At 34.4% G+C, this 72089-nt stretch overlaps 4 protein-coding genes across 8 annotated transcripts; 1 reads left to right on the forward strand and 3 right to left on the reverse strand.

Annotated features, from left to right (window-relative positions):
• The first annotated feature begins 18980 nt into the window (after positions 1–18980).
• LOC130982052 (polyprotein of EF-Ts, chloroplastic) lies at positions 18981–26364 on the forward strand. Its single transcript, XM_057905897.1, has 6 exons — positions 18981–19157; positions 20172–22073; positions 22496–22699; positions 23251–23433; positions 23939–24650; positions 25387–26364. Exons 2-6 carry the CDS (start codon positions 20231–20233, stop codon positions 26024–26026), a joined length of 3582 nt encoding a protein of 1193 aa, XP_057761880.1. The 5' UTR covers positions 18981–19157; positions 20172–20230; the 3' UTR covers positions 26027–26364.
• Positions 26365–26650: 286 nt separating this feature from the next.
• On the reverse strand, positions 26651–30188 carry LOC130982053 (uncharacterized). Its single transcript, XM_057905898.1, has 9 exons — positions 29989–30188; positions 29855–29911; positions 29244–29341; positions 28798–28867; positions 28459–28507; positions 27721–27809; positions 27594–27641; positions 27327–27386; positions 26651–27062 (listed from the first exon to the last, which is right to left on the reverse strand). The coding sequence occupies exons 1-9, from the start codon at positions 30046–30048 to the stop codon at positions 26961–26963; spliced, it is 633 nt and encodes a 210-aa protein (XP_057761881.1). The 5' UTR covers positions 30049–30188; the 3' UTR covers positions 26651–26960.
• A 2717-nt stretch (positions 30189–32905) lies between these two features.
• Positions 32906–36971, reverse strand: LOC130981807 (nodulation receptor kinase-like). Of its 5 annotated transcripts, none has more exons than XR_009087026.1 (7): positions 36563–36967; positions 36364–36473; positions 35919–35964; positions 35517–35706; positions 34518–34650; positions 34211–34283; positions 32906–33925 (listed from the first exon to the last, which is right to left on the reverse strand). XR_009087026.1 is itself a non-coding variant. In XM_057905520.1 (7 exons), exons 2-6 carry the CDS (start codon positions 36364–36366, stop codon positions 34252–34254), a joined length of 414 nt encoding a protein of 137 aa, XP_057761503.1. In that variant the 5' UTR covers positions 36367–36473; positions 36563–36962; the 3' UTR covers positions 32906–33925; positions 34211–34251. The 5 variants fall into 5 exon arrangements, 1 of the variants encoding a protein (XP_057761503.1); XR_009087028.1 differs by having other exon boundaries at positions 32906–33172; positions 33782–33925; positions 34211–34293; positions 35517–35964; positions 36563–36966; XR_009087027.1 differs by having other exon boundaries at positions 34211–34293; positions 35517–35796; positions 36563–36965.
• Positions 36972–51823: 14852 nt separating this feature from the next.
• On the reverse strand, positions 51824–56564 carry LOC130979097 (auxin-responsive protein IAA27-like). The gene is made up of 5 exons (XM_057902453.1): positions 55984–56564; positions 54656–54885; positions 53606–53747; positions 53398–53459; positions 51824–52071 (listed from the first exon to the last, which is right to left on the reverse strand). Exons 1-5 carry the CDS (start codon positions 56340–56342, stop codon positions 52034–52036), a joined length of 831 nt encoding a protein of 276 aa, XP_057758436.1. The 5' UTR covers positions 56343–56564; the 3' UTR covers positions 51824–52033.
• Positions 56565–72089: the final 15525 nt, after the last annotated feature.

Consider the following 72089-nt stretch of genomic DNA (forward strand, 5'->3'; position numbering starts at 1 on the left):
TGCCGGCCAACAATATTATTCTGATATACAGTGGACAATGGTAAAGAATTGAGTAATATAATTATAATATAATAAATATTAAAAATATAAAATCCTAAACTTGAATCAATTCAATTTTCATTAATTTACAATTCAAACATAAAAAATAGTTTTTTAACTTAATTCAATTATCATTTTATATGATTTATTCCAAATATATTAAACTGATTCACAATCCACCAATTTATTTCAATTTAAATTAATTCAAGAAGAACAAATGTTTTTATAAGAATATATATAGAGATTTTTTTTAAATGCATTTTGATGGATGAATATAAAAAATCTTGCTATTATTTCTATATCAAAAACAAAATCGTGAAATTTAAAGTGCCAAAACAGATAATAATAATCACAAAAAAATGGATTTAGCCATTACAAATACAGAATTGATATGTCAACAAAGATATTAAATCCTATTATGGAGTAGAATGTGAAGTCTAAGATTGATTTTAAAAAAAAAATAAAATATGTCTTATAAAAATATAATTTTTTTTTTATAAATGTGTTTTGATGGATGAACTCTAAGACTTAAAATATCAAAATGAACATCATCTTTAGAATAGTTAGAACATTATATAGTAGTCAGTAAACTTACCGAATATATACATGTACTCAGCACTAAAGTTCATCAGTTTCATCATTCTTGTGACTCAAGTCATCCCGTGCACCTTCCAACAACTCTGATAATCACATTTCATCCTTCAAGAATTCTATTCAATTCTCTCAAAATCTCAACAGTAGTTATACTTAAGTAATTAAAATGGCAATAATATACAACAGTAGCAAACATTTTCTAACTACCTAATTAGAACGTACTTTTAATAGAGTAAAGTATCGTTTTTGTCCCTAACGTTTGTGGTAAGTTCTATTTATGTCCCTAACGTTTAAGTTGTCCTATTTGTATCCCTAACGTTTATAAAAGTCATTCAATGTTATCCTACTATCAATTATACTAACAAATCAGATTATGTTTTTCAATTATTCTCACTTGGATGTATTCATTCTCAATTAGATCTCACTTGGATGTTTTCTATTTTAATATTATACCCACTATTTGTGTTTAGATTTAATTATGTCCCTAGAAAAGTGAATTATGTAAATGTTGTAGGAATTAGTTTTAACTTTTGATGAGCTATTTTTCGGAATGGATCATTGATTCTATCTCATACATTTGTATTCTAACTTCAAGAAGAGATTTTTAAAACTCAAACTAAAGCGTTCATGATGCGTAATTGACGGTAGGATAACATTGAATCATTTTTACAAACGTTAGGGATACAAATAGGACGATTTAAACGTTAGAGACACAAATAAGATTTACCCAAAATGTTAGGGACAAAAACGATACTTTACTCTTCATTTTTCTTTATTCTTTTGATATACAAAAATCTAGATAAGTTGTACCTTGGTTATCCTACTAAATTGTGGTATGTTTCTATTTTTGCTATTCAAAAATATATATATATATATATATATATATATATATATTAGTCTTCAATAAATTAGTTATTAACTTATTTGAATAGAAATATCGTAAAAAAAAAACTCACCTTATTGGAGACAACATAAATTTTAGAACGTTCCACTCCAATTTATAGTTGTTACATACCATTATTATATATTTATAACATGAAATTCCCTATCGTAGAAGTGAAGTTCGTCATCACTTTTGAACTAATCCCTTTAAAAATATAGGGTTTTAGAATGTACGTATAAGGAAAAGTATAAAAAAACAATGTATACAGTGAATAATGTGAACAATGATTTTAAGAAAAAAAGTAAATTTAAAATTAAAATTTAGATTTTTAATTAATTAAATAATTATTATCAAATTTAAAAATTTTAAAAAAATTAGGATTAGCACTTAAACCACTACGTACGATTACACATTCATATACATATGGTACGTTTTGCACTCTATCAGCCCCTCAATAGCGTCGATCTCTCCTGCAATTGTCACTGTTGTTGCCGCAAAGCTCTTGACACTGCCGTCTCCCTCACCGTCACACCAGGTTCTCCACCAACCCTGTTACTGACGTTGTTTTGCACCTCTCATCGCCGTCAATCTCTTCCGTAACAGTCATCGTCGTCGCCGCAAAACTCTTGACGCCGTCGCCCTTCACCGCCACACCAGGTACTTTTCTAATCTTGTTAGTGGCGCCGTTTTTACAACCCCTGACTTCTTTATCCATGTCAATGTGGTTCCTGTTAATGGCGACCATTATGAACTTGTCGCACTCGCGCTCCATCAATGTCGTTACGAACGATGCCAGATTCAATCTGGGGTTTCTGTTTAACGTGAGCTCGTCGTTTATTATCCGGTAGGTTTTTTTTTTGGGTTATTTTAGTAAGTATGCGAATGATTATTTTAATTCTTTGTCAGATGGTCATTTTAGTACGTATGCGGATGGTTATTTTAATTCTTATGTAGATGGTTATTTGATTGGAATGGATTTAGCTAGATACAATTAAAATATATTAAATATTCAATTTACTAGATATATAAATAATTAAATTTTTAAATTACTGAATGGATTTTTGGTTAGGTAATTTGGAAGACATTTTTTTTTTAATTTTATTGAGTCAAATTTTCATTGTATACGTTATTCAAATTCTCAGTTGAGATACACTAATTAAGGGTTAGAATATGGAGTCTTTTCCACCCAATTAAATATCATTTTCATGTAAGAAGCAAAATATATATATATATATATATATATATATATATATATATATATATATATATATATATATATATATATATATATATATATATATATATATATATATTATCATTTTCATGTCTTCCTAATGGGTCTAAACGTCTTTCAAGTTGACCCTACCTTTCTCTCTCTTTGCTTGCACATCAAGGACCCGTTTTCACACTAATTAACTTTGGTTAATAAATTTTTGAAAAATTGAGATCTCCATCATATTGTAATAGAAACACAACTTTAAAGTACAGTTAAAACAAAATTAAAGTGTTTAGAACAAAACATCTAACTAGCTAGCTCATTATATCTATAAAGATAAGTGTATAGAAATTACTTTAAAAAAATATAAAAACTTGAGTGTATAATAAAAAATTAATTAAGTAAAAATACCAATGAAAAAAATACTTGAAATTTAAATTCATCACATTATTAAAAATAATTACATATAAATTTATTAAATATTTTGTATTTTATCAAGTACATATCTTATATATATACTTTTTAAAATTTTGGACGGTCAAGACCACTACTTGTCCCTTTGAATCCATTCCTGAATAGTGATGTAAATTCTTTCCTTATAAATTAGGTAGATTTATATCTGAAAGAAGTTTAATACAATAAATTTTTTTAAAATTAATTATTTGTGATATGAATAAAACTCTACAACTAAGTAAAAAATTTAACCAAATTCAACCAAGTTGTTATTAAGAGTTTTAAATTTATGCGCACACTCTTCTTCACCTGTGTTACTTTTTCTTCTTCTTCTTAATATTTTAGATTCATGCGTGCACGTTGTTCTTCACCCCTTCGTTCTTCTTCTTCTTCTCCACATTTTTCGTCATCTTTCTCTTTTATTATCATCATCGCCATCACCTACCATTACCACCTCCTCTTCCTCCTCTTCTCCCTTCTTCTTTTTTCATTTGAATTTCTTCTCCTCCTCCATTATCATCATCATCATGACAATCATCGTTATCATCATCATCGTTATCTTCTTATACATATCGTTATTATCATTATCGTTATTGTCGAATTTTGCCATATTGATGATGTTGTTTGATCCAAAATTGATTTGGATGTGTTTTTGTTCATGACTCATTCTTGTTTCTGTGCTTTTTTTCGAACTAATTTTATGCGTCGCAATCATTAAATAATTTCGATACATTTGTGAGTTAATTGAGGTGCATTTAGTCTTATCACTTGAATTTGGTGTAATTAGGTCATCAAATATAATTATAGCGGTTCTTGTATCATTTAAGCCATATTGATGACGTTGTTTAAGCCAAAATTGATTTTGAATATGTTTTTGTTCATGATTTATTCTTGTTTGTCTACTTGTTTTTAAATTAAGTTTGTGTATCATACTCATTAAGTAATTTTGTTGCATAAGCACCAACAACATCAACCACAAAATCATATATCAAAGTAACCACACAAAATATACAACAAACACCGAAAATAATTCTTGTATGAGAAGCAATACTCCTAAAAGAAGAAATAAGAGCAACAGAAAAAAAAAGAAAGAAGAATAAAAATAAGAAAAATAATGCAACATTAAAGAAGACATTTTTGTACTTTTGTAGCAAAATTTCAGTGTTAAAACTAAAAAATTTATCTATTATTGTTAAAATTTTTGATGTTATTTTTCTGATAAACTCTGCATAATTCAAAACTCTTTTCTCTCTTCCTCCTCATCTTCTACTACTTCTTCTTCTTCTTTTTCATCTTTTTCTTCTATCTTCTCCTTATTTCATTTTCTTATAATTCTTCGTGTTTCATTCTCTTAAGAAGAACAAAATAAAATAAGAGAAAAAAATCAAATAAAAAAGAATAAATAACTATAATAACACATGAGAAAGATAAGGAGAAGAAGAAGAAGAAACAAAAATTTCGGTTTTATTTTTCGATAAATTCTTCACACTTTAAAACTCTCCTTCCTCCTCATCCTCTTCTTCTTTATCATCATCATCTTCTCCTTCTTCTTGTTTCATATTCTCATTATTCTTGTTTTACCTTCTTAATAGGAACTTGTGTCACGGTTAAAAAATTTCGGTGTCAAAATTGAGAAACTTTTGTCTCAATGTTTAAAAAATTTTGGTGTTATTTTTTTATAAATTCTACATAACTCAAAATTCATCATCATCATGATCTTCTTTTTCTTTTCTTATTTATCTTCTCCTTCTTGTTTTACATTTTCATAATTCTTCTTATTTTATCCTCTTAATAAGAACTAAAAAAAATTGAATAAAGAAGAAGAAGTACATAATGCTGCAAAATCACCAGGAAGAAAAGAAAAAAAAAACGCAATAATAACAGTAGTAATAAGAATGACGATGAGGAGAAAACACATGAAAAAGAAGAACAAACGCAAAGAAGAAGAAGAAACTGAAAAGTTGGAACGTGTAGACACATTCTCTCTAATGAAATTGATTTTTATTAGATTTGGATCAACTTGATTAAATTTAGTTGCCAAAAAGACTTGGATGTGTAGTATGATATATCTCGAAAAAGATCTTTTTTAATTGATGTTTTTTTAGAAGATCTTTTACAAAAATAAAAGTGATTTTATGTTTGGATATTTCATGTAAAATTTTTTTTTTTATCTATCAATTATGTTTGGATAAAATAAGATAAAATACTTTTTTTGTTCATTTATTATGTGAAAAACATCTTTTTTTTTGAAAAAATCTTTTAAAAAAAGATATAAATTATAAGTTCTCAAAAAAGATATTTTTTATTTTTATAGTGTTTTTATTTTTACTATTAGAAATTTACCAAATATACTAAAAAATAAAAAAACATTATATATACCTAATAATTTTATGTTTGGATATCTCATGTAAAACGATTTTTTTATTTATCAATTATGTTTGAATAAAATAAGATAAAAATCGTTTTAGTTCATTTATTATGTAAAAAAATATTTTTTTAAAATTCTTTTAAAAAAGATATAAATTATAACTTTTTAAAAAAATATATTTTTTAATTTTTTTAGTGCTTATATTTTTATTTTTTATTTTTTTTTACTAATTTTTTATCGATTTAATGACATGAAACAAACACTATTATATATGTCTCACAATTTGAAACTGTCGGTGTATTCGTGTTTATTTTATTATCCAAACTAAGCTATTCGGTTTTAGCAAAAATATTTTTTATTTTCAAAACTTGAAAACAGAATCTTTTAGTAAAGAAATGAAGACACTTAACCATATCAATTTTATAGTATATATGCCTGTTACGGTGGGTAACCGGAGATTAGTCCAATGGATGGCGTTCGGCGGCCTAAGTGAGTGATGGAGGAGGACTCCAGGTAGGTCCGCAACTCGGGAGGCTCCGTCCGACTTGTGCTCGCGTGTGAATGGGGGGTGGTACCTGCAAAGACACTCCGATGCCTAAGTTAGCAAGGGTGTAAGCAGGTCTTAGAGAGTATTGGACTTAGGAATACCTGAGGTGTGTCAGTGTACTTATAGTGGTGAGCCAATAACCACCGTTGGAGTAGTGCCGTATCTTTAGGATAATAACCGTCCCATTATCTTAGGGAGGTTAAGATATGGCTTTATGAAGTGGTTAGAGAGATTTCAGGGGCGGTTACCCATTTGAATGAGTATTTATCTGCCAGCTAATCTCACAACCGACTTCTTCGTACCAAGTCGGGGTTGACACCGACCTCTAGAATGGAGGTGGGTGCTTTGCTAGGCTTAATCTATTGGATCAGGCCTTTCGATTGGACCTGGGCCCTTAACATTGGGCCGGGGTATGAACAGTGCCCCTACTTGAGCCCAAATTTTCTTTAAAGTTTGGGTTCAAGTATTCAACTCGGGTTCGTAGTCGACTTGTTTGAAAGAATACGGATGGTGAGAACCGACGTGATTTTCGTGACTTTTGGTTTCTGACAGTTACGTCAATTCAAGCGTCGTGTCCGTTGAGGGATCATTTAGGGATTGAGGGCTTTGGTAACGGTGCAGTCGCATTAATGACTGCCTCGTTTTTACCATTATGCCCCTTAGCCTATTTATAAATACTTTCCCTCTCTTTCTATTTTCCGTTTCTGCAATCTTTCAAACTTCTCCTTATCCTGTTTGTGTTGCATTCTTGTGTTTGAAGACTTCAGCTCTCCCCAACCTTCATTTTCGGCTAAAGGTTAGTTCTGTTTTTCCCATGTCATTTTTGTTTGCATGTTTTGTTTGGCGAGTAGATAGGTTGACCCGTAGATTCTAGTTTCGAATCTTTCTTCTTTAGTGGCCTTGTTTTTTGATTTTCTTTTTTCCTTTTTCCCTTTTGTAGGTTTTCTGCCACTTTTCTTTACATAAAAAATGGCTTATGTAGACATTCTTTCTCAGTGGGTTGACGATACGGTCCTTGGGGAGGAACCGTTGGTCGACGCTGAGTTCGTCACCCACCTTCGTACTCACCATAGGCTCTGTACTTCGGACGAGGACGAGCCCAAATATGAATTGATAATCCCGGGTCCTGAAGACCGGGTCTGCTTTGGGAGAGTTGATGAGGCGACCCCTCACTTTTTCTTTATGTATGAATGCATGATCACCCGTTTGGGTGTTTTTCTTCCTTTCTCGGATTTTGAGATATCCGTTCTGCACCACTGTAAGGTTGCCCCTACTCAACTCCATCCCAATTCCTGGGGTTTCTTGAAGATCTACCAGTTTATGAGCCACGCTCTGGACTTCCCGACTTCCTTGAGAATCTTCTTTTATCTTTTCCATATGACTAAGCCCTTTAGTGGGCTAAACAATAAACAACAATGGGTATCCTTCCGAGCCATTCAAGGTCGGAGGATTTTCACCCTTTTTGACGAATCTTTCCACGACTTCAAAAATTTCTTCTTCAAGGTTCAAGCCGTAGAGGGTCACCACCCCTTTTTCTGGACGAGCATTCCTCCCCTCGCTTTCCCCTTTATTGGCTGCCGGCCACCCCTTGTGAAAAGATTGGTCTAGATGACCTAGACGAGGTGGAGGCGGCCATTGTGGGGTTTTTCCGAGAAGCGTGGGGGAGGTCCCCATATTTGGATACCAGAAAAATTCTTCAGGGAACACCGACTTTCGTTCAATCTCAAATAGGTAGTGCATGCATTCTTTATTTCCGAGTTGTTTTCGCCGACTTATATTATACCGACTTGTAACTTGGTTGTTTCTTTTGTAGATATGGCAAAAAGAACGCTCAGGAGGCCTACCAAAGGGTCCGAGAGGCCAAGGCGAAGTCCCGGGCTAGGTCCGGGGCGATCACCTCTCCTCCTCCTCCACCTCCTCCTCCTAAAAACACTGGCACTCCTTCTCAACCCATTGTAATTTCTTCCTCGAGTTTGCCCCGACCACCCCCTTCAGCCCAAATTCTCTCCGAGCCCGAGAAGAAGAAGCGTAAGACCTTAGAGTCTGGCTCTTCTTCCTTCGATGGTGGGGTTAAGGCGGATGCTATGGCATTCGTCCGAAAGAACATCTATCCTTTTATCAGTATGGATGATGTTTCTGTTCGAAACCACCTCACCACCATGGCTGAGGAGAGTTTTAGGGCGGCGGGTGTTTGCGGGAAACTTTTGGATATTTTTTAGAAAGCTCCCCTCAGCTCTTTGGGGGCATCCTCGAGGGTTGAGGAGTTAGAGGGGAGGATTCTTATTTATGAAAAGCATGAGAAGGAGTTGAAGGAGGAGAGGGATAAATTGAGGAAGGAGAGGGATCACCTGAAGGAGGAGGAGGGTAAGCTGCGGGCCCAATGCACTTTGGAGGCGAATCTGAGGAAAACGGCGCAAGAAAACTACCACAGCTTATTTCAAGATATTGTGGCCGTGAGGAAGGATTTGCTGAATTCTCGGAACGCCTACGCCGAGTTGGAGGACTCTGTCGCCGATGGTGCCGAGGAGTCTTGGAGAATTTTCTTGGAACAAGTCAGAGTTATTGCTCCCGACTTGGACCTTTCTCCACTACATCCTGACAAAGTAGTTATTGATGGCGCCATTGTTGATCCTCCTGTTCCCGAGGTCGTTTCCGAATCAGACCTGAAGACTCGGGGACAGAGGATTATTGAGTCTCCTCCTCGTCCCCAAGATGCTCCGAGTTCTTCAATCCTCACTCCGACTTCCTCTTTAGCTCCTCCTCCCGGTCCTGGTGGTGTTCCTCCTGGTGATTCCTCTACTCCGTCCAAGAAATGACTTTTTATTTTTGTGGCTATATGGGGGCCCGGCCTGTGGGTCCCCCTTTTTTAAATTTCTATTTATTTGCTGGTGGTTGTGAACAATTTGCTTCTGGCCTTTCAAGGCCGTAAACAAAATATTCTGTTTGTTGCCCTTTTTTGGATAAGGGTTTTAAACAAAATAAATGCCTTTTTTGGATAAGGGTTTTCTAATCGAAGTAGGTGCCCTTTTTGGATAAGGGTTTAAGTTACTTTGCGCGTGCACATGCTTTTCTATTTTGAAATATGTTTGATCTTTTTCGAAAAACCTTCTGCTAGCCTGCATTATTTTCTCGAGCCTTTTTCGTGGAAAGGCTTGTATGCAAGCTTTAAAATTTTCAGGTTGTCATATCTCTTTTGTTATCCTTTATACTCGACTTTGCTTTAGTGAGTTTTTATGATTTAGGTTATTTTTGCGATGCGTTTTTCTTCTACTCGGTGTTATACTCCGATCTGTGGATCAAAGTTTTCCAAGTTTTCCTACTCGGGATCTCTTTCCGACTTATGAGTCGGGTTGGTTCCCGAGTTTTTACGACCGACTTGTATAACCTCTTTACACCGACTTGTACCTCGTCGTTTTATCCTGACGACCATCTAGGTCGGTTCATGGGATTTTCACGCTTTGTCGAGCTTAAGTCGGCGCGTTTCGTAGAAAGACTTAGAAAAATAAAGGAGGATATTGAGAGATATTATGAATGAAAAAAGATCTTTATTAATCGTGAAGGTACCTTTTTGCTACTAAGGGTCTTGACAGTATATTTTCCCTTAGCCTCTACTATGATGCCTCGTTAAAAACCCCTCTCCAGAAAAAAAACCCTTTTGGGAAAAAATCATGAAGTTGGGAAAAGAGTACACCAGGGAGTAAAGTTCGCTTTTAACTATAGTACCTTTTCATATTACAAGCATGCCACGACCTTGGTAACTCAGTGCCATCCAGGTCGGTTACTTTATAATAACCTTTCCCTAACACTTCCTTGATTTTGTATGGCCCTTTCCAATTTGCGGCGAGCTTTCCATCTCCTGATTTGTTGACCCCAATGTCGTTTCTAATTAGGACCAGGTCATCTACGGCGAATGTTCTTCGAATGACTTTCTTGTTGTATCTGGTAGTCATCCTTTGCTTTAATGCCGCTTCTCTTATCTGGGCGTTCTCTCGGACTTCGGGAAGCAAGTCGAGCTCCTCTTTGTGCCCCTGTACATTTCCGACCTCATCATGGAGAATTACCCTTGGGCTTTGCTCACTGATTTCTATAGGAATCATGGCTTCTACGCCGTAGACTAGTCGGAAGGGTGTTTCTCCTGTGGCGGATTGGGGGGTCGTCCTATAAGCCCATAGCACTTGGGGGAGCTCGTCAGCCCAAGCTCCCTTTGCTTCCTGTAATCTCTTCTTCAGTCCTGCCAGTATGACTTTGTTAGCTGCCTCGGCTTGCCCATTAGCTTGTGGGTGTTCTACCGAGGTGAACTGGTGTTTGATTTTCATACTGGCTACCAAACTTCTGAAGGAGGCGTCGGTGAACTGGGTCCCATTATCTGTGGTGATGGAATAAGGTATTCCATACCTTGTGATAATGTTTTTGTAGAGGAACCTGCGACTTCTTTGAGCGGTGATAGTAGCTAGTGGTTCTGCTTCTATCCACTTTGTGAAGTAATCTATTCCCACGATCAGGTATTTGACTTGCCCTGGTGCTTGGGGAAAAGGACCTAACAGATCCATTCCCTATTTTGCAAAAGGCCAGGGGGAAGTTATACTGATGAGCTCTTCTGGTGGAGCCACGTGGAAATTTGCATGCATCTGACATGGCTGGCATTTTTTCACAAAGTCTGTTGCATCTTTCTGCAAGGTCGGCCAATAGAATCCTGCTCGGATCACTTTTCTGGCCAATGACCTCGCTCCGAGATGGTTTCCGCAGATCCCACTATGTACTTCCTCCAACACCTCGGTGGTTCTTGAGGTCGGTACGCACTTTAGTAATGGCGTTGATATCCCTCTTCTGTAAAGGACATTTCTCACCAAAGTATAATGTTGTGCTTCCCTTCGGATCTTTTTAGCCTCTTTCTCCTCTTTGGGGAGGATGTCGAACTTCAGGTATTCGACGAGGGGGTTCATCCATCCGAGGTTTAGGCCGACTACCTCAAGTACCTTTTGTTGATCCTCTGTTTTTGATACCGAGGGCTCTTGTAGGGTCTCTTGAATCAGGCTTCTGTTGTTCCCTCCGGGTTTGGTACTTGCTAACTTGGAGAGGGCGTCAGCTCTGCTATTTAGATCCCGAGTTATGTGTTTGATCTCGGTTTCCGCAAAGTGCCCAAGGTGTTCCAAGGTTTTTTTCAAGTATTTCTTCATATTGGGGTCCTTTGCTTGATATTCCCCACTTATTTGGGAAGTCACCACTTGTGAGTCGCTATAGATTGTCACCTTTGTGGCGCCAACTTCTTCTGCTAGCTTTAATCCTGCAATCAAGGCTTCATATTCTGCCTGATTGTTTGAAGCTGGAAATTCAAATTTTAAGGAGACCTCTAACTGGGTTCCTTTTCCATCTACCAATATTATGCCTGCGCCGCTCCCTGTTTTGTTGGAGGACCCGTCTACATAGAGTTCCCATGTAGTTGGTTTTCCTCTTGTTCACCTGCGTATTCTGCGATGAAGTCGGCGAGGCACTGGGCTTTAATTGCAGTCCGAGCTTCGTATCTCAAATCGAACTCGGAGAGCTCTATCGCCCATTGAACCATTCTCCCTGCAACATCCGTCTTTTGAAGGATTTGCTTCATGGGCTGGTTCGTACGGACTCTTATCGTGTGAGCCTGGAAGTAAGGTCTTAGCCTTCTTGAGGCTATTACTAAGGAGTAAGCAAACTTCTCTAGTTTGTGGTACCTTAGTTCAGGACCTTGTAGAACCTTGCTGGTAAAATAGACCGGGTGTTGCCCGACCTCGTCTTCTCTGATCAGGGCTGATGAGACAGCCCTGTTTGCGACGGATAAGTATAGGACGAGGTCTTTTTCCGGTATTGGTCGGGTCAAGATAGGAGGTTGGCTTAAGAAATTTTTGAACTCTTGGAACGCCTCCTCACATTCCGGAGTCCATTCAAACTGGCATCCCTTCCTTAACAGGGAGAATAGTGGAAGGGATTTTAGTGCCGATCCTGCCATAAATCTGGAGAGGGCTGCAAGTCGGCCATTGAGCTGTTGGACCTCTCTTAAACAAGTCGGGCTCTTCATTTCTAGGATGGCTCTGCACTTGTCGGGATTGGCCTCAATCCCTCTTTGTGTTAGCATGAAGCCTAGAAATTTCCCTGCTTCTACTGCGAAGGCGCATTTTGCGGGATTTAATCTCATCCCATGCAACCTTATAGTGTCGAAGACTTGTGAGAGGTCGGTTAAGGGGTCGACTTCTTGCTTGGTTTTTACTAACATGTCGTCGACGTATACCTCCATTAGGCTCCCTAAATGGGAGGAAAACATTTTGTTCATCAGCCTTGGTACGTGGCTCCTGCATTCTTTAGTCCGAATGGCATGACCACGTAGCAATAGTTGGCTTTTGGTGTGATGAACGATGTTTTCTCTTGGTCGGGTTCATGCATCGGGATTTGGTTATATCCCGAGTAGGCGTCCATGAATGATAGGTATTGGTACCCTGAGCTGGAGTCCACCAGGGTATCAATACTTGGTAAGGGATAAGGGTCCTTAGGACAGGCCTTATTCAGGTCGGTATAGTCGACGCACATCCTCCATTTACCATTTTGTTTTTTGACTAGCACTACATTGGCTAGCCATGTTGGGTATTTGACCTCTCTGATAAAGCCGGCTTCCAGGAGCGCCTGTACTTGCTCTTCTACTATGGAGGCCTCTCTGGGCCGAGCTTGCGTCTTCTTTGCTGTACAGGTCGGGACCCTGGGTAAACCGAGAGCCTATGAGACATGAGCTCGGGATCAATCCCGGGCATGTCGGAAGCCTTCCAGGCGAAGAGGTCGGAATTAGCTTTTAGGAGTTCACCCAACCTTTGTTTCAGGGTTTCCCCTAGGTTGGCTCCTATGTAAGTCGTTTTGCCTTCCTCTTTACCGATTTGTATCTCCTCGGTTTTTCCACCCGGCTGGGGTCGTAGCTCTTCTCTTGTCCTTGTCCCACCTAACTCTATGGTGTGGACTTCTTTGCCCTTTCCTCTCAGATTCAGGCTTTCGTTGTAGCACTTCCTTGCCAATTTTTGGTCTCCCCTCACCGTTGCTATTCCTCCTGGAGTCGGGAATTTCATGCAGAGGTGAGGGGTTGACACTACTGCTCCAAGTCGATTAAGGGTAGTTCTGCCAATTAAGGCATTGTAGGCTGACCCTTCATCGATGACTATAAAGTCTATACTCAGAGTCCTTGATTTTTCCCCTTTTCCGAAGGTGGTGTGAAGGGGTAAAAATCTCAGTGGCTTTATTGGCGTATCCCCTAACCCATATAGAGTGTCGGGGTAAGCTCTCAATTCTTTTTCATCTAACCCTAGCTTGTCGAAGGCGGGCTTGAAAAGGATGTCCGCCGAGCTCCCTTGGTCTACTAGGGTTCTGTGGAGATGGGCGTTGGCTAGGATCATAGTTATCACCACGGGGTCATCATGCCCGGGGATTATTCCTTGCCCATCCTCTTTTGTGAATGATATAGTGGGGAGGTCGGGTGTCTCATCCCCGACCTGATAGACTCTCTTCAGATGTCTTTTGCGAGAAGATTTGGTGACTCCACCTCCCGCAAATCCTCCTGAGATCATGTGGATGTGTCTCTCAGGGGTTTGTGGTGGAGGATCTCTCCTATCCATATCCTCTCGCTTTCTCTTTCCATGGGTGTCCGACCTCTCCAAGAGATATCTGCCAAGCCGACCTTCTCTAGCCAGCTTTTCTATCACATTTTTGAGGTCGTAACAGTCGTTGGTGGAGTGACCATATATTTTATGGTACTCGCAATACTCGCTGCGACTTCCCCCTTTTTTGTTTTTAATAGGTCTTGGGGTTGGCAGCCTTTCAGTGTTGCAGATCTCTCTGTATACATCCACTATAGAAGTCTTTAGAGGAGTATAAGAGTGATACTTTCTGGGCCTTTCGAGACCGGGTTCTTCCTTCTTCCTGACTTCCCTTTCCCTTTCCCTAGAGGAGGAAGTAGGTCGTGAACTCAGGTCTCTTAATTTGGCATTCTCTTCCATGTTGATGTACTTTTCGGCCCTTTCTTGTACATCACTTAGAGAAACGGGGTGCCTTTTAGATATGGACTGTGAGAAGGGGCCTTCTCTAAGTCCGTTGACTAACCCCATTATTACTGCCTCTGTGGGCAGGTCTTGGATCTCTAAACATGCCTTATTGAACCTTTCCATGTAGGCTCGTAGAGACTCTCCGACCTCCTGTTTTACTCCCAGGAGGCTCGGTGCATGTTTTACTTTATCCTTCTGAATTGAGAACCTCATCAAGAATTTCCTGGAGAGGTCTTCAAAACTAGTAATGGATCTCGGGGGGAGGCTATCGAACCACTTCATCGCTGCTTTCGATAAAGTGGTCGGGAAAGCCTTGCATCTCGTAGCGTCGGAGGCATCAGCTAGATACATCCGGCTTTTGAAGTTGCTAAGATGATGCTTTGGATCCGTAGTTCCATCATAGAGGTCCATATCAGGGCTTTTGAAGTTCGTTGGAACTTTTGCCCTCATTATGTCCTCGCTGAAAGGATCTTCTCCGCCTGGGAGTTGATCTTCTCCTTCGTCGCGGGAGTTCTTGAGAGAGGATTCTAGCTGCAAGAGTTTTCTTTCTAACTCTTTTCGCCGTTCCATCTCTTCCTTAAGGTACCTTTCGGTTTCCTTTTGCCTCTCCCGCTCTTGTTCCAATTGCTCCAGGCGGCTATGGACTAGTCCCATCAATTCAGTTACGTGGGATGGTCCACCCTTTTCTGATTCACGACCATCTGAGGAGTTTACCTTTGGATTCTTCATTCCAGAGGTACCCTCTCTGTGTTGGTCGTTATCTTGATGTTGGGCTGTGTCTTCATTGTCATTGCCCATGCCTAGATTCTCTTGCTCAGAATCTGTTTCGACATGGCCTTCTTCATGGGATCTTTCTGCCATCGAGGGATGATCTCTCGGGTCCCCGGCAACGGCGCCAATGTTACGGTGGGTAACCGGAGATTAGTCCAATGGATGGCGTTCGGCGGCCCAAGTGAGTGATGGAGGAGGACTCCAGGTAGGTCCGCAACTCGGGAGGCACCGTCCGACTTGTGCTCGCGTGTGAATGGGGGGTGGTACCTGCAAAGACACTCCGATGCCTAAGTTAGCAAGGGTGTAAGCAGGTCTTAGAGAGTATTGGACTTAGGAATACCTGAGGTGTGTCAGTGTACTTATAGTGGTGAGCCAATAACCACCGTTGGAGTAGTGCCGTATCTTTAGGATAATAACCGTCCCATTATCTTAGGGAGGTTAAGATATGGCTTTATGAAGTGGTTAGAGAGATTTCAGGGGCGGTTACCCATTTGAATGAGTATTTATCTGCCAGCTAATCTCACAACCGACTTCTTCGTACCAAGTCGGGGTTGACACCGACCTCTAGAATGGAGGTGGGTGCTTTGCTAGGCTTAATCTATTGGATCAGGCCTTTCGATTGGACCTGGGCCCTTAACATTGGGCCGGGGTATGAACAATGCCTATCAAAATCTAGCTAGACCATTAATTTTTTGATAAATGTTCTCACCCTACTTCAAAAGAGCCTTTATTAAATTTTAGATAATACTAAAATCATTTCACTATATGTAGCCGAAGCAATTAGTTAACTAAAGTTTGATATAATGCTTCTATCATTCTATGACATGATGTATCATACGCTCTCACGTTTTTAATATGTGCATTGATCATAGACATATACAGATTGGGAAAATTCTTCGTTCTGAAATCTAAAACCTAGTTGAATAATCCTAACTATACAAATTCAATAACTTGATGTTGGAGCTATTCTTCTATGAGATCAATTTTATATAATATCATGTTCGATAAGTTTATGCGATGTCCAAATCATGAGATATTATACATGTGATAACATGACAAAACATCAATAATAATAATAATAATAATAATAATAATAATAATAATAATAAATCCTTTAATATAACTCTAAAACGTCATCAATAATAATAAATAAAAAATATTATATAATCAACAAAATTTATATTTTTTGTCAATAGATGGCTAATTCTAAATTGTAATATATCTAAAATATTGGCTAAATATTAATTTAAAAATATTGGTTCTCAACATTTTTCATAATAAATTGTAGCTAGCTATTAGGTTCAAGTCATGATTTAATTAATTAATGTATACATCCATAAAATGTAGGTATTATTTCAACATCTTAACTAACTCGTTTGCGGATGGCACATTGAACAATGAATATCGTATATATCCGTGTTTGGTAGATTATTATATGCATTATTTTGTGCACATGTTGATAACTTCCGACTATTTTATATATGAATAATGCTAAGTGTACACTAAAATTAGTCATTAGTATAAAATATATATTAAAATATAAATATATATTAAAAATAAATTAAACCATACATGTATTTATACACAAATATATTAGTGATTGATTTTAGTATAGAAATAACATTTTTATTTATATATTTGCTATATCACTATATACTCCACGGAAAACAATTGATTGACCAGGAAATTCTAGTGTCATGGCAACGCAAATGATGGGATTATGAAACTGCCGTTTTTGTTCAAACTGAAACCTTTGCAATCCTTTTTCATTAGCAGCAACTCCGAACCTAAAAATTGTAGCATTTTATAGTTTATATCATGAAAATTATGGCGTTTCGTAATCCGTGCAATTGTTGATATATTAATAGATGAGAAAACGCATTTGTGTATATATTGAAAAATTTTTAAAAAGTGAAAAAAAATATTTGTTGCGCACAATAATTAAGTTTTTTTTTCTAAAAATAGAGAGGCTCGAATTCGCAACCTCTTAAGTGAGTATAAAAAGATTATGTTATTTGAGTTATAACTCGTTCATACAATAATTAAGTTACTACAACAATTCTTAGTTATCGTTATCATATTTAAAATAAAGAAAGCTGATATTTGACATAAAATTAGAAAAATAAATTTAGCACGTAAAACATGAAATGATAACAATATATAAATCATAAAATTATTTGACCTAATATAAATTTTAAAATTAATTACCAACTTGGTGAGATAATGTGTTAATGACCAATTTGATTAAATTTTTTAAATAAGTTCTTTTAAAAAATGAGTTTAAAATATAAGGATTTTTATTAATAACAACTTTTAAATAAATTATTTTGTGTTTGAAAAATTATTATAGAAATTTTTATTTTAAAGTTGTGCATTAAATAGAAATGATAAAATAACTTTTGAAAATAGAAAAAGTCACATTTTTTAATTTTTTTAAAAACTCTTAAATAACTTTTTAAAAAATAAAAAATTTATTTAAAAAATTATACCAAATACTATTAATATAATTTTTTATAAATTAAAAATTGAAAAAAGTAATTTTTTGATGTTTTTCAAACGAACCCCTAGTCTTTTAAGTAGGGTTCAAATTTTGGATTGTGCACGGAGCAGCAAATTTGGAAGGGTTGCCCCCTTATATTATACACACGGCCTCTACGGTAACCAAATCTGGATTAGTCAGTCCAAAAGCATGGATAAATAACGGATGAAAAACCAAAAAAATTCAGAATCTATTAATGTATTCATATAGTAATATAGAAAAATTTTGAGATTAAATAAAAATTTTAATTATTGTTTATATTACTCATTGCTAAGGTTTGAAGCCACCATTGTTTGACGCAGGGGCAATTTAATATTGTCAATAAAATTGTGTTTATTTATAGGCACAAAAAATATAAATAAAGAGACACAAAATTGACATAAATATAAATATTGTGTTTAAATATATAAAATTAGTATATTTGTATTCTTAACTTATTTTTTTATTTTTTCTTTCATTATTTTTATTAATGTTTCATAGTTATATTTTCTTATCAATATATTTCTTCTTAAATTTTTGTAAAAAAAAAAAAAAGAGTAAATTGAATCTTTATAATTTTTTCTTTTTTTATTTAATTTATAACTAAATAAAATACAAAATGATTAATTTTTATGTTTTTATCTTTTATATTTTATTTTTAATATTCTATTTTATTCTATTTTCAGAACTAATTGCAGCTTAATAGATTCACATTATGACCGTTAAAAACTGCTATTCTCCATTCAAACCAAATCCAGCAGCATATTATGGAAGTTCCTAACCACCGTTATCAGCTTACAGTTGAGTCCCACCTTAACAACCATTATTGGATGGAATTCCAAACCATTATTTTTTCATCCAACAAAAATAATCATAACATACCGTTCTTCCATAGACATAATAGGGTTTAGTCTTAAATTCTTAGTAAGACTAAACAAATGAATGCAACTTGTTGAAAATTCTAACTAATTGGTGTATAATAAATGCCCTTTTATTAATTTGATGTCAATATAAAAATTTTACATGGTCCTTAAATCATATCCATGAGTTTAGATAATTTTTTAAATAATAAATTTAAAAATTAATTATTTTTATTAATATGATAATATATAATTGATATAATGCAAAAAATAATATTTTATTAATCAATCTAATTTTTTGAAAAAAAAATCCCTAAAACTTAAGTATAGGAAAGGAAGAACCAGATGCTCAATTTTTTGGTTTGTCGCTAGCTTACTTGTATGCACAGAGTGAGATTTAAACGTCCGATATTTGTTTAACCGGACGAGCGAATTGACTAGTCGACCGACTTAAGTTGATTTTTTTTTGTCGGTTAACCCAAGTTGGTTGATGCCCAATGTTATTTGCTGTTTAACTTTGTGCTACGATATTAACAAAAAGAGATTGTACTACGATAAAGGCCCAAAATACCAACTCAATGGGCCATATATACATGGGCCTGTCTCTAAGCTGAAGAAGCCCATTGAGCAGAACAAAAGGAAGAAGAAGACAAAACAGAGGAAGAAGAACATCGTTTCAGCACGAAGATAAGGATTTAAAGCCTCGCCATTCATTTCCCTCCTTCCACTTCCCCACTTTATCGTCAACACCCATTCCCAGTTGCACCATAAAGACTCCGTTTTTGCAATTTCTTGTGTTTCTGAACTTCAGGGACCCAACTTTCTGTGAAAATTTTTATTGGCCCTTTGAAGCTTCCTAGGTACTGTTTCTGCTTCACACACTGATGCTTGTTAATATTTCCGTTTGGCCTGTGAAGTTTCTTATCACTGTGGTTTTTTTGGTGATGTGTTTTCATTGCTTAATTGAACTTCGGTTACTGTTGCAAGCTCTATCTATAGCAAATTGGAAAAAAGGATGGTGCTTTTTCTAGCTTAATTCACTATTCTAGCTTCTAATTTTGCTGAAGCACTCTGAGGTTTCATGGTCTCATCAATTATCTGCATGATTTGCTGCTCTATGAAATTGATAAAAAAAAATAATAAATAAAGCTTTGTTTATTGATTTATTTGGTTTAGTTGTAAGCATTATTTGCAGTCTACACTTTCCTATCTTTCTTTTTCTTTTTCATAAAATTTAAAAGAATATAATTTGTGAGGTGGAAATTCAGATTGTACTTAACTCATGGTAATTTTGATATGTGGTGTCATTTAGCATCATGTTGTTGTGCTACATTGTGACTTGTGATGGAATTTCAAATACCCAGGTTGATAATTGTGCTTTTCTTATTTCGAAAATGACTTTGATGGAGAAAATAATTGGACTTGGAGTTTGAACATTTCTAAGCATCATGCTTGAATGAAGTGATAAGATGTATATAAATCATGTGTAAGCTTAATATAAAATATTGTAAAGAAAATTATATCACCATTAACCACATTCATCGGGTTAGCGTAGACGAAATTGAAGTCTTTGTATGTAGAATTTGTCTTGTAGGTTGAAGAGTTAATTGACTATCTTTCTAATATCAACTCTTACGCTGCAATGTTAAGTTTTCCATGGGGTTATGCCAACTTTGATGTAGCCAGTGTTAGTATCTACTCATGATTGTTATGTCCTGTGGATTATGCATTTGTAAGATTTTGGTTGCTGAACCAATTAAATGATTTCTATCCGAAAGCGTCATTATTTTATTTTCATATATAGTGGATACTTGTTATATAGCTTCTGATGTAAGGCATACTGACAATTCACATCTTTAATATGTTTTCTGAAGGTAACACAATATGAACAGATTTTGATATATATATACTAAGTTCTACAATTTAAGCCAACATGAATTCTGTAATCCCATGCTCCGTCGGCAATGTTTCGCTAGTTCCTGGAATTGCCTTTTCGACAAGGAAGAGTAATTCTTCAACCAGGCTCAGTTTGCCGAGGAGTTCCGTAAAACAAGGATCATCAACTTGGAGATATCGCTTACCCTCATTTGTTGCCAGTGGAGTATTTTCACATAACACAAGGAGATGCAGTTTTCATAAAAAATCAAGAACTTCCATATCAGCCACGGAAACAGATGTAGTAGTAGAGGAACCAGGTTCAACTGTGACGGATGAAGTTTCTGATGGAACTCCTCCTGATGAAGTTGGAACAACTGAAGATTCATCTTCTAAGACTGATGCTAATCCTGCTTCAGCTAAATCCAGACGTTCAAGACCCCCAAGGAAAAGTGAGATGCCTCCGGTAAAGAATGAGGATTTAATTCCCGGGGCAACTTTTACCGGGAAAGTAAAATCTATCCAGCCATTTGGTGCCTTTGTTGATTTTGGGGCTTTCACAGATGGGCTTGTTCATGTTTCTATGTTAAGTGATAGCTTCGTTAAGGATGTTAATAGTGTTGTTTCTTTAGGACAAGAAGTGAAGGTGAAGCTTGTTGAAGTGAACTCCGAAACTCAGCGTATTTCTCTCTCTATGCGTGAAAATGTTGCCCCTAGTAAGCAACGTAAAGATACACCAACTAATACTACCAATAAACCTGAACCTGGGAAGAGGAGCACTCCAAAACCAAGTCAGAAGAGAGATGCTGCGAGGAAAAGCACAAAATTCGTCAAAGGGCAGGATTTGCAAGGTACAGTGAAGAATTTGACAAGGAGTGGTGCTTTTATATCTCTTCCTGAAGGGGAGGAAGGATTTCTACCCATATCGGAGGAATTGGATGAAATTGGGAGTGCTATGGGAACCACATCACTGGAGGTTGGTCAAGAAGTCGACGTACGTGTTTTGCGTACAAATAGAGGACAAGTAACATTGACTATGAAGAAAGAGGAAGATGTTATAGAGTCAGACTCACTTATTGGCCAAGGGGTTACACACACTGCAACAAATCCTTTTGCTTTGGCCTTTCGTAAGAATAAGGATATTGCTGCATTTTTGGATGAGAGGGACAAAAGTCAAAATGAAGTTGAGGAACCAGAAACTAAAAGCATTCCACAAGAAATCGAGGGAGCTGTCGAGCAGGGGGAAACTGTGTCAGATGTTTCTGATGTGCAGGTTGAACCAGAAAGTGCAGGTAAGTTGACAGAAGATGTTCCTGCTGCAGAAAAGCTTGCTGAAGATGATGTTTCTGAAAGTGAGAAAGACGTAGAAGCCAGTGCACAGGCTGGTTCCTCAACAGCTGTTGTGGATGACGAAAGCAATGTCTCAATCCCAACTTCAGGTATAGATGTTACCACTGAGACGGAAACAGAGGTGGCTTCCGAAAGTTTGGCTAATGCTGCAGAAAAGCTTGCTGAAGATGATGTTTCTGAAAGTGAGAAAGACGTAGAAGCCAGTGCACAGGCTGTTGTGGATGACGAAAGCAATGTCTCAATCCCAACTTCAGGTATAGATGTTACCACTGAGACGGAAACAGAGGTGGCTTCCGAAAGTTTGGCTACTGCTGAGAATCTATCTAACACAAATACAGTTATCGATGAAGCTATCCAGGCAGATGACACAGAAAGCAATGTAAAAGATGACTCGTCCGTTGACATTGTTAATGAGAACATTGTAGAAAGTGGAGTTGATCTTGCAGAAGAGGAAAAAGAATCACAAAGTTCTAATGAAAAGGAAGAAGTTGCTGCTTCAGCATCAACCGTCAGTGATGTATCAAGTGCACCAGTTTTCCAAGAAAGTTCAGGTTCTGTGTATTCTGTGCACTTTCTCTGCTGAACAAATCCATGTCTAGTTCTATGCCTTACTTATATTTATATGTGGTAATACTGATTGTAAGCCCACTCACAAAATGGTAACTGAAATCAAACATATTTTGTGCTATAGCACATGCATGTACAAGAGCATTCTGTTTATTTTATTAATTATTGAATAATATTTTCATTGCATCATAAATAGATGACGATGTTGAACAAATGTTATGCATCAATTTCTTTTCTATTAAAATTGTTATATTTATCTTTATATATTACATGATATTAGACCACCACTGTTGTTTCAGTGTGATCACAATGAAATACTTTTATGTTACTGGAACAATTGATCTCATCATTATTAGCATAGTTAACAAGTGGAGGATTTTCTTTTTCCCCATTTAATTAAAAACAGATGGAACAGAAGAAAGTGATCAAATTCCTTCTCCTGAAAGTCCTGCCACTGAGGTTGTGGAAAACCTCATTGATGAACCTAAAGAAGATGTGCAAGAGCAAATCTCTGCCACAGAGAATGGAACTGTTCCCGAGAACAAAGACGTTGATACTGTTTTGATTGGACAAAATGGCGAGTTGTCTCCTGAGGACAGCTCGAATACAGGTTATGATTCAATTTCTTTTCAATTCCTGCTTGTCTAATTTGCTTTCGTCTAATGAATTAATAAAATTGGTTGTAAGTTCTCTGGAATTAGTGTTTATTTTCTCTCCATACATTATATATTAACTAACCTCTTCATAGAGATTATATGATATATTGATTTTACCTGAGTCCCTGCCATTTGTAAAAGTATGCACTAATCTCCCTCGAGATTTAGACTGTTTGAGGTTTGGTTATGTGACACTTATCTCCTCTATAAACGTGATTTTGATCTTTCATGGGGAGGTAACTGTAAGCATAACAAATCAAGGAAGGGTGCTGTGTACACTATCGCATAATGTCAAGGGAGGTCAACGTAATTTATGCTCTCTATTAATCACAGTACATGTGATTCATTCTTTTCATTTTGAATGTGATCCCAATGAGTTATTTTGATCTAACTGAAGCTATTTTATATTGGCATATTTATCAAGCAGAATTCCCCCCCCTATCTGTATCTTTGTTAAAGACAATAAAAGGGAGTGTGTCTTGAAATGTTAATCCTCTTTCAACAGATGGAACTGAAGAAAAAGATCAAGTTCCCTCTCCTGAAAGTCCTGTCACTGAAGTTGTGAAGGCTTCCATCGATGCAGAAGTTGAAGATAAAGAAGTTGCAATCGCATCTGAGCAAAGCAGCACCTTTTCTAATTCTAATGGACAAGATGGCACTAATGCTTCAGATCAAACCTCAACTAAAGGTTAAAACTTCATCTTATTCGCATCCTGTGGCATTCGACATGTTTTTGTGTGTCAAATTGGCATAAACATCACAAAAATACTTGAGCTTGTACATGCATTTTAGCTTTTACTGTCAAAATTTCAAATTTGAAATTCTAAAGCATTTCGGATATAGTAAAGTATATAATAGGTGAAGAGTTGCATGGTTGCTATAAATTTGACATATCATGGCTGTGCGTTACATGTATACTTAGACTTCTCATTTTTCCATCTTTTACATTGTTTCACTATTTGTGATTGGATATAATGTAACATGGTCCTATTGTAGTTTAGGTCAATCAATGCACATGCTTCGCAATTCAATGTTGATCAATGGGCTAACTTTGATATATTAAATAGATCAGAACTTTGACCAACAATCCTACACTGATATTTCATGGTTTTCCAGCCTTTGTATGTTCTGCTTCGCATTCTCACATAGGATGTCTAATAGCAAAATTCCTGTCCCTTTCTTATGGAGTGCAGCAACTATATCTCCGGCACTTGTAAAGCAACTTCGAGAAGAAACAGGAGCTGGAATGATGGACTGCAAAAAGGCTCTTTCCGAGACTGGAGGGGACATTATTAAAGCACAAGAGTATCTTCGAAAGAAGGGGTTATCAAGCGCAGAAAAGAAAGCAAGCAGAGTAACCGCCGAAGGAAGAATAGGCTCTTACATTCATGACAGCCGAATTGGTATCTTGGTAGAGGTAAACTGTGAGACCGATTTTGTCTCCCGAGGCGAAATTTTCAAAGAGCTGGTTGATGACATAGCCATGCAAGTAGCCGCGTGTCCTCAAGTTGAGTATCTTGTCACCGAAGATGTTCCTGAGGAAATTGTGAACAAAGAAAAAGAGATAGAAATGCAGAAAGATGATCTCTTGTCAAGACCAGAGCAGATAAGATTGAAGATTGTTGAAGGGCGTATAAGAAAAAGACTTGAGGAGCTGTCATTGCTTGAGCAGCCCTACATTAAAAATGATAAACTTGTAGTAAAGGACTGGATCAAGCAGACTATTGCAACTATTGGTGAAAATATCAAAGTTAAGAGGTTTGTGAGGTTCAACCTCGGAGAGGGTTTGAAGAAGAAAAGCCAGGATTTTGCTGCCGAAGTAGCTGCACAAACTGCGGCAAAAGAAGCTCCTACACCAGCCAAAGAGCAACCAGCTGCCGTGGAAGCCAAGGAGACTGAACAAAAGTAAGCAGTTTATTACTTTTCACAAATTAAATTCAGGAAAGAATCTACTTGAGTTGAACTTAATGGTGCTAAAAATTGCATAATTATGTTAATGGCTTCTCATTTTGCTACAAATCTTTGAAGTACTAAAATGTAGGTTTACATTAGAAAAAGATCCTCTAAAGTGAGAAGTAGTAAAGTGATAAAGTGATTCGCACTATCTTAATTAAGAGTGATTAAATACTTACTTTCTCACTTTACTAACCTCCTCACTTTAGAGGAACTTGATCCAGCTCAATAATAACGGGGTGGAAGCAACAGTATAACACACTTGTTTTTCTTCGCTTCTGTAGTCACATATGATATAAGTTACTCTCTTTATGAAAACTAGTGTATTAATGTGCACTAGTGTCCCTCTTAATGCACCTTTTTATAAATTAAATGTGTAACAAGTGTAAAATTAGTTAAGTAAATGTTTTATACTCTAAGAGGTCTCCGATTCAAGTTTTAGAATTAGCCAAAAAAAATGTGTATTATGGATTATATGTATTGAAGGTTATTTTGTTTAATATTAGGTTTTTCAAGAATGTATTTTTCTCCCTACATTTTAATGTTATCTTTGATTAAACGAAGATGGTATATGTGCATGTCTGTTTAATGTTTATACATATTTACTCTAGAGTTTACATGGCCAAATCCCAAGTAAGAAGAAAACTGATGCCTTACAAGTCCTAAATTGTTTCACATTCTGCTGCAGGCAATCAACAGTTGCAGTCTCTGCTGCATTGGTCAAGCAACTAAGGGAGGAAACTGGAGCAGGAATGATGGACTGCAAGAAAGCTCTTGCCGAAACCGGAGGGGACCTTGAAAAGGCCCAAGAATACCTCAGGAAGAAGGGTCTCTCAACAGCCGACAAGAAATCCAGCAGGCTAGCAGCCGAAGGCAGAATCAGTTCGTACATTCACGACTCGCGCATTGGGGTACTAGTTGAAGTGAACTGTGAAACTGACTTTGTTGGTAGAAGTGAGAAATTCAAGGAGTTGGTTGATGATCTTGCGATGCAAATCGTGGCCTGCCCACAGGTGCAGTATGTATCCATTGAAGATATTCCGGAGGAAATTGTGAAAAAGGAAAAGGAGATTGAGATGCAGAGAGAGGACCTAGCTTCAAAACCAGAGAACATCAGAGAGAAAATCGTCGAGGGAAGGGTTACGAAGAGGCTTGGGGAGCTCGCGCTTCTGGAGCAGCCTTTTATTAAGGATGACAGTGTCTTGGTGAAGGACTTGGTGAAGCAAAGTGTAGCTTCCATTGGAGAGAACATTAAAGTAAGACGTTTTGTTAAGTTCACTCTTGGGGAGAGTGCTGAAAATGAAACAAAACCAGAACCAGAGGCATAGAATGAAGAGAAGTGCCATAAAGCAATGTAGCAATTTACAATAGCATGTGAAGCTTGGTTTGCATCAGGGTGAAACAAATTTTGAAGAGAGCAAATTTGTTTATTCATAATAACCAAATGTGCAATCGGCATGGACACAATTTTCTTTTTACTGATCTGTATCTACATTGAGATACACGAGGACCATATATTTTGTTAATTATGAGTTTGTAAGCTGAAAATATGAACTAGTTGATGCATTTCTCAATTTTGAATCATCAGTTTCAATACTGTCTGATATTCAATAGTTCATAATCCATACTTGTAATGTTAATGACCATTTTATCAAGGTTTTGAAAATTGAATGGGTAGAACTATAGGTTCAATGGATATAATAAAATAATCTATATGTATGAAATATATACAATTATTTTATAAAATAATTTCGTGTTTTATTATTTCAGTCTGACTCAGTTAACCCAATCAAATCAGCTAGTTCGGTCTGGTTTTCAACCATGCATTTTGTCAAAAACTTTGAAAAGGATAGCTACCTTGTTTAGATTTGGCTTTTCTAAAATGAGGTATGTAAGGCCAAGAGTGAAATTAATCACATTTGGATTATTTACTGGAATCTACACAATGAAAGTAAAACAAGTTCAACCAGAGTTACTTTTCTTGTCATGGATAACATAGCACTGATAATTAAGCACACAAAATTAGAATATTGCCCTAAATCAAGTATTTTCAATAAGAAATCCCCACACTTTATAGATTCATAAAGTCATTTGATTTCATGACAAGAGGATCCTTCCTCAACTATTGAATTCACATATACGCACAAGTATAAAGGAATCATTACTTAATGTGCAAGAGCATTTTAAACTAGGAAATAAAATAAAAAAAACAACAACAACAAACTTTCTCCTTTAATCATACTTGTCTGTGCCAAATGCCTTTTAGCTTTGATGCTTTCCTGGGACAAAACGCCAGAGGTCAACGGCAATGTCTACCTCTTTCTTCTTATGAAATTTGTATAGCTTCGGCAGATCATATCGAAGCTGTCAAAGCAAAGGGGGGAAAATCAGTTACAGCTTACAAGATGCAGGTCCATAATTATGGCTACTCCATGAATCACTGGAACAAGAAAATATATGAAAGAATCAGGTTGTTTAGGTGACCTAAGTCTTGATATTGGTCCCCATATTTTCTAAGAGACAACAATTTACACAAACAATTTCGATAAAAAACAAGGTCAATTTGGAGATAAAAAATCAAATATTATTATATGACTTAAACATCTAATACACAGTAACCTCCCTCACCTCACATAGAACTTCGGCATTGCTAGCGTTGAAATCTCTTAAAGCTGTTCGTTTCACATGCTGCGGTTAGATAAAAATTGAACCCATGGTATCAATAGAAGGTCGGAAAAAGGATAAAATGTGTTAATGCAAAGGATCAGGAAAAAAAATGCTAATGACATCTTTTTGGAATGGGAAGATCAGAGACTTCTTCAATATCGATCTGACAAGGCTCGCAGAACTCAATTACTAATAACAAGACTAGTATTTAAGATTCAGAAAACATACCTCTCTTGTGGAACTCTTATGCAATGAATAAACAGCTTGAGAAGCAACCTGACAAAGTAGTAATATTTGCAACATGGTAAATTAAAATACCCATCAATTATATATTTATGTTTATAGAGTAAAATACCTTCAAAGCAACATTGAGAAAGTCCAAATCTGCGCCCTTTTTCCGAGTTCCAAAAGGAGGATTCATGATAACTGTATCAACAATTTGGCCTAGAGTATGGACCAAGAAAATCGTATAAACCTGTTAGTTACACTAAATGAAATACTTCAAATAGCATATAATGCCTACAAGTTATACCATGAATACCCTTAAAAACTTTGATGTTACCATATAAATAAGAAGCTAAGAACTCATTCAGCAATGTTGTTTGAACTATTACACTCTCAACTGGAGATCATGGAGACATAACAAGAATCAATTTTCCATATCCATCTAAGAACAAAAATCCAGAAAAGAAAGGAGAGAAGTGCAGCAAATTGCACCAGGCAACAAGGCTTCGATTCAGACTGTTGTTGCTCCAAAATGCCAATGAAGTGTCAAGATTGACGATGAAAATCATTTTTAGTACACATAATTAAAAGTGATAAGGCAGTGCTGCAAAACCACAAGAGTTCAAACATAGACTAACTTCCCTACAAAGAAAACAACTTGGCCCCAAATATCGCCATTCAACAAATGCAAGATTCCATATTTTACTTCTAAACTCGTGCTTCCTGAAATCAACTGGTGGCTTACGACATAGAACTCAATCTTATAAATCCATTAAGATACGAATCCAATTTTTAAACATTTTCTATAACAAAGGTTATTGTTCAATACATGAACTCATAAAATGGGATGGAATGAACGGAAAGTTACCTCTCCACCTCAAGTCCATGACATTAGACTGAATAAAATCCATATCCACCTGAAGTTTTAATTAAATAAAAAAGAATGGTGTATGAATTATTAATAACCAACCTTTAAATAATTATTGAAAAATTCCATTTATTGCATCTACAGCATATAATTGACCAACTTTTATTTCATCTTTTTCTATTATAACAGTATCCCAAGCTTTATTCATTCAAGACACTTTGCCTTGATGTACAATATTCAAAATACACCAAATCTTATTGTTTAATTCAAACAAGAGACTCAGATAATGTGAAACCTTTGTAATCATTTAGAATAATATTCAACAGAGATATAAAATACCTCAAGTTCCTCAGCATTAAGAGATGCTATTTCAAGAGATTCTGGATCAATGTCAATGCTGAGAACATGTCTGATCAATGCTAACACAAATCAAGAGAATATTAGATATGTAATACAGGATTGATCTTAGAAAACGAAAATATGTATTTTGTAAGCCATTGCCGTTTGTCAAACATGATTTTGAATTTCAGAATTTATTATTTGATTACCTACAAACAATTGCTAAGTGACCATGTGCATGAAACACTGAACAGTTCCAAACTTGGAAACTATAGATTCGTTCTATACAATACTAGTAGTACACAAGTTTAGAGTTAACTATAACAAATTTGATTCTAATGTCACTCAAGTTTAGACAGCATAATACCAGGAAGCAAATGACAAACTAAAATAAGACGATCCGGTAAACGATCCTGCAAAAGTAGCAGGGAAAGGATTGAACTCACTCTGCACTCAAAAGAGCAGCTGCAACACCTAACGTACCGCAACCACATCCGAAGTCAGCCACTATTTTGTTACTTATGTCCTCAAAAGAATTTTCTGCCTGATTCATATGGATTATAAAGCAAACAAGATTTCAGCCACTGAAAAAACAGAACATTTTACTAATTTACCTTTAGAAACCTTATTCAAGTTCACAAACTACACGTCTACACATACACACCATTACACTGATTAATTTACTACAATACCCTCCCTATCAATTCCTACTGCAAGTAATAGAACTTATCCCCGGAGCATCAATAATGCACAAAGAAAATCACTCAAATAATTCAAGATGCTACTACAAACCTTAATCATATATTAATAGCCACACCAAATGTAATTCGAGTATTTGAAATGTAGCATAAAAATGGGGTGTGGTCAACTTCCACCACAAAACAAGCAAATTACATATATAAAAGACATCTTTAATGAGTAAAGTACGAACCTTTAACGTACACAAACAGATAAGGGAGAAGGAAGAACCAAAGTTCAGTACCAAACATGGCAGAAGAAAATGAATAAATAATATTACTAATAATAAAAAAAAACGAGATTGGAAGGAGGGGAATACCGTGAAGAGCATTCGAGAAGCTATATGGGGTCCCGTTGGGTACTGTTCAAGCTCCACCTTTCATCACACACACACAGAGAAAAGTGTGATCAGAAAAAGAAGTTAGTGACTATGAAAGTGAGAAAGAAAGAAACCTTGGGGTTTGGGAACTGGTCAAGACCACCGAGGAGGCCTTCCAACTGCTTCAGCTTCATAATTTCCGACGAATTTTGCCGGCGACGGCGATGAAAGGCAAGGAGTTTTTTTTTTGGGACAGGGAAAGGCGAGGAGTTAGATTTTTCTTTTTGTTGCAGCTCGCTGATGGTCGCAAACTTTGTTTCCTCACTCTTTTTTGGTTACATGATTCCTCTCGTTGCAAAAAAGGTTTTTTTGTGACCCAATAGAGCCCATTTAATTGGCCCAAATATCCGGGCTGATAAGAGTTGAACCCGAAAAATGTTGATATTTTTGGTATTCATGACCCAAAGAAAATAATATTTTTTGTCTCCACAGTTTCATAAAAATATTATTTATACACTAAAATTTGTATATAAATACAAGTATAATTTAATTTATTTTTAATGTATATTTATATTTTAACATATATTTTATACTGATAATTAATTTTGGTGTACACGTAACAAAATCGTAAACTAACTAATCAACTAACTGTAGACCAATCCAAATTTGGTTTAAAAAATTGGTTTTGACAAGAGAAAAGATACATATAACTAAAATAAAGGAGTGAGAATTTTGTACTATATAGAGGATGAAAGAATCTCTCTTCCTTGACTGACTATGAAATATGGATACACATTTTAGAATAAGATACGGATCGGATAAGAATATAAGATAATGCTAGCATATATTAGTGATGATGAATCGAATAAAGGAAATAAAGCAAGGCAAATAATGAGAAATAAGATAGAGGAGGAATTAGATGCCAGCAAAATAATATTGCGTTAGAATACCGCTATTTGCTTCCCCGTAAGTTCTAAACCCGATATATGTAACCTATTTAATTTGCATTGCACCTGTAATTGAATTTGGCATGCAATGAAAGCAAAGCGTGCATATAGATCATTAGAAGAAAAATGAGTTAGTTATTAATTATGGGCAACAGTCCCATCAGCAGTCTCCGTCCCAACAACTACAATGGAAAGGAACCTTACAGTGTGGTACTAGCAGACTCCGCTACCATTCAGTTCGCAGGAAAAAAGACGCCATGGAATATGTCATATAAGGTACAAAAAACAACCTGTTACTTTACTCTAGAGGTGTTCATAAAAAGGACAAATAGTAAAAGTAATGATTCTGTAAATTTCGATGATTTGCGTATCTCAACCGACAATTTTCCCTTTTCTGATGACAAAAATCTGTCAGAATTGCATTTCAAAATTACTGTGAAATTGAATAGAGACGATGAAGGTCTTCTTAGGGTATCATACGACATTTGTCGTAGGCTGCTGCCACTCGGGCTCAGTTTCCTTGATTACCACGAGTATGAGATCTGAAATGTTGTAAATAATGCATGGGGTGGTGGAGATACCACAACATACATTTTTTTACATTCTCTTTATGCTTGTTACGGAGGGGAGGAGAAGGAGCAAGGGTGAAAAGACTAAGCCTTACATGTTTACTGTGACACATTATTATGCTAATTTGGAGAATGGAAAAGACGTAGGACTCTCTATGCAAGTCAAAAGGATCAAAGCCAAATCGTGCGACGATGGTGATGGGCCTCACCTGCACCCTGCTCATGCATTGTTTTATATGTATGATGAAATCGTTAGAACAAGGAATCCTACTTGTTGCCCTCATTGTGCTAATAATATCCTTCAGACTCTTCGTATGTCATGTCCATCTGAAAGTGAAGATAGCGACATTGACACTTTTGTTACTCCTTTTCGCCAGAGCCACAATGTCCGAGCAAGAGGACCAAGTATTCTTGAAAATGCTGGTAGAGTTAGAGGCAATTATAATGGTAGTCTCAATATCAGAAATTTTATTCTTAGATCAAAATAATAGTGGCTACTTGCACAAAGAAATCTTCATGTCATCTGCTGGGTAGTTCAATTAAATATATCTATTTAGTCAAATATATTTTAATATTATCTTTGTAAGTAAAAATAATAGATTGAGAGAAAATGACGATTTTTTTTTCTTTTTTACTTATAAGATGTATATTTTAGGGTGAAGATTCATATCCATATATAATTGTCTTTGAACGAATTTTAGTTTGAGCAAAGAATTAGAGAACTAGAAAGAGAAAAACTGAAAAGAGAATTTGAGATTATAAAATTGTATAGATGAATTATAGATAGGCTGAGTCTTATATAGTCTTAAAAATAAGAGAATAGAGGACTCATCATTCACAATAACTCAGCCGAACATATCTCAATCCACTCTATTAATAATAACAAACTCTAACAAACTTTTTCTTTCACAAATAATAACAAACTCTAACAAACTTTTTCTTTCACAAATTGACTAACTCGTATCCTTTTCACCGCTTTTAAACTCAAGATTGGTTTTGAAATCACTTGTTGGGCCAACCGTGGAGAGTTCTCGACCATCGGAGAGACTTCGGAGAGGAATCAAGCGAGAGAACATAAGATGACACTACAAGAAAAATCACTTTTAGCGGCCATTTATTTTGCTTTTAACGGCAATAAAAATAGCCGTTAATACATTTACCGGCAATTAGACATTAGCCGTCTTATACTTCGTCGCTAAAAGACTTTAGCGGCAATTATAACTTTTGCCAATAAAGACCTTTTTAATGGCCGCAAAAAATATATAACTTATAGCGGCCATTTTCTTGGCAATTTATATAGCCACCAAAAGTAATTCTAAGATTGCAATATTATTCACTTTTAGTGGCTATTACTATTGCCGCTAAAATCTTAAAACTTTTTTAATTATATCCACTCTTTTAAAAATAAAAACCTATCTTTTTTTAATTTTAAATTATTTTTATTAACAATTATTATTATTGTACATAATATAAATATGCTAAAATTAATCATTATAAAATAAAATAAATTTAAAATATTTATACACAAATTTCTCTTAAAAAATAATAAAATATAATACAAATTTAACCAACATAAATATTATATGTCTATGTTACACCAATTATTAGTACATAGCTAATGATAAAAAATAATTGAGTATTTTATATCATGATCATGATAAATACTAGAAATGCAGATCCTAGTGGCATTACAAATACCAACAACAACAATGTCTCTCAATCTTCTTTAAAGCTTCCCTCAGCAACTTTGACCGCAAAATTGCACAGATGCTACATGGCTTCTTTGCAATTAACTCGGCAACCTTCTTCACAACAAGATCCTCAAAGGGTAGTAGTGCCCAATAATAATGATAATCATAATAATAGCATTAATAGTAACTACTCCAAAGTGCAAATTAGTGATAAGGGTGATTTAATTGTCATAATAAAAGAGAACACATGATGAGAAAGAGGTGAAACAAGATTCGGAGCCAAATTGGATTGTCAAAAAAGTTAAGGTTATGGATAAAATTGGTCTGCAGTTCAAGCCACTTGAAGAAGATCATATTGACCAAATGATTGAGGAGCTTCTTCATTATGGCTCTATTGAACTTTGTTCTGTTTTTTCACACCAAGATATTTAATTTAGTAAACACTAATCAAGCTATGTTATTTCTATTTATTTTATCTTGTATATTAAATTGATATATTTTTATATCACTGAGTGATATATGAGATTTATATAGTGTAGTAAATGAGTTTTTAGAAAACTTGCTCTGCCCTTTCTAGTAAATGAGTATTTTTACCCAATGCATGAAACTAGTACATATTGGAGACAGAAACAAAAACACAATTTCTATGTAACACTTGACAAGAACACACTAACACAACCAAAACAAAACAACAAAAATGTTAGTATGTTAGCATGTTACCCTGCATATGGTTTGAAATCCCGGAAGGATTTAAAAGTGACTTGACTTGAAAGAAGTTGGCACCATTGAACAATCCTCCTAAGCCTTTCATGCAGCATTCTCTTGCCATTGCCATCCTCAGCCTCTGATGGCAAAAAGCTTGATCTGAAATAAAACATTTTCTTAATTAGTTTTGTTGCATTGCATATTGAGAAAAATTCAACATTTCCTTTTTTTTTCAGCTCCATTGAACTCAAAGGCAATTAATAGTGCCTAGAGAACTCACTGTCCACACAAAACAAACATAAACTAAATTTTCATTTCACATTTAAGTAGTGAATTACAATAAATATAGTTCTCAAATTAACACAGTTGACAGAGTGAGGGAAAAGGACGCAAAATCTGGCGATGAGACCATACATGATAGTGCTTGGCGTCAATAGAAAGTACCTTCTTGGTGAATTGAAGTTCAATGTTTCTAGCATCAGGCCCTAGTTTCTCAGCAACCCATCATCTATAATGCCTACAAACATCTGCCATCAACATCAATTCTTGTAAATTCTTGGAGCAATGTGAGATCCAAAAACTAGTCAAAATAAAATAAGTAATAATTTGGAGATCACAGAAACAGTTTAGCCTACATACGAAGTTCTATGATTAGAAAATCACATAATTGAAAAAGTCTAAGCAAAAATGGAATGCATTTGTAGGTGCAATAAGGTGAGACTAGTCTCATGCTTTTGGAGTTGTTCCGTACCCATTCAACCAAACTCCACTCATTTCGCGGTCTGTGGATATTGAGAGGCTCCCGGCCACTCACAATTTCAAGAAGAACCACACTAAAGCTGAAGACATCACTCTTTGCAAATAATTGCTGGGTTGTGTAGTACCTGCATAGATCTTCTAATGTAACTGCCCAAGTGCATGCCCATACATGAAAAGCTAGAACATATATATAGATATTGTGAAATCATTGCCATCTTTTTTTCTTTTTAATTTTTAGGATATGTTATGTGAGATTGTGTGGCTCGCAGAATATTTTCATATCCTAAGAATTTTACTCTAGGAATTTTGCATAAAAAAATATACAAATATTCTGCCAATCATATGTCTCCTAAATGCTATATATTGTGCATTTGTGTCTAAGTTTTTAGAATAGTTTGATAATTTTTCCACGTTTTCAACTTCAAGAGGCATGCTTGTTAAAGAAGACAGATATGTAATCTATAAACTATAATCATTTTGAACAAACGCGTAATGTTAAAAGAAAATTATTCTATATACGTGATTTACTCTTTCATGTTATAATAATTAAAGAGTTTATAGGTCAGATGGTGCAATGGAAGGCTGTTTCTACTTTTATTATCGGACATTTTATCATTGAATTATTGAGATTTATACTTGTGTTAAAATTTGGAAAAGAAAGCTCTAGTCATTCTGAAATCTATACTTATTTGAACATGATAATCTATTAAAAAAATAAAGAAATAAAATATTTGCTACAGACTCTTGCTTGTATGTAGTGCAAAAATTGTGCATCACATATTCTTACCACATTTTGGGTGAACCACTAGATTAAGTTTAATAACTAGTTCTCCATATTTAAAGAAAAACTCCTAACAACTAGATTACAACAATTTTCACGCCTGATATGACCCGTGATAACACAGAATGCAGCAGAAATAAATATTTTGCTCCCAAAGTTACTAAGAGATCAGTATAATAAATTAAGGCAAAATCCTAGAAGTGCACTTACTCAGGGTCAAGATATCCTGCAGTTCCTTTTACTTCAAGCGAAACAGCACTGTCTCCTTCCTGTGGAGCATATTTTGAAAAACCAAAATCTGCAACCTTAGCACACATGCTGTGATCCAAAAGTATATTACTTGATTTCATATCCCTGTGAATTACAGATCGCTCAAGGAACGAGTGCAAATATGCCAAATCTGTTCAACCAGAAATCTAGTAAATATTCCTGTGGTCCCAACATCTTGTATAGTAAAGCAAGAACACTCCACATTCTTCAGCTCCCATTACTTTATAAGTTTATGACATATGAAAGCAGAAAAAAGAAAAGGATAGGAACTTACTACACTTGGAGAAGACTTCCAATTGCAATTACATTTATTATGTTAATAATATTTAAGAACTATTTTACCTATCTGCATCCGAAGAACGTTGCTGAAAACAAGCCCAACAACCCCCTGTAGCAATTCAAATTAATCGAATTAAACAACTAATTAATTTCTAACCAAGAACAAATTCACCATAAATTCAGAGCTAACCGACTATAAAAAAAAAAAAAGCAAAGATATAACTTCTCAAAAACTATATATTTTTTCTTCTTTTTTTTTTTTTGTTATAAATACAAACACAAAATTGAAATTGAACTGAAGTATTACCTTGTAACCGGATCTTAAATCCATCTTCATGGATCACAGAGTTTACCAGAAACTAATTCAATACACAATGATGATTGAAGATTGAGGATTTATTAGAACCCTAGAAGAATTCGATTTTGTTCATGCTCATGGAGCACACACACATTTATGCAAGCATCTCGAGTGCAAATGGAAAATTGGAGAGTAGAAGCTGAAACTCACCATATCTGATAGTTTTTGGAGTTATTGGCGGCTATACACTCAACAAATTCCAATTCGTCATGCAATTCAACTTTCAGCGACTCCAGCAACAACCGTCGAAAATGCCACACCTGCAAAAATATGAACAAAAATTAAGTTACTCCGTTCCGTAGTAAACAAAATTAGAGATCTCATAATCGGAGAAATTGAAGATAAAAACCTTAATAAAAAACAATCAGAGCGGTTAAAGTGACATTGAGACCGAAATCGAGATCTGAAGATTGTATGAGCGCGCAAGACCGTGAGATTAGCGACAGTGCATGTGGCGGAAGTGAGAATCTGATCAATAACCTCTCCAACCTCCGCGTCGGACTCCCCTGCCACCATTAACGATGGTTTAGAAGATGAAAGTGCTGTAGGGGGGAAGATGAAAATATGAAGAATGATCAATTTGAATGAGTGTGAATGATTGAAGGATGATGGACGGTCGTCGGCTATGGTAAGGCCTACGGCGGTGGTGGGCGATGGAGGGAAGAGGTTGAGGAGTTTCTCTCGTTTGGTTACGTGGGACAATTTCTGAGTCAACTGAATTAGGAAGATGAGACAAAAAATATAATAAAAAATTAATGGCAATATTGATAATGGCCACTATTGATTTAGAGAGAATATGATTAAAAGTATGAAAAATAATAATTTAATGGCAATAGTGGTAATTGTCACTATAATATATATAATAACGGTAATTATATAATTGCCACAATAACATAGCTTAAACAAGAGAAATATTGGTTATTATATTATTGGGTCTAATTCAAAATTTTAAGGTGTCAAGTAAATGGGTCTCTCATCTTATAAACTCCTCACTCTTCCATACTTTTTTTGATATGGGACTAATTTCAACACTCCTCACACTTGCAACATTAACACTACTCTGAGTTTGCTCTTCAACCACTTGAAGGTGACAGCAGTGAGGGATTTGGTCAAAATATCTGTGATTTGCTCACTTCTTGGAATGTGGATCACATACAATAACTTTTTGGTAAGCTTATGCCAAATTACTTGAATATCTAGCTGAAAATGTTTTGTCTTGTCATGTAACACTGGATTATAAACTAAAAGAAATGTGCTCATATTATCACACAAAATTGAAGGGGGTTTGAAACTTTATTCCAAGTTCTATCAACAGATTTGTGAGCTAGCAAATGTTCCTTTTAGTAGAAGATTTAGAGATTGTGTTTCGTTTCTTGTATGACTAGGTAATTAAGTTAGTTTTTAAATATATAAAATACCCAAAAATTTATTTCCGTTCTTCGAGGTCAGCTGCCCAATCAAAATATGAAAACCTATATAATATATAGTCATTGCATACATGAAAAATTAACCCATGAGTCTTTGTCCCTTGCAAGTAGCGTAAAATTCGTTTAACAGTCTTCCGATGAGATACTAGTGGCTTGTGCATAACAGTAGTTGAAAGGAGGAGACCGTTGGAGTGAGCATGGGAGCAGCTCCTTGCCTGCCAACTTTAAATAACAAATTGATAATGTATCTTTTTTGAGATAAATGTAGTTGTCCTGGAGTGTAAGACTTCAATATCTAAAAAATAACTTAAATACCCAAGATCTTTAGGAGAAAAAATATTATGCAGCTTTTGTATCACGTTAGATATAGCATGAGAATCACTACTTATAAGTATAATATCATCAACATAACAAAATAAATTCATAACATATTGTCATCATTTCTAACAAAAAGAGAAGTATCTGATTTTGTAAAGTAAAAGCTTAATTTTTGTAGAGTATGACTAAGTTTCAAAAACTACTCTCGTGTGTGCTTGTTTGAGGCCATAAAGGCTCTTATTTAGTTCACAAACAATGGCTGATGTACCTTAAACAAGTCTTAAAGTAGGGGTGTTCATGAATCGGATTCGATCCGCATATCTGCGGTATTTATTCGAATCCGATCCAAAAATTGCAGATATGGATCCGATCCGCACACTAATAGGAGCGGATTACGAATTTTGTGTAGGTATATGCATATCCGATCCGCATATCCGTGTATCTGTAAAAATAAAAAAATAAATAAGTAAATATTATTTTTATATTTTTTTCAACTAATGATTATCATATATGTTGTATTATTTTAATTTATTATTTAAAAAAATATGTTTAATATTATTTTAAGAGCAACATATTTAAAAGAATATAAAAATAAATTTTATTGATATTTTTTAATTAAAATAACCTTTTAATTCAATTTTTTGTAATATAATCTAATTTCTTTAACTTAAAAATCTAACAATATAATTTATATTATTCCATACTTTTAAAAATTGATAATTAATTGATAACAAAAAAATTAAATTTTGATAATCTTCTAACATTATTCCTCTCTAATATTATCCAACTATTTATACAAAAATGAACTGATTTTTTTAAAACAATTAGTGTTTCGGTCTTATAGTATTTGTTTAACTTTGTTTTCCTTTTTGAAAAATTATATTTTCATTACACTTTAATCTACTAAGTGTTGGGCCAACCGTGGGGAGCTCTCGACTACTGGAGAGATTTCGGAGAGGAATCAAGTGAGATAACATAAGATGAGAAGACACCACATCTAACTCAAAACCTTAAGGTGTCAAGTAAATGGGTCTCTCATCTTATAAACTCCTCACTCTTCCTTGCTTTCTTTGATGTGGGACTAACTTCAACACTCCTCACACTTGCAACACTAACAATCTCTCCCTCAAGTGTGAGCCCCCACATCAAGCATAAACTCCCCTAACTCCTCCTCCACATATGAGTATTCGTCCATCACACCGCTGCAAAACACCGCGGGACACGCCGCCCGGACCACCTTTTCCAGGAAGACTTTTGATGCTTCACCTTGAATACTCCTTAAACCAGACCGATTAAACCATCGACTTTGATACCACTTTGTTGGGAAAACTCAACAAAGGTTCAAAACAAGAACCTGTCTAACAGCGGAAGCACCAAAAATAATTTTCACACAACTTGTGCGATTAAATGGACAATACCAAAGATACTCCAAGCAGCAAATATAATGGCAGAAATTAAATAATCAGACACCAGAATTTTAACGTGGGAAAACTCCCAAAAGAGGGACAAAAAACCCACGGGACATAGTCCAGAAAAAAATCTTCCACTATCAGAATAATGGGTACACAAACAGTCTTTCTAGTGACACTAGGACATCTCAACAATTAACAAAATACATCATCAAAACTGATGGAATCAACATAAACTCTCCACTAAGTGGGTATCTCAAATCAGGCAAAAGAGAAGGCAATACAACAAGTAAGTTATTTCCTAATGTTCATCTCTACACCAGAAATAACATACTAAAATTTTATAAGAAATGGAGCAAGTTTACCGATTTGATAGGATCAAAGTTGGCTTGCCCTTTTCCCCCAAATTCTTCTCCTCTTCGACGACGGATCCACTCCTCACCCTCTGTTTCATTTTGCTTTGAAAATGAGGGTTTAAAAAATCTCACACTCTCTCTCCTTACTGTAGCTTATTAGCCAATCTTCTTTCTTTATTTTTTTTTTGTTTTATAATATGTGGGCCTGATGCGGTATTTTATAACCCACATTTACTAACCGGCAAGTGCATCGGATCGTACCAAGTAATACTTTACGTGAGTAAGGGTCGATTCCACGAGGATTGATGGATCAAGCAACAATGATTGATTGATTGGCTTAGTTGGGCAAGCAGAAATTGGTTTTGAGATGTTCAAAAGGTTTAAGTTTGAATTCAAAATATCAAAAGTATAGACAATTAAATAAATTGGGAATAAAATATGGATAAACAGTTAAGGCTTTAGAGTTATCTATTTTTCCGGATTAACTTTTCTTATTAACTATTTTAATTATGTAGGATTTAATTTATGGAAAACTATATGTGACTAGACCCTAATTTCTTAGACATTTCTAGTCTCCTCTAAAATTCATCAACTGCCAATTCCTTGGTCAATTAATTCCAATTAGAGGGTAAAAATAAATTTTCAATTTATATGCCACAAAAATTCTAATTACCCAAAAATAAGGGGATTATATGTCACGTATCCCATTAAATCTAAATAATTAAAATTTAGGAGAATATGTTTTCAAGCTGTTGTTCAAGTAAAGAGCTTTTCCAAGTTTTACAAGAACTCAAATAGAAAGAGGGTTATACTTCCGTTCCACCCAAGTTCATAAGATAAAGAACAAAAACAATTCTTAAATATAAATCCAAAACATAAATTAAAATAAAAAAAAGTAATAAAATCAATCCATACAAATAGACAGAGCTCCTAACCTTAACAGTGGAGGTTTAGTTGCTCATGGAATGTAGAATATAAATTTGTATAGAATTCCCTAATGGAATCCCTCTAATCTAATGTAATGTCATGTACCTAATAGAAGAGAAGTCTTCCCTTTTTATAACTAATCCTAATTAATTTAAAATCTAATTATCTAAAAATAAAAATAATATCTTTTCCTAAAAAATAATATTTGAATTTAAATTCGAATTAATTAACAGATTTTCAGTTGATGGGTAGGGACCACTTGCTTTGTCCATTCTGCAGCTTCTAATTTGTGTTTTCTGGGCTGAAAAGTGGGTCAAAACAGCCCAGAAATCACCCCAGCGTCATTTGTATTTTTGCAGATCGCGCATGTGACGCGTCCGCGTCGTCCACGCGCTCGCGTCATTTGTGCAGATTCCAGTTCACGCGTTCGCGTCAGGTACGCAATTGCGTCATTACGATTTCTCCATTCCGCGCGGTCGCGTGAGCCATGTGTCCGCGTCGGTCTTCGCTGGTCATCTCTTTGGTTTCTTCTTTTTCTCTGCAGAAACTTCATCAAATCCCTCCGAATGCTACCTAAAATAAATAAAATTGCACAAAACTCAAAATAGCATCCATAGTGGCTAAAATATAATTAATTCTTAATTAAACTCAACAAATTAGATGCAAATTCACTAGGAAAAGTTAGACAAGATGCTCACGCATCACAACACCAAACTTAAACGGTTGTTTGTCCTCAAGCAACCAAAACTAATATAAGCTTATGATGTGAATTTGCATGAGAATGAGAGTTCGATTAAGCTCATGTCTCTTTTTATAGTGGGGTTTATAACTGTAATCCTGAATAGGTTTGGCATCTCACTCTCCTTTGAATCAGAAGGATGTCACTGTCATCTGGAATCAGAATCCGAATAATATTATGAATTCTCTGATCTTTTATATTTCAGTTTAATCCTTGAATACAGCAAAATTTACTTTATTTTAATTTTCTTTGGTGCTTTGCACCTTGAGCCCAGCCGTGACTTTAAATGTTTTGTCTCAAGAGTTACTTGACACAAAAACACCACAAGCACTTAACTGGGGAACTCCCTTTGAGTTCTGATTTTTCTTTCAGTTACTCCCAGATAGTGGTACTCAAAGCCTTTGGCATACTCTTGTTAAATGCACTTGGTCTCGACTCTAAGTGTTCTGTCTCAAGGATTACTTGACACAATCACACCACAAGCATATGACTAAGGAAACAACTCTTTGAGCTTTTAATCATGTCTGACCTCCCTAGTCATTGATGCTCAGAGCCTTGGACCTTGCTTTTTATTTTATTTTATATATATATTTTTATTTTTTTCGCTGTTTCTTTTGCTTCAAGGATTAAATTTTTATTTATTTCAGAGAAGTCATAATAATTCTCTAAATTCCTGTTCCTTATACATCAACATCACTTGATTCAAATTCAAATATCCATTGTTCATATCATGCATTCAAAAATCACAGAAAATACTACCACATTTAAGTAAATAAGACTATTCTTAGAATTAAACTCAATTTCTCATGCAATACATCACTTCTTTTTCTTTTCTTTTTAGATTCAAGTTCAGTGAGTGGTACATGAAACATCTTTTCAAAATTAAAGCAATTACAAGAAAACTAATCCTAGGATTTTAACTAATAAAAGATCATGCAACAGACAAAGTAAAATAGCAGAAAACTGGAACATAACATAGAAAAAGAAAGGAGGAATAAAAATGAAAGGAACTCAACCACCTTAGTTATCCTAGCGGTCGCTTTATTTTTCAGGTTGTGCTCCTCCGTGAAGATGATTCGCCTCCCTTTTGGTGCCATAGGAATAAACAGAAAAGCTTTAGGCGAAGCGTCAACACCAAACTTAAAGGTTTGCTTGTCCTCAAGCAAATAAGAACTGAAAATAGAAAAAACATTTATTAAGAGGAGAGAAAAATAAGAGGAGAAAAGAATAAGAGAGAATTAGGATTGGGAGTGAAAGAGGAAGAAAACTGGGCGGCGCAAGCGACACAGCCGCGTGGGGCATGCGATCGCGTGAGTGGCTTCAGAAGAGAATGACGCGGACGCGTCGGCGACGCGGTCGCGTAATAGGGATTATGCGTCTAGCACCAAGCCAGCATCACTCCAGCACAATATTTGGTTGTGCACCCTTTTTACGTCGAAAATCAGGGCACGCGGCTGCGTGGGTCACGCGGTCGCATGGGAGGCTAATATTCCCACAGGATGCGGATGCGTCAGCGATGCGGTCGCGTGGGGCAATTTATGTCACTGGCACGCCTCCAGCCACGCTCCAGCGTGACTCTCTGTTCATTTTTATTTTCTCCCCTCTCCTTGCGACGCGGACGCGTCGCTTATGCGGTTATGTCGCGTGGCATTTTTTTATATATATATAGCTTGAGGTGTTCGGTTCCTGGGAGAACATAGCTGCATGATCAGAAAATTAGTAAGAACTCAATAAAAATAAAATAAATGCAAAAAGTACTACTACGAAAAACAACTAAGAATGAAAAGAAACGATCATACCACGGTGGGTTGTCTCCCACCAAGCACTTTTAGTTAAAGTCCTTAAGTTGGACATGTGGTGAGCTCATTGTCATGGTGGCTTATGCTTGTACTGATCCAGGAATCTCCACCAATGTTTGTAATTCCAATGGCTACCGGGATCCCAAACTAGGCGTATAATGCCTTTGAGCAGATTGAAGCAAGTGACAAGGCCCCAAGAGAGTTGATTGTGGGAATGAATTCCAAGGTCCCAAATCTTGCTTTTACGTCCGTCTTCTTGTGGATCACCATTATTTCCACCTGGTGGCAAGCAATCTGAATTCTCACAGAGACATCCAAACAACCTTCTAGACCTATTTAAGTGAGCTCTACACCAATCCTTGCACTTTGATTTGGAGCATGCAACCATATTGGACCTTGCTTGACAACTCTTGCCACTAACCATCTTCCTCTTGCTCTCAATGCCATAAAGAGCTCTAAGTTGACCATCCGTCTCTAGTAGCCCATATTCAAGTGGGAAAGTACAGGTTAAGGATAGGAATTTTACCCACTTGAATGTTGTATTGGATGGTGATGGTGGTTTTGCAAGCTCCACTCCCTTGTGTTCTTCTTTGAATTCTTCTACCTCTTTGCAAGCTTTCTCAATTTCAACCTCTTCCTCTTGGTAGTTGTCTTCTAATTCAATCTCTTCTTCATTGCTTACCAAAGGCATGGGAGGTTGTGCATCTTTCTCATTTACTTTTGCATCTTCCTTTTCTTCCATGTGTGAGGATGAAAAGTTCTTTAGTTTACTAGAGTATAAACTCTTTTGATTGATTTCCTCACTTTCTTCCATAGGATCTTGCATTATATCTCTTGGGAAGGAATTTGTTTGCTCCTCTTCTTGTGACTTGATTATTGCCTGCACATAGTTCTCTATATTTTTAACACTTGTCTTTATATCATGTAGGCATTCTTTCATGAGGAGCTCAAGATCTGATGGTATTTGAGATGAATAGGAAGATGATTGCTCTTGATATGGGTAGAAAGGTGGTGGTTCTTAGTACGAATATGGATATGGTGGTTCATGGTATGAATATGGAGGTGGTGGCTCTTGATAGTTGGAACATGGAGCATTGAAGTTTCTTTGGTTTTTACTTTGCCAACCAAAATTTGGATAGTTCCTCCATCCACCATAATATGAATCACTACTCGGGTGTGAGTAGTAACTCATGTGATCTCTCTCCATTATTTTTTCTCAGCACAAAACACCAAAAAGAATTAAACGCACCATGTGGTAAACAGGAAAGCAAAGAAGAAAGAACAAAATTTTAAAAATTAAAATAAGAAAATTAAAATAAACTAATAAAGAAACACCAAACTTAATTTCAGAAATTAGTTAAAAAATATTAGTGTTATTAAAAAAAATTTTAATAGAATATAAAAATTAAAAAAATAACACAAAAAGAACAAGGTAAAACGAAGGAAAAAAAATAAAATAAAAAGAAAAAAATCGACAAGGTTTTTTTTTTAATTTTAAACGGAAGTAAAAAAAATAATAAAGAAAACGGGGACAGGGGCGCTAACGAAAAAACAAGGAAATTTTAAATTTTTTTTTTGAAAATTAATAAAATAATATTTAAATAAAATTAAAATTAAAACGCCTAATCTAAACAATCAAATAATTAATAGTTGTTAATCACAGTCAATCTCCGGCAACGGCGCCAAAAACTTGATGCGATATTTTATAACCCACATTTACTAACCGGCAAGTGCACCGGGTCGTACCAAGTAATACCTTACGTGAGTAAGGATCGATCCTACGAGGATTGATGGATCAAGCAACAATGATTGATTGATTGGCTTAGTTGGGCAAGCAGAAATTGGTTTTGAGATGTTCAAAAGGTTTAAGTTTGAATTTAAAATATCAAAAGTATAGACAATTAAATAAATTGGGAATAAAATATGGATAAACAGTTAAGGCTTTAGAGTTATCTATTTTTCCGGATTAACTTTTCTTACTAACTATTTTAATTATGTAGGATTTAATTTATGGCAAACTATATGTGACTAGACCCTAATTCCTTAGACTTTTCTAGTCTCCTCTAAAATTCATCAACTGCCAATTCCTTGGTCAATTAATTCCAATTAGAGGGTAAAAATCAATTTTCAGTTTATATGCCACAAAAATTCTAATTACCAAAAAATAAGGGGATTATATGTCACGTATCCCATTAAATCTAAATAATTAAGATTTAGGAGAATATGTTTTCAAGCTGTTGTTCAAGTAAAGAGCTTTTCCAAGTTTTATAAGAACTCAAATAGAAAGAGGGTCATACTTCCGTTCCACCCAAATTCATAAGATAAAGAACGAAAACAATTCTTAAATATAAATCCAAAACATAAATTAAAATAGAAAAAAAGTAATAAAATCAATCCATACAAATAGACAGAGCTCCTAACCTTAATAGTGGAGGTTTAGTTGCTCATGAAATATAGAATATAAATTTGTATAGAATTCCCTAATGGAATCCCTCTAATCTAATGTAATGTCATGTACCTAATAGAAGAGAAGTCTTCCCTTTTTATAACTAATCCTAATTAATTTAAAATCTAATTATTTAAAAATAAAAATAATATCTTTTCTTAAAAGATAAGATTTGAATTTAAATTCGAATTAATTAATAGATTTTCAGTTGATGGGTGGGGACCACTTGCTTTGTCCATTCTGCAGCTTCTAATATGTGTTTTCTGGGCTGGAAAGTGGGTCAAAACAGCCCAAAAATCACCCCAGCGTCATTTGTATTTTTGCAGATCGTGCATGTGACGCGTCCGCGTCGTCCACGCGCTCGCGTCATTTGTGCATATTCGAGTTCACGCGTTCGCGTCAGGCACGCGATTGCGTCATTACGATTTCTCCATTCCGCGCGGTTGCGTGAGCCATGCGTCCGCGTCGGTCTTCGCTGGTCATCTCTTTGATTTCTTCTTTTTCTCTACAGAAACTTCATTAAATCCCTCCGAATGCTACCTAAAATAAATAAAATTGCACAAAACTCAAAATAGCATCCATAGTGGCTAAAATATAATTAATTCTTAATTAAACTCAACAAATTAGATGCAAATTCACTAGGAAAAAATAGACAAGATGCTCACGCATCAGGCCCCACTTAGTTGGGGACCCACCAACAAATCTCTCCCTCACCAACTCAAGTGGGGATAGGCTACTCCACCAAGCCCGCCTTCTCTTTGCAGGAATCAAATTTCACTGTAGGTAAACTCTTAGGCATCATATCTGAACCATTATCATCTGTATGGATCTTCTCAAGTGCATATGACTTCAACTCAAGCGCCTGACGTATCCAATGATACCTCACCTCTATGTGCTTCGATTTGGAATGAAACGTTGGATTCTTGCTGAGATGGATAGCACTTTGACTATCACAGAATAACACAAACTTCTCTTGATTGATGCCTAACTCTTGTAGAAATTTCTTCATCCACAAGAGTTCCTTAGAAATTTCAACAACAGCAATGTATTCTGCCTCTGTAGTAGACAAAGCAACACATTTCTGAAGTCGGGATTGCCACGACACAGCTCCCCCTGCAAAAGTCATCATATAACCAGAGGTATACTTTCTTGAATCAAGATCCCCAGCCATATCCGCATCTGTGTAACCATCCAACACAGGTTGGCCACTCTCAAAGCATAAACAAACCCTGGAAGTACCATTAAGGTATCTGAGAATCCACTTCACTGCTTGCCAGTGTTCCTTGCCAGGATTAGAGAGAAACCGACTAACAACTCCAACGGCATAAGCAATATCCGGCCTGGTGCAAACCATAGCATACATCAAACAGCCAACTGCAGATGCATATAGAATCTTTTTTATTTCTGCTTTCTCTTTCTCACTTGTAGGACATTGCTGCAAACTCAGCTTAAAATGACTAGCAAGTGGAGTACTAACAGGTTTGGAATTACTCATGCTAAACCTCTCTAAAACCTTCTCAATATACTTCTACTGTGACAACCACAGTTTCCCATTCTTCCTGTCACGAGTGATACTTATGCTAAGAATTTTCTTTGCAGGACCCAAATCCTTCATAGCAAAGGATTTGTTCAAGTCTTTCTTAAGACTTTCAATCTTCTTAGTGTCATGACCAACAATCAACATGTCATCAACATAAAGCAAGAGAATTATAAAATCACCATCAGAGAATTTTTTAACATATACACAATGATAAGAAGAAGTCTTACTGTACCCATGACCTTCTGGTGCGGTATTTATAACCCACACTTACTAACCGGCAAGTGCACTGGGTCGTACCAAGTAATACCTTACGTGAGTAAGGGTCGATCCCACGAGAACTGATGGATCAAGCAACAATGATTGATTGATTGGCTTAGTTAGGCAAGCAGAAATTGGTTTTGAGATGTTCAAAAGGTTTAAGTTCGAATTCAAAATATCAAAAGTATAGACAATTAAATAAATTGGGAATAAAATATGAATAAATAGTTAAGGCTTCAGAGTTATCTATTTTTCCGAATTAACTTTTCTTACTAACTATTTTAATTATGTAGGATTTAATTTATGGCAAACTATATGTGACTAGACCCTAATTCCTTAGACCTTCCTAGTCTCCTCTAAAATTTATTAACTGCCAATTCCTTGGTCAATTAATTCTAATTAAAGGGTACATGATCAAATTCCAGTTTGCATGCCACAAAAACTCTAATTACCCAAAGAATAAAAGGATTATATGTCACGTATCCCGTTAAATCCAGATAATTAGAATTTAGGAGAATATGTTTTCAAGCTGTTGTTCAAGTATAGAGCTTTTTCAAGTTATACAAGAACCCAAATAGAAAGAAGGTCATACTTCCGTTCCACCCAAATTCATAAAATAAAGAGCGAAAACAATTCTTAAATTATAAATTCATAACATAAATTAAAATAGAAAAAGTAATATAATCAATCCATACAAATAGACAGAGCTCCTAACCTTAACAGTGGAGGTTTAGTCGCTCATGGAATGTAGAATGTAAATTTGTATAGAATTCCCTAATGGAATCCCTCTAATGTCATCTAATGTCATGTTGAATAGAAGAGAAGTCTCCCCTATTTATAACTAATCCTAATTAATTTAAAATCTAATTATCTAAAAAATAAAAATAATATCTTTTCCTAAAAGATAAGATTTGAATTTAAATTTGAATTAATTAACAGATTTTCAGTTGATGGGTGGGGACCACTTGCTTTGTCCATTCTGCAGCTTCTAATCTGTATTTTCTGGGCTGGAAAGTGGGTCAAAACAGCCCAGAAATCACCCCCAGTGTTATTGGTATTTTTGCATATCGTGCATGTGATGCGTCCGCGTCGTCCACGCGTTCGCGTCATTTGTGCATTTTCTAGTCCACGCGTTCGCGTCAGGCACGCGATCGTGTCATTGCGATTTCTCCATTCCGCGCGGTCGCGTGAGCCATGCGTCCGCGTCGGTCTTCGCTGGTCATCCCTTTGGTTTCTTCTTTTTCTCTGCAGAAACTTCATCAAATCTATCCGAATGCTTCCTAAAATGAATAAAATTGCAGAAAACTCAAAATAGCATCCATAGTGGCTAAAATATAATTAATTATAAATTAACTCAACAATTTAGATGCAAATTCACTAGGAAAAGATAGACAAGATGCTCACGCATCACCTTTCATGAAGGAATCAAACTTCGTGTACTACTGCCTTGGCGCTTGCTTTAGCTCATATAAGCTCTTCTTCAACTTGCATACAAGGTGCTCCTTTCCTTTAACCTCGAAACCCTCTGGTTGCTCCATATAGATTTCTTTATCTATGTCACTGTGAAGGAATGCAGTCTTCACATCAAACTGCTCAACCTCTAAATTCAAGCTAGCTACCAATCCAAGCACAACTCGAATGGAGGACATCTTCACAACTAGAGAGAAAATCTCCTCAAAATCAATACCTTTCTTTTGCTCAAAACCTTTCCCAACCAATCGAGCTTTGTACCTTGGCCGTGAGACATTTTCATCCGTTTTCAATTTGAACACCCATTTATTTTTGAATGCTCTCTTACCCTTCGGCAACTTCACCAATTCAAATGTATGATTCTCATGCAAGGATTTCATTTCTTCTTGCATGGCCTTCAAACAATCTTCCTTATGCTCATCAGACATAGCTTCCTGGTAGCTTTCTAGCTCCCCAGTCTCAGTGTTCATCACATACTCATGAGGAGAGTATTTCTGAGAAGGATGACGTCCTCTAGTAGATCTTCTCAATTCAGACTCAACTGGTGGTTCAGGTGGAACTTCAACATCTGGCACCTCAGGTGGAGGTGTAGGTTGATCATGCAAATCATCACCATTATTATCAACTTGTACATCTTCCCCATCAACAGGAGGTCTAGTGGAAGGATCAGGTTCATCATCAACAGAACGTCTAACAGTTACAGTTGGCTTATCTGTCTTCTCAAGATCTTCAATAGTTTGGTTTTTAAGAAAAATCACATCTCGGCTTCTAATTATCTTCTTGCTCACCGGATCCCATAACCTATAACCAAAGTCTTCATAACCAAAATCCATGAAGATACACTACTTTGACTTTCCATCCAATTTGGACCATTCATCTCTTGGAATGTGAACAAAAGCCCTGCAGTCGAAAACTCGCAAGTGACTATAGGAGACATCTTTCCCTCTCCAAACTTTCTCTGGAACATCACCATTTAGTGGAACTAAAGGAGAAAGGTTGATCAAATCTACTGCAGTCCTCATTGCTTCACCCCAAAAGGATTTAGGCAACTTTGCATGAGAGAGCATACACCTGACTCTATCATTGATAGTGCGATTAATTCTCTCTGTAACTCCATTATGTTGAGGAGTCTTAGGAACCGTCTTCTCAAGCTTGATCTCATGTCCTTTACAATACTCTTCAAATGGACCCCTGTATTCACTACCATTATCTGCTCAAACAAATTTTAATTTCCTTCCTGTTTCTCTTTCAACACTTGCATGAAAGTGTTTGAAGATTTCGAGCACCTGGTCTTTAGATTTCAAAACAAAAGCCTACACTTTTCGAGAATAATCATCAATAAAAGTAACAAAATATTATGCACCACCTAGTGTCATAGCATCCATAGTGCAAACATCAGTGTGAACTAAATCTAGAACATGTGATCTCCTATGATGTCCAGAACTATGAAATGATACTCTAGCATGCTTTCCAACAAAACAATGAGTGCAAGTATTTAAAGTTGTACCTTTCATGGGAAGTGAGTGCTTCTTGGCTAAGATGATTAGTCCTTTCTCGCTCAAGTGACCAAGACGTATGTGCCACAAATCAGAAGAGGAATCATCAGTAACATTCACATCTTCTTTGCACAACTTTGCTTGCAACTGATAGAGAGTAGTGAAACTGTTGTCTTCTCTAGCAACAATGAGAGTCTCTTTGGTAATCTTGCATTTTCCACTACCAAAGGAAGTGCAATACCCCTCTTGATCTAATGCCTTCACTGAAATGAGATTGAACCGCATATATGGCGCATGCCTAATATTCTTCAACGGCAACTTGCATTCCATGTTGGTTTCAATCCACATATCACCCATACCAATGATGTCACACACTCCTTTATCTCCCAATTTGATCTTGCCAAAGTTTTCAGCAGTATAGGAAGTGAAAAATTCACGCTTCGGAGTGACATGACATGAGGCACCAGAGTCCATAATTCAAGTGGAATCATCACAGGCAAGATTCACATAATTTTCATCATATGTGATAAGAACATCTTCATAAACAATAGCAGCAGTTTCTTTATCACTATCTTTACCTTTGTCTTCGCTTTTTTTCCTTGATTGTTCTCTTTTCAAGAACCTACAATACCTCTTGATATGCCCTGGCTTGCCACAATGGTGACAAATGAACTCTTTTCTTGGCTTGTACTTTCCTCTTGACTTGCTTCGACTCTCTAACCTGTTAGAACTGTGAGGTTTTCTACTTTGACTTCTCCCCCGTTTCTCTGAAACAAGTGCTTTTGACTAGGAGGAGGCATTAGTCAAAAACCTCGCTCTCTTCTTCTGGCTTCTTCATTCAACATGCTCTCTTTAACCATTGCTAACGTCAACTTTTCTTTTGGAGCTGAGTTAGTCAGTGTCACAATCAGAACTTCCCAACCATCAGGCAAAGAGCTCAACAACAACAAGGCTTGCAACTCATCATTCAAAGTGATTTCATTATTTGTCAGTTGGTTCACTGTCTCGTATCGGATTTAGTACCTTTAAGATTTTCCTCCATTTAATAGACAAACAACCAAAGCTCTATATACCACTTTGTTGGGCCAACTGTAGGGAGCTCTCGACCATCGGAGAGATTTCAGGGAGGAATCAAGTGAGATAACATAAGATGAGAAAACACCACATCTAACTCAAAATCTTAAGGTATCAAGTAAACGAGTCTCTCATCTTATAAATTCTTCACTCTTCCTTACTTTCTTTGATGTGAGACTAATTTCAACACTCCTCACACTTGCAACACTAACACTAAGTATATACGATATTTTTATGATACAAAATACATTTTAATTTTCTTTTACCTTTTATCAACACTTTTGATAAAAAATAAAATAAAATAAAATGTACACAAAAATATTATATATAATGTTTTTCGTTGGATTTTTTTTCTTGTAAAAATAAAAATGCTCATATACATTAGAAAGAGAGGGTAGGCAACAAACTTAAGGAAATAAATATTATGAATAAAATGTCTACAATAAATAACACAAGTTGCTACTAATATAAAACTCTTAGAAAACTTGCATGTCCATAATATAAGAAAGGAAGAGAATTCCATAGGTGAGCTTGTGCTATATTTTATATATATTGTGCTAGCTAGTTGCGACTTTTGCACTTTTCCATGGCTCTTGGTGCTGCATGAATTAGATTTAGAAAAGCATATCAACAAAGATGAGTACAATAACTTATTCATAAGCATAAAAAAGATGCTAGATATCCAAATTATAAGCCGGAATCATAGAATAGGCAATGGAGTTCAACAAATTGTGACCATGTTCAAAGAAATGAGAAATAATAATAATTTTATTTACTCTTTAATTCTTATAATTCTATTAAATTTATAATTAAGTTTTTATATATTTTTTTAAATTGAATCTTTATGTTGTTTTTTAAATTTATAATTAAGTCATTTCATACTAAAAACGTTAAAATTAAAAGAAAATTTTGCTTCTCTCTCATGAGAGATGCTAAAATACCACTTTCTTCTCTTCTATTTATAAAATATACACTTTCATTCCTTATTATTTTTAAAAAACTTCATCTTTAATTCATTTTAAATCTTTTGTGTTAACTAACGTTAATTTTATCTATTTCTCAAAAAAAAAAATATTTTTTATAAAAATATTCTTTAACAAAAATTTTATTTTTTTTATTAAATTGTCTGTTGAAATACCTTTTAACAATTATTTTTCTATTGATTAAATTTTATTTTTATCAAAATATTTTTTAAAAATTTTAGAAAATCTAAAAAGAAAGTCATATAGAGAAGGAAAAGCATGATCCTCCAAGGACAACCTTCAAAAATAAGGATGACTCACTTGTGTTTTTAGAAAAAATAATTTGATTAATAAAAAAATAATTTATGTTAGAAAAATAATTTAATTATTAATTTAAAAACAAAAGATTTTAGTAAAACTATAATTTAATTAGTAAAAAATAATTTGTTAAAAAGTATTTTGGTAAACAAAATTTAATCAAAAAAATAAAATTTTTGTTAAAGGATATTTTTATAAAAAATTTTTTTTTGAAAAATAAGTAAAATTTACGTTAGTCAACACAAAAAATTTAAAATAAATCAAAGATGAGATTTTTTAAAAGTTATAAAGAGGAGAGTGTATATTTTACAAATAGAGAGAAGGAAAATGTCATTTTAACATCTCTCTTTCTGAGAAGTAGAATTTTTTCTAAAATTAATGGAATATTTTCCAAAAAATATGTGAACAAACATTTAATTAGGTTCTTAATTATGGATACCTTCAATTTGTAAAGAAATATTTAGTTAATTCTAACATCAATTATATTAAGAAAGATCTAATTACAAAACTAAAAATAGTGTAAAGACCCAATTAAAATATATATATATATATATATATATATATATAAACTTAATTGCAAGTCAGGTAAAATTACAGAAATCAAAAAAATAATTAAACCATAATAATATTACAAGTCCTACATACCCAGTCCAATAGCTTCCGAACTCTTCATTATCCTCAGTCTCTTGCAAGAATTAGTGAACATCCTAAAACAACAACAATTACATAATTTCAAAATTGAAAATAATCCCTTTCTTTGAAAACTTCTGACTATAAATTAACAATAACTAGCAGAACTATGCTTGTTAATAATCAAATTAAAAAAAAATAAAAGAAAATTATATGAGCTTACTCCCATGGAACATCACCAACTAGCATCCAATCACCATCCTTGTCTTCATAGGTGAGAACATTTTCTGAACCATGAAGCAGATCCATCAACTTACTTTCACTCAACTTGTCTCTACTAGAAACTCCATGAGTACCACATTGACCTACACTTGTGGATGATATAATAATCTTAGCAAATATGTAACATGATGAATATTCAAAGACTAAGAATCCTTCACTTTCTCACTAGCTATATCAACTTCTACAGTTTAGAGAAGACGAATACCTAAACTTTGATCGAATGAGAGAAATGGTTTTATGGGAGTCAAATAAGTAAATTTAAACAATTGGATTGTACATGAATGGTAAAGATTAAAATATAAAGTCGCGTGATTCTTTGAAGTTATTACGTGACAATATAACAATTTTTAATCTCGACCATTCGTTTATAGCTATGCAATCCATATTCACGCGAGTTTTGCTAAGTAGACAATCGTTTTTTTAAATAATGTGAATAATTGATTCTAAAATTGTTTCAATAAAATAAAAAAATACTTCACCTTTAAATTATTTCCTAAATCTTGAAATTAGGATAATCATATGCACACCTAATGAATTGAATATTCAATGTTGTTAATTATGTATGAATAAATCGAATAAAAAGAAATAACAATCTAATTAAAAATAATGATCATAATCATCTGTATACCTATTGAATTAAATATCTGATATATCCATTATTCACATTGTTTAATGTTTTTATTATTTACCTATATTTTTTAAATTTAATATGTTTGACTAAATTATAATATTTTTTAATTATTAATTTTTTATGAAGACAAAACAGATGTAAGTTTTCACTTATATATATAAAACCACTAATGTCATGTCACCACTAGATACGTCCCCTCATGCTGAAATCCTTATTATGTTTCTCTCCACAAAATCAAATCAAATGAAGAGAATAAATTTGGCATCACAGAAGAATATTCTTTTTAGCCTAATGAAACCAAAAGAAACAAAAGAAGACAATTGAAATTTGAGAGTTAAAGAAAAGAGAAACCAAACTCACTGATTGTAAAGCAAGTAAACATGTTGTTGAGGGCTGAAGAGAGATCCCTATAAGAATCAAAGTTTTTGAGATCAACTTTCCTCAAGAATGGAGCACCATCCTTGCTGACTTTGACATAAAGGCAATTACCAGAGTTGGCTTCTGATGCATCAACTTCATCATTCATCAAAGAAGTTGCCATTGAGTTCTTCCTGAATGAACGGATTGGTGGCCATCCCACTACCTGTTCTCTGTATACACACAAAAACATTAAATTGCTACAAAAGCATTCTCTCAATATGTTAGCCTTCATTTGTTTACAGCAGAGGACACTAAACATGAATAAAGAAAATTAAATAAATGTATTTTATATTTTTTTTGACAGAAAAAACATAAAGACAAGACATAATTTATTTTTTATTTTTTATTATTTTTATTTATTTTTTATAATTATATTTTTTATTATTTTTTTTATCCTAAATTTTTCTAATAAAAAATAAAATAAATTAAATTTTTATAATTTATTCAACATTATATGTCTTCTCTTATTCTATTTTTAAAACTTATAATGCAACCTTAGGAATCACTGCTTAGTGTTTATATTATAACTTCAAAAACAAAACAAACTTAAATGATATACAGTGGGGTAAAAAATGAGAAGGAGTAAATATCCAAATTGGTTTTTAATAGATTTTAAATCAAAAGTTCAAAACACTTTGTTCTCAACAAATTTTATTGCTTTGGAAATCTGACAATTATCACTGTGAGACAAATTAATCCCTTAGGTTCTAAAAACTACAAATTAGTCCATCTCGGAACAAAGTCTTTGATCTAAAATTCTTGGGATCAATTTGTGTATTTATTAGTCAAACAAAAATTCACCATAGAAATTGGAGATCAGTTCCAAATCATATATAAAAGTAAATTTTAAGGAGCAACCAAAGAAGAATGATTACGATGATCATGATGAGATGAATGGAATAATCCTGAAAAATCAAGTTACATAGAATAGAGTTAACAAAGAGGTCATTGAGTCACTCACTATAGGAGCAAACATGATTTGATAAAACAAGAAGATTCTCTTTCCTATTAACTTTTTAGGTTTATTTTAATTTTTATCTTAAAAAATTACTTTTCCCTTTCTCTGAATTACCTACCTCATCTTAAAAATTACTCACTAACGTAAGCTTTTTCTATCCATCCAACCATTCAAAAAAAGTTACAGAACAGTAATAAGAATATGCACATGTAAAAAATCAAAAACCATAACCACTTTTTGCTTACAAGCAACAAAGGCATGGGGAAAAAAAGAAAAGAAAAATATTAAACGGATAAAGATAGTAGCATACTTTGCAGCAGTAGCAGAAGATATCTGAGGCTTGTGGTTCTGACTGAGTGGCTTTGTTGACTCTTTCATAACAGATGCTTGTTCTCTTTCTCTTGGAGGAGTGAACAAGTTCCCATCTTTACCAATACCCATTTCTGATCCACCATTTCCAGAGAGATTCCACTTCCCAGAACACACACCACCATCTTCATCTTTTTCTGGTGACTCTGAACCTGGCAAGCCAAGTCTAAGTTCAGTGGCCTTAAGGTTCAAGAAGCTACCACTGGTTTTTGTTGTTTTTTGAGGGGTTTTTTCAGTGGTTTCCATTGAAGGAAGCTCAGGTAAGGCTACTACATAGTCTTGCTCTAATGGCACAGACATCAAACCTTTTTTTTTTTTCAGATTAATTGTTACACTCTGTATTACACTGCAGTTAGTTTTTTGCACTCTCAGTTCTTGTTTCACAAAAATGGAAACAAGGGAAGGGAACAAGAAAGGGAGAGGAACAGAAGCTATAAACTTGAAGAATCAGAATTCGATAGTAGTGAGAAGAAAATGAGAAGGGTTAAGTTGATGAAGAGAAGGTTCTCTTTGAGTTGTGTGTGTTTTTCTGTTTCTTATAGTACGTTTTTTTAGTTAAAACAAGACATAAATAAATAAATGAGAGTAAAAACTAAAAATGTAATTAAGGTTGGAGCCTGGATCTGCATATTCTTAAATCCTCCTCTTATTAAATAAAAATATTATATTCTTTATTAATTAAATAAATTTTAATTTTTATTTATTATATTTTATATTAATAATTTAAATTTAAAATTTAAGAATTATAATATTTTTTATTTATTTAATCTTTAATATTAAGTTAATTATTAAAAAATACTACATTTTTTATCCTTTTCAGAACACATTAATTTTCGTGGTGCAAGATAGTGACTTTTGAAATGCAAAATTAGGTGTTTTCTATTCCTTTACAAAAATAAAAATAGAAGCATAAAATATTTTATTTTTTGTGTCTTTTTTATTTATGTTTTTCTACTATAATTATTAAACACAAGCTTAATTAATATACTGTTATAGTGTCATAGCATTGTTAGTGTTAACTGTTAGTGGTGTGACAAGAAAGAAAAATAATAAAAGGATAATAGAAAGAAGAAAAAATTTGAGAATATTAGAACTTATTTATACTTATATATAAAGAAGATTTGTTAATATTGATTTTTTTTGGTTAAAATTATTGATATTAAAAAATTTATTATTTTAATTAACTAATTTCATATTATTAATTAATATTTATAAATACATTATTCTTAATCTATACACACAATTTTTTTAAGAAATTAATAAATATATTAATATCTATAAATTCACTCTAGTAATAATAAAGGATAAGTAGTAATGTTTTGGTCTCTAACATTTAGGATCAAAATCAAATTCGTCCCTAACTTTATTTTATTATTTGGTATTAATATTATCTTTTTGACCATTTTACTCTTGACCTAATCTTTTATTCTTCATCTCCACTATCATATTTTTCTTCTCATTCTTGCTCACACACTTTCTTCTTCTCTGATCAATGGAGTTTCTTCGACAGTGGCCGCATCGCTTTACGTCTTTGACCTCCACCCCAATATCTCTGACGCAGCAAACAAAGAGAGGGAATAAAAGTAACAATGGTGATGGTTCCAGATCTCTTTTTCCTCCCTTTTCATGTGGCAATTTCTAAGAGCAGCAATGCCGGCGGTTTCGGTGGCCGTGGTTGCGGTTTTGAGCTCTCTCTCTCTTCTCAAACTCTTTTTTTTTTGTGACTCAATCAATGGTAGTGGCGACAGATTTTCTCACCGTCACGGCCAACTCTTCCTTCTTTTTCTCCTCTCTCACTGAGTTCATTGTATCTTTCTTATATTTTTGTTTTAATTTTTTTTTCAAAAAAGATATGAATCACTATAATGTTATTGAATTTTAAAAATTAGATTACAATGAATGATGTTGTTTGTACTATTCTAGAATTTAAATGTATGTTATTGATGATGAATTTTTTTAATATGAATGTTATGTTATATTGTGTTGTTGTTGATAGAGTTATTGCATTTCTCTTGTCTCTTTGTTTCAATTTTTTTTTTTTACTTTCAAAAAAATATGAATCACTATAATGGTGATGAGTTTGAAAATTAGATTGCAATGAGTGATGTTGATACTATTTTTAAATTTAAATATTATGTTGTTGATGATAAATTTTTTAAATTTAAATGTTATGTTATGGTGTGTTGTTGTTGATGAATTAAAATGGATAGATATAAAAAGAAAATTAATTGGTAGTTGATGAGAATAAGAGTAGTGGCAATAGTAGTGATAAATAATAAGGATTAGAATAAAAAATATATATAAGGTTATTTTTATCTGAAAAATATAAAAAAAATAATAATTTTAATATCAAATAAAATATTAAGAATAATTTTAAATTTAAAATAAAATTAAAAATAATTTTAATTTTAATTATTAGAGACTAAATCAGTATTTATCCTTAATAATAACTACAAGTACATGGACAAAAACTAGAAAATGGACCTGCTTTTTGTGCTTTATTCTTTTCTGGGGAGAAAAAAAAGGATTGCATGTATTTTTTCAGTTGTGTATAATAATTGTGTGAATCTATGTGTGGGCAGGCACTCCGACAAACTATAGAAAGTCCCTGGCATTCTTTACTCAGATTATTCTTTCTGGCAATGAATAGTATTTTTATTTTATTTATTTTCCATTTATGAGTATAATTCATCATACATCACTACAGGATAGGCAGATGATAGCAGCTGAAAAATTCCGGCCATTTATCTAACCGCCGCAAATATCAGAAATCTCAACAGTTGACACCATGTGCCACATAATTTAATTGATTAGCAGCTATTTTTTTAACAACTGCCACTAATCAGGACCTTGATCCTATTATTATTATTATTAAAACACTAACAGCATCATATTCTACTCCCCCTTTGTAAAACACTCACCGCGCTTTTCTCTTTTGCTATACACTCCCCACCAGCCCTAACCCTCAGCCCTGACTCCCTATGCCCTCCAGTCGTCGAAGCACTTGCCTCTGGATGCTCTCACCTCACACAGCCCTTGCCTGTAACAGCTCTCGCCGTTGAAGATCTGCTTATCTCCTCGCGTCGCCAGAAGATCGTTTCAGAGTTGCTGGTCGCGATGCCATCTCTGCCCTCTTCGTGAAGCCCGGACCTGTCCTCGTCGTCATCATCGGTTCGGATCTGCTGCTGGCTTGTCTTCTCGTCTCCGGTAAGCACTCATCCTTAATTATTCAGTTGCGTTTTTTGTTCCTTGTTAATTTTCATAATTGTTGTTGGGTTTAATTCTGACTTCTAACATAATTGCATGGATTCTGAGGTAATTCTAGTGGATATTTGATTCTGAATTAATTTTATGGCTATTGGATTGAAATTTGGGATTTTCTTCTGGTTGCTATTTTTATTCTGATTTTACGTTGATATATTTGAAATTGTTAATTTTCATCATTGTTGTTGTCTCGTATTCTATTTTTATTATGTTTTTATATATTCAAAATTGATTAGCTACAAAAGCGAATTCTATATATTCTGTAGTGTATAATACAGATAGACATTCTACTTTCCCAGTTTCAATTTTTTAGTCATTTGTGAATCTACAAAAGGTGTGCATTTGAGTTCAATTTTTGTGATTATGTATTAAACTCTTTCAAATTCATATCTCCTTGTTCTCTTGAATATGGTATAGCCGTGAAAAATTCGGGAAGATGCATGCTCAATTTTAATATCTGCACAACATCTCTCTTTAACAAGGAAAAAGTGATACTTGTGCTTTGTTGGGATCAAATTCATCATGTGATTACTTTTAGATTATTCTAAATGCTCTGTGAAAGCTTGTTATTGTTAGTCTTATAATAACTTGCTACATGTCTCCTTACTTTTGTTTTGAACTATCTGTAGAGGATTACTTAACTTTTAGTAGATTCTAGTTGTTATTTCAGGGCAAGATATAATTCTAATTGAAATTTTAGTTTATTCTCACACACCTCACAAATCCATGAAAGCCATTGGTTTGGACTCTGGAGTTTGGTTTAAGCTTTATGCGTGTCAATAATTTCTTGTTTGTTGGTGTACCAAGTACTAACAATACTTGTAAGCAGCACATATCTTTAATTAATTTAACTGTTTCATTTGGTGCTTGAGATTTATTGTATCAAGTTTTCTATCTCTGTTTGAGATTTTTGTGGGGAGTGTTTTAAGATCTGTATTGGCTGGTGACTTTTCTTGTGCCCTCTCTTGTGACAATACCTTGATTTTTGCTGAGAAGAATTTTTATCCATTTGATGCTAGTATTCAAGTCGCATATATGATAATACAGAATTCTCAAGAAGATTTTAGTTGAGAAATAAAAGAAATAAATGTAACAATTTTCTTAAGTATATTCCTATGAGTACATTCACGTACTTCTTGAAAGAGGAGCAAAACTGCAGTGTTCTATAATTTATTTGAATTTTTTTTCTTTTCTCTTTTTTAGAAATTATATCTTTGGAGGTTTTCATTGATTGTGTAGTTTGAATACTAAATATGCCTTTTTGTGGTAAAAAATACTAAGTAACTAAGTGAAATATGTAATGACAATTGTGCACACAATTGTTCAAGTATTGATTGTGTCATCATGACCCACTAAGCCAATCAACTTATTCTTATTTTGTTGAAGACTTTTTTTAAAAATAATCCAAATTCTAATGTGTTATAAAACTAGCCAGCTAATACATTAAAAGAGTATGATTACATTAAAATATATAATTGCTTTAAGTGATTATTTAACGGTTTAATAAGTTTTATGCTTTCCCAAGTCAATAATTCTCACTTTGTTAGCTGTTTATGTCCATTTTTAACATGCCCATTAACCATACTCAATTATATTTTGGTGCTTTAATTTGTTTTGTACAATAAGAAAAAGAAGAAGAAACAAGTGTTATGAGATGTTGAGAACTATATCTTTTTTTAAGATGAAAATGTTCCATCTGTTGTTGTCTTTGGGAATTTTTTGTGCTAAGATTAATGCCATGTCTTCATGTATATTAATTCTCAAGATGGTAATGTGCTACAAGATTCTCTATCTTATTTATTATTGTGGATCATTTTCTTTATGGTATAGCTAATCTTAATTTGGCGTATTAATTTGGTTCTGTTAATGTTTATTGATCTTAGTCGAGACTTGATCTATAGCATATATGATCCTTTTCTGCTTAATTGAAAATATGATGTGGGTTTTTTGGATTTTTGGGCAACTAAACACAATTATATACTTTTCAGGTAGTGAGGGTATTGAGATTTATTCAAAAGGGCAGTGAAATATATGTTGATAAATGGAAGGCAGTTTCTATACCGGTGCTACACTTCAGGTTTGTCATTTGTATCACTTTTTTACCTTATGATAATAGAATTTAGTTGAGACCTTCACAAATTTTACCAATCTTATTTACAAGTTTTGTTCCTTGACTTTTGAATCAGCTTGTCTGCTCATAAAATCTTTTACATATAGGAGTGTGTGATGATTGTAGACACTTTATCCATTATAATTTAGGAATGTCAAATCATTCTTTTCATTGTATATTTTATATGCTGCTCATTACAAATGAATATAACTGGAGAGTTTCTCACTCGTCATGTTTTTTTGACATATTTTAATTTGCTTTGTCTTCTATTTGCTTACTACTTGTTTGCTCTTATTTTTCTCTTTTAACATTGGGAGAAATAATTTAAAAATTCTTTCTCTTGTTTCTCAAATTGGTGTTTCTTTTGGAATTGAGCAATCTCCTTTTTATTTTTAATTTGTGTAAAATATGATAAAGGCAACCTCTCTTGGCAGCAGTTTCATTTAAATATGCCTTGAATAAGTACCCTGTTTATAAATAATGTAGATGGTACGTCATTCTTCTCCATTTAGTGAAACTGGAATGCTAGTTGTGGACTCTGCGATAAGCATATTGCCCAACCCTCTATTTTATTTCCTTATGCGTAACGTACTATTTTTTCAATTGTGCTTAGGAGTTCCTTCAGCTAGGCTCTGTCCTTTGGAGATGATGTACAAAATGGTAGAAATCCAAGTCTCACAAGTGCAATGCACTTAATCGAACGTGTTCCTACTTCCTTGCTCTATTGGCTACTAATTCAATTGGATAGAGCAGCTACAGATGACATTGCATTGGGTGTTGCTGTTGGAAGTAAAGGAAGGGGAAATATACATCACACAACATTTGATATTCAAGCCACACTTCTACTACTATTTATTGGTAAATAATTTGTGTTGAAATCATGAAATGGTTGCAAGTTGCTTTTATTTTTATTGTTATGTTGATTTAAAAGAATGCTTTTGCTCAACCGATGTTTCATAAAATACTTCATTGTTGTTATATTTCATAATTTTGTGTGTCTAAGTTTACTTCCTTTCATTTTTCTACTTACAGTCTTAAGATTATAACGCTTGTAATTTATTAGGTTTAAAGCAGCAGCAGAGAAGAAAAAGAGTGTTTTGAGATATCTATTTCAATAGCAGGGTGAGTAGCTGCCAGCAGACGTCGCTGCAGGGATGAATTCTGTGAAAGAATAGAATCCTAGGATTGGATTTATTTTGGTTTGAAGCAAACATATTTTTAAATTTTACTATGCAATTCTTAGCAAGAAATTTGCTATGTTCATTCTTTTATAAATATATTATTTTGTTTTTCAGTTAATTTTGTTGTTTTTGCCACTAGTTTAGATTCACTGGCTTTAAAATATTAAGATTTATAGTATTAAAAAATTCAAAAACGACAAAAAATTATATCTAAAAAATTAAACAAAAAAAGCATTTTTTAAAAGGAAAATCTATTTTTTTTCTGTTTGATTTGACATTAGCGGCGGTTTTATAACCGCCGCAAAATAGGTGCAAATTTAAGACTATTAAAGTAAATAGCGGCGGTTTTAAAACCGCCGGTAAACACGCTGAAAATAGTGCCCTCATGATGCTCGAATTTTGTGGCGGTTTTCTAGTTGATTGCCACAAAATATTGATTTAGCGGCGGTTATACCAGCGGTTGCTGAAAACCGCCGCCAAATCTAATGCCCGCGCCTATAACTAGGGCGTTTCAGGAAATCGCCGGTCTTTGATTTTGCGGCGGTTTAAAACCGCCGCGAATCACGAAAAAAACCGCCGCTAAAATGCGCCTATCTTGTAGTGCATGATAAAATCATTTTGACATCACATGACATATTATTACATATTTTAATAATAATAAAATATTTTTTTGTTATTGATATAAATTTCAATTTTGGGAGAATGTTATTGTTACATATATAATTATTTATGTTATTTTTTTATCAATTCAAGTAAAAAAAAGTGATTTTTTGACATAATATTAAAATTTTATATCTGAAAATTATAAAATCCGATCTTTAATAAATCTTAAAAAATAGCATAAAATTAATACAAAGAGAAAAAGACATATATAAAAATTAAATAAATTAAAAATTTTTAAATATATTAAAAATATAATCATTCATATTTTTTAATTTAAATTTTTGGATGAAATAATTTTACGTCAAATATAAACTTGTTTATAATATATTAAGTTAGATTTAGTATATGAGTTGTAATATTCAATTATTTTCTTGTTTAGTATTTATTTTTGAAAGTGGTTAACTAATATATTTTGGAAGTGATTAATTTGTTTTTGTATGAGTCTGAAATCAGTTGGTTATTTTTTAGGGTAATTTACACAAATAAAATAATTGAAGAAAAACGTTACGCAAATGCAACAAAAGCAATTGTATGTAATCCGCGACACCTTGTAGTGGAACCCAAATGCATGTAATCCACTATACCCTCTTGCGGATTACGTTGAAAGCATACATAACATAAACTGCTATATCCTGTAGCAGTTTATGACCAAATTTTTTAAAAGCATAATCCACTACACCTTGTAGCGGATTATGAGGAGAGTGACTCATTATATAAACTGCGTGAGGCTGTAGCGGAATTCATTTGAGAAAATTTGAAAAGAAAGTTAGAGAGAAAAAGTAGAGAGAAGGGAGAGAAAATTCTTGAGCATTGGAAGAATGGAGGATGAACGGCGGTTGTACTGGCTCGATGGCGTTGCTCACGTAGCCGAAACCATCAATGAAGAGGTAAATGTCGTTATTTTCTTTCAATATTTTAATAACTGTATATGTTATTCAATATTAAGGAAGTAATTTATTAATTAGAAAGATAGGGACTTAGTTTAGCTTTTGGTTTGAAAATCAAAATTTGAAATTTAAGTTGTGGATGGCAAATTAGTAATTTTAAAATCCAAGTAGCTTAAGAATAGAAATATAAGCTATAGTTTGGTGATGTCATTGTTAGAAATTAAGTTGGTGTTCTTTATTTTGAATTTGCAGCCAACCCAATGTATGTATAATGTCCGTAGGTAACAGAATATGCGATTACATGATAGGATCATACCTTATTTGGAGAGGGCTGGGTTGTACCACCTGACTAGGCTGAACGCGCATTGGTTCTAGTTGGAAGAACCTCTGGTCAGCGCATTTATCGAGAGGTGGCGGTCTGAGACCCATACTTTTTATATGCCATTCGAAGAGTGTACAATTACGCTCCAAGATATAGCATACCAGTTGAAACTGCTCGTGGATGACCAGACTGTTTTTGGGTGCATGACTGACTTTCACCTGCACATCAAGAGAGCCAGACCTGCATAAAAATGGTTCGAAGACTTATTTAATGAGCTTCTACCACTGAATAAGAGAAAGTTATACACAATCCACTTTACATAATTTCATGAACGATTCAGAATATTACCGACTGATGCTTCGAAGGAGACCGTGTGCATATTTGTTTATCTTAGATGGCATTAATATAAGATGTAGATGCGACAGAGGCGCACTGAGGCAGCGTTTGGACAAAAGATACACCAAGGCCGAAGAAAATGATAGCATCAGCACTCTCTCAAAAAGCCAAATTCTCATGCTCACAAAATCACTTACGTACCATACAGAAAATAAAGCATAACTTGACCAAAACTAAGAAATTGTTGCAGATATGAGATATTTCTTGGATTGACTGACATACACCACCAGAATCTAAAGGTAATTTACCGAAATACAACACAAATATTATTAATATTGTAAGTATAAGAAATATATAAAATTAGTCTTATATAAAAAAAAATCTCAAATTTATAAAATAAAAAATTTATTAATTTGACATCTTAAAATTTTAAATATGATGTAGTATTTTTTTATTTTATATTTTTTTACGTAATCTTTTTTAAAGTCTGTCCAATAATTAAAAACTCTCTATATAGCACCAAACAAATGCTTTAGTAAAACTTTCATGATGATAAACATAAGAATTAAAGTAGGAGATATACATAGTTAAATTGAGTGTACCTTATTGAAGGTGACATGAAACAGTAGTTTGGTCAACTAAACTTGCATTGTACACTAAAGAGGTAACTATTTGGTTGTATTTATAGTCAAAATTTTAGATTAGATAAAGAAAAATATAGCTATTGAACAAATGAGTGAGTAATACATTTTTTTAATAAAATATTGTAATTAATTATCATCAAAACTCTGAACAAGATAATCCCAAAAAAGAATTATCCCTAATTTTTATTCTACTCTTCAAAGAAAAATAATTATGATGGCCGAGTACCAAATCAGTTTTCAATTTTTATTTTATTAGACAAATTAATTTTTATGTTAAATTTTAATAAAAGAATTAGATAAATTAATTTTGGTCGTTATTAAATAAAGATTTCACAGTTTTTAAAAAAATTTAAAATTTAAAATCTATTTTTTTATATGATATAATTTGTTAGGAATAATTTTATAATTAAAATTTGTTAAGAATTAAAATATTTAACTAATTTTTCTAAAAATTAATTTAGAATATATATTATTCTATTAAGGCCACTTAACTATAATTTAATTCAAAAATATTATCTTGGATATATTTATGTGTTGCGTGGCCATTCGTGGGTTCAATGTGCTGGATAATAAGAATATAAGATAAGTCTCAACTTTTAAATCTCCCACTTACGAGAATTATAATATTTTTTCCTCATGATGATTATTGATAGGGACTATCAGCAAAGTCGATTATTTCATGAACCAATTTGATTTGGATTTGGATTTTTTAAAGTTTGAATTTTATTTTAAATAATAAAATGTGATTTTTTATCATTAATTTTATAGATGGGACTATAAATAAATATAAAAAAATTATTCAAAAATAAAAAATTATATTTTATTTTCTAAAATAAAATTCAAACTTTAAAAAATCTAAATCCATTTGGTTCTATATACAGAAGCCTTTTACATATTTTTGTGGTGCCAAAGGTTTTTTTTATGTTCATTTTCTTTATTAATAAAAAATATGTATTTTCTACGTAGTATCTATATGTTCGTGCAAAAATTGATCGTCAATATAGATAAATAATAAAATATTATAGCTTGTGATAGCATTATGAATTGATGCAGTTCCATACACATTATTGATTTTTATTTGTTATTTTTTTTTTCAATGGATCGGATATTCTAGAATATTGTGCGAATAAAATATTATTATCAGCGTTTACATGAATAGAATAAAGTTTACACTCAGAGATGACTAGACACACTATTATTTAATCAGCATACAAAAAACATATATTTTTTAGACACATTATATTATAATATTATTATTTTTTTGTTGACGGAATATAACACAAAAAAAAAAACTAAAAAAAAAACATTTTTTTAATAATAATATCTAAATTATTATGAGATAATAACCATTTTATATATACTTATTTATTTAAAGCAGCAGTTTTAGTCATTAAATCAGCCACTTTGTTTGCTGTGCGCTAGATGAGCACTAAAGTAGCTGTTTAATTACTCCGGAGTATCTCTTTGATTTTGTCAAGAAGATCATAGTCATTCCTAATCATGCTGATTGTGTCTCGCGAAACAAGAAGAAACGCATCAAGATTATCAGTTTCACATATGACCTCTTTCACTCGCAATTTCAAGCCATAACAAGCCCTCTCCAAATAGCACGAAGCTCAAAATAGAGAACACTAGAAAGAGATATACTGGCAAAACAATATTTTATCCAACTTCCCATACTGTCTCTAATAATACACCTAAAGCCAGCTAATTGCTCATTTTCAAAAACGCTTGCATCGCAGTTCACTTTACAGACATTCATGGAGGTGGTTCCCAATTATATTGCAAGGAGGAAGGAATAATATATTTTTGGATGGTAACAACATTGGAGAAATCTCGAGTAGCATGTTTAACCAAGTGAACAATTTTCTCTTTACTCCATAGATCATCTTGATGGAAGATGTCATTATTCATATCCCTCCAAATCCACCAAAAAGCCGCTGCAAAGAGGAACTCATTTTTTATTGAGGTTATAACGAATTCAAGACACAAAATTCAAACTAGAATCCACAGCTGTCATTTCCAAGTTTAAACTAATCCAAATTTGATAAGCTTTTTGGCAAATCCTAAACCAGTGGTTAATATCCTCTAGAGCAAGATAACATCTCTGACAAAAATTAGACGTAGAAAGACCTTTTTGAAATCGATAACTAGCTGTGAAAATTCTGTTGTTGAGGCAAAACTAAAGCAGACACTTTATCTTCTTTGGTATTCTCAAATGCCAAAGCCAAAGCCAATTTTCATTATCACTCCAGCCAAATTTCTTCTTCAATAGCCATTCATACCCGCTTTTAGTCGAATAGGTGAGAGTATTTGAGTTTGTCCAAAACCAACTTGTTTTATCTCCTGTCTACTTGATAGGATCAAAGAGCATCAAATCAAGTTTAACTTCTTCCGAATTCATCGTACAAAGAATATCCCACCACCAATGTCCATGGTGCCAGACATTTTCTAGCTTCAAGCGAGAATCATAAATGTGCACAAAAGGAACCAAAAGAGCTAGTGTTCCACATGGTCGCCAAGCATGATACCAAAAGGGTTGAGACATCCTTCTTGTACACCAATCAAAACCATCACGAAGCTTTTCTATTGTCTTATAAATTGCTCGCCAAGTGCTCGAAACATTATTAGAAAAATTGGGTGAAAAGCAAGAACTCCCAAATAAATATTTTGCAAATATAATTCTTACCTAAAACTTATCTTTATTATGCAGTAATTGCCAAACAAACTTTCCTAATAAAACAAAATTTACACATTGAGTATCTCTAATTCCCAAGCCTCCATATTTTTTTGAGTGACAACTTTGCTTCACTTGACCAAATTTAAACAACGCTCCCCCACCTTTTCCTTCCACAAGAATTGTCTAAGCACAGAATCAATCTTTTGACAAATCGAAGTAGGAAAAAGAGTCACTTGCATCTGATAAATAAGAAGAGAAGAAGCAACAGATTTAATTAAGCAAAGTCTGCCTACTCTGTTAAGGAGCCGACCTTTCCAACTAACCAGCCTATTCTTGATCTTCTCTAAAGAGTCCGAAAAAATAGACCTAATAGCTCGAGGATGATTAAGGTTCACCCCCAAGTATTTGTCTAAGTCACTAGTAAAAGGAATATGAGAAACATCATACAACATTTCCTTCCTTCTATTAGAGATATTTCTAGAACAAATAGCTTTAGATTTTTCAATGTTAACCTTCATACCTGAAACTTTGTAGAACAACTCCAACGTGTGTACAACATTCTGAACTTGATTTTTCTTCGCTTTATAAAAAAGGAGGAGGTCATTTGCAAACATCAAGTGAGAAACTCTAGATCTCCCTTTAGAAATAGCCACACCATCCCAAATACCCTCGTCAACTTGTTTGGAAATGAAGCACGTCAATCTCTCCATGCACAAAATAAATAAATAAGGAGAAATTGGATCTCCTTGCCTGAGCCGTCTGCGAGGTTGGAAGTTGTCCAATCTATTCCCATTCCAAAGGATGGAAAGATTTGAGACTTGAATACAATTCATTACAAGTCAAATAATTAGAGAAGGAAAGCCAAAAGATTCAAGAGTGTGGTCAAGAAAATTTCAATCAACTCTATCATAAGTCTTTTCTAGATCAATCTTAAAAGGCATGGCTCCTTTTCTAGAATTTGTTTGCTTAAAAAATGAATACCTTCTTGGGCAATATAATATTATCAGGCGCTTCTCTACCATGAATAAACCCTCCCTGAGTTGGGCTAGCAATCTCATCTAAAAATGGTCGTAATCTATTAACCAGCACTTTAGTCACTAGCTTATAAATTATATTACAAAGGCTTATTGGCTGAAAATCCTTCAATCTAGTTGGAGGGTCGCACTTAGGGATAAGAACAATTAAAGTTTTCAACAAAGAATGGCTTAACGTCTCCACTAAGAATGCTTTTTGAACAGTATGCCACACCTCATGACCCACCCCATTCCAATATTTCTTGAAGAAAAAAACTTGAAAACCATCCAGCCCAGGAGCTTTGAACAAGCTCATATTATCCAGAGCTTCTTTAACTTCCAACATTGTTATTAATTTAGACAAATTATCACAAGCATCTTGGCTAAAAGACGGCATAGAAATTTCTCTCATGCAATTAACCTCAACAGGCTCAATAGAATAAAAAATATTTTTGAAGGAATGAACAAATTCTCTCTACAAAATTTTCAGATCATCATACCAGGACCCATCACTGACCAGCAACCCATGAACCTTGTTAGATTTTCTTCTAAGGATGGTTTGCATATGGTAAGAGCTAGTATTTCTATCACCATACTGAACCCATTGATTTCTTGACTTCTGGTACTAAAGCAATTCTTCCTGGGCCAACACTAGATTATACTCAGCTCTCAATTCTTTCTCTTTGTACTTCAAAATCGGATCATCGTTAGCTTTCATTTTCCGTTAAACACAATTCAAATAAGCCTCCAATTCCCTCTTTTTAATAAAAATATTGTCGAAGACTGTAGAGTTGAATTCCAACGAAGCTTCTTGAACCCCCAGCAATTTCTTATGGATGTCAAAGTCTGTACTATACCAAGATTTCTGAATAATGGTCTTGTAATCAGGATGTGTTGCCCATACTGCTTGGAATCTAAAAGGCTGGTTTCTTTCTTGATAGGAAATCCTTGACATCGGATAAGTAGGGGACAATGATCAGAGTGAGAACGGATGAGAACTTCAACAAAAGCTTTTGAAAAAAGAAGGCGCCATTCTATAGTACAACAAGCTCTATCCAATCCCTTTGCAATTTTTTGTTTTCTTGAATTTTACGGAACTGTTCCGAGGGTTACCTAAAACTGTAGGTCGATCTCGGTCGAGATCTTCTGCGTTGGTCGGAGCCGATATGTCCGGCAGGTGTATAGCGGCCGGAGCTGGTGTGTCCGATTTGTGGAACTGAAAGTGCTGCTGATCCTTCATCCCCGGAGGGTGGGGGGTACCTGCAAGGGACTTCGATGCTTAAGTTAGCAAGGGTATTAAGCAGGTATTGAGTAGGATCAGAATATGAGTTATACCTGGGTGCTCCAATGTATTTATAATGGTGAGATGTGGCCTCCTGTGGATAAGATAAGTTACTTATCTTATCTTATCTTTATCTTATCTTCAAGTGAGGTCATCTTATCTTCAAGGGAACCGCCCTTCTCTTGTAGGCTTGGGCTGCCCTAGGATTTGGGGCATGTTCCTCTATTTGGGCCCTTTGTTTGGGCTTTCTCGTGTCTTGGCCGAGCTCTTTGAGAAGAGGTCGGATTGTCCTGACCTGAAGAGGTCGGTCGCTTTGTCTGTAGAACATACCGGGTCGGACAACTCGACCCAGGATATGAACAGTGCCCCTGCTTGAGCTCGGTCTTCTTTTTGAGATCGAGTCCTTGACTTTGGTCTTTCTTTGGTGAAGCCGAACTCAAGTATTTTGTTGACTCCTTTGTAACAGTTTTGAATGTAGAACGTTTCTTCTAAAAGACGCGCACTTTTATATCGGCGCTTTTTTTGGAACGTGCGAGGGTTTAATGCCTTCTTTAATTTGAGCATTAATTGCCCCGTTTCTCTTTGGCTCTTTACTTTGATTTTGAAAACCCAGAAACGGTTTCTCTCCTTTAGCCTTTTCGTAACTTCTTTTCTCTGCTCCCTTTGCTTTCTGTTCTTTCGTTTGCGCTTCTGCTTTCTCTTGGAGTTTTTGTAGTTTTCGTGTTTTCTCTTCTGCGACATTGCTCTTGTTCGCGTTTTTGCTTGTGAGAGGGCGTCCCGGATTTCGTCTCCATCTTCAATTTCCTTGAAGCTTGCTGTTCTTTTCCAGGTAAGTACTAGCTTTCTTGTAGCTTCGTTTTCAATTTTTGGTGAAGCTTTGATTTTGGATGTTTGAAAGTTTGAATCTTTTCGAGGTCTTGTATTTGCTTGTCACTGTAACATGTTTTTCCTGTCTTTTTTTTATGCATTCTCTTGGCTTTTCCGTTGAGACTTTCTAGGGTTTTATTGTCGCTTGTGGTTTTTTTCTGCCTGATACTTGATAAAAATATGCGTCTGTTCCTCGCTTTGTTTGGAGATTTGCTTTTTGTCTGATCTTGAAAAAAGATTGCATCTTTAATGGTCTCTGCTTGGTGTGTTTGGTAGAATGTAACGATTTTTTGTATTTCTCCTTGAAGAAAGGTGTTTGCTGTTTTTTGAATTTCTTTTTGAGACATGCTGGGATGTAAGCTTGTAGATTGATTTCTGGAAATCTTGCTTTGTTACTGCCTCCAAAGGATGTCCCAGGACTTTGGTTTGAGTCTTGGGGCTTTCCTTTTCTTTGTTCCATCGCCTGAGAAGTATTGACCGAGTTGTTTTCTCCCTTTGTCCGAGATGTTTGTGGTAACCCCATCTTCTTTTCTTACTTGTAGGGTTAGTTGGCCTCATGTCTTCTCGCAATAACATTGTAGAGATGTCTTTCAGAGTTCCCGAGGGGATGTCCAATTGGCTGGACTCCCTTGTTTTGTTGTGTGTTTCTATTGTGGATGCTGAGTTTTGCACAGAGCTGAGGAAACGCCATAAGATTTGTGGTAACAATGCCCGTGAGGAGGATTACGAGCTTGTTGCTCCTGATTCTGATGAGAGAGTTTGTTTTCCGACTTCCATTGAGAGGGAGTGTCCTTTCTT

This window comes from Arachis stenosperma, chromosome 5, assembly GCF_014773155.1.
Source record: "Arachis stenosperma cultivar V10309 chromosome 5, arast.V10309.gnm1.PFL2, whole genome shotgun sequence".
NCBI classification, from domain to species: domain Eukaryota; kingdom Viridiplantae; phylum Streptophyta; class Magnoliopsida; order Fabales; family Fabaceae; genus Arachis; species Arachis stenosperma.

Coding starts and splice junctions, on each gene's coding strand:
- LOC130981807 (XM_057905520.1), bottom strand. Junction 35,707..35,918: donor CGTTCTTCGGATGCAGATAG/GTAAAATAGTTC, acceptor CTGGTTGAACAG/ATTTGGCATATTTGCACTCG. Junction 34,294..34,517: donor AGTGGAGTTTGGTTGAATGG/GTACGGAACAAC, acceptor TGTTGATGGCAG/ATGTTTGTAGGCATTATAGA.
- LOC130982053 (XM_057905898.1), bottom strand. CDS start 30,048: ATGAAGCTGAAGCAGTTGGAAGGCCTCCTCGGTGGTCTTGACCAGTTC. Junction 28,868..29,243: donor GCTGCTCTTTTGAGTGCAGA/GTGAGTTCAATC, acceptor AGCATTGATCAG/ACATGTTCTCAGCATTGACA. Junction 28,508..28,797: donor TTAATGCTGAGGAACTTGAG/GTATTTTATATC, acceptor TTAAAACTTCAG/GTGGATATGGATTTTATTCA.
- LOC130982052 (XM_057905897.1), top strand. CDS start 20,231: ATGAATTCTGTAATCCCATGCTCCGTCGGCAATGTTTCGCTAGTTCCT. Junction 22,074..22,495: donor AGTTTTCCAAGAAAGTTCAG/GTTCTGTGTATT, acceptor AATTAAAAACAG/ATGGAACAGAAGAAAGTGAT. Junction 22,700..23,250: donor TGAGGACAGCTCGAATACAG/GTTATGATTCAA, acceptor CTCTTTCAACAG/ATGGAACTGAAGAAAAAGAT.
- LOC130979097 (XM_057902453.1), bottom strand. CDS start 56,342: ATGTCTGTGCCATTAGAGCAAGACTATGTAGTAGCCTTACCTGAGCTT. Junction 54,886..55,983: donor TCTTCTGCTACTGCTGCAAA/GTATGCTACTAT, acceptor GTGTGTATACAG/AGAACAGGTAGTGGGATGGC. Junction 52,072..53,397: donor TTCGGAAGCTATTGGACTGG/GTATGTAGGACT, acceptor TAATTCATGCAG/CACCAAGAGCCATGGAAAAG.